This window comes from Amblyomma maculatum, chromosome 1 (genome assembly GCF_055883805.1).
Source record: "Amblyomma maculatum isolate TAMU_Amacu chromosome 1, ASM5588380v1, whole genome shotgun sequence".
Taxonomy (NCBI): Eukaryota; Metazoa; Arthropoda; class Arachnida; order Ixodida; family Ixodidae; genus Amblyomma; species Amblyomma maculatum.
Genome location: NC_139344.1, coordinates 86164933 through 86237021, shown reverse-complemented (window position 1 = coordinate 86237021; position 72089 = coordinate 86164933). Strand labels below are relative to the sequence as shown.

General features: G+C 47.1%; 2 non-coding genes and 2 pseudogenes across 2 annotated transcripts; all 4 read right to left on the bottom strand.

Annotated features, from left to right (window-relative positions):
* Positions 1 to 6316: 6316 nt before the first annotated feature.
* Positions 6317 to 7344, bottom strand: LOC146203077 (uncharacterized; annotated as a pseudogene).
* Positions 7345 to 35054: 27710 nt separating this feature from the next.
* LOC146203076 (uncharacterized) lies at positions 35055 to 41108 on the bottom strand (annotated as a pseudogene).
* A 10544-nt stretch (positions 41109 to 51652) lies between these two features.
* Positions 51653 to 51736, bottom strand: TRNAL-CAG (transfer RNA leucine (anticodon CAG)). The gene has a single exon. It is a non-coding gene; the product is annotated as a tRNA-Leu (tRNA).
* Positions 51737 to 56814: 5078 nt separating this feature from the next.
* TRNAL-CAG (transfer RNA leucine (anticodon CAG)) lies at positions 56815 to 56898 on the bottom strand. Its single transcript has one exon. It is a non-coding gene; the product is annotated as a tRNA-Leu (tRNA).
* Between the last annotated feature and the right edge of the window lie 15191 nt (positions 56899 to 72089).

The following is a 72089-nucleotide window of genomic DNA, read 5'->3' as shown; positions in this document are numbered from 1 at the left end:
CTTGATTTAGGACCTGTTTCAGGGCGGTCGCTACGAAAAACAGAGTAATTATTTGGAAAGAAATCATTGGAAGGAATATCGCTTGACAGCCAGGTTTCGGTAACCACAACAGCGGTATAACAAGAGGACAAGACGCTAGAAAAAAATTCAGATCCCTTAGTCCGAAGACCTCGGGCGTTTTGATAATAGATATCCAAATTAGGGGCCACTGCAATTTTAATAATAATAATAATAATAATAATAATAATAATAATAATAATAATAATAATAATAATAATAATAATAATAATAATAATAATAATAATAATAATAATAATAATAATAATAATAATAATAATAATAATAATAATCAATCTTCATTTAATGTGCGCAGGAACAACCATGTGGTCTTCGTGCTGCAGCACAAATAAAAAAAAGAAATAAAAATGAAAATATACAAACATGTTTACACACACAGAGAACACAAAAGAAGAAATAACACATGAAATGAAACTGAGACGAAAAGTATCACGGAAAGAAAGCAGTCAATGAGTAGCATCACTTATATACACAGTGAGAGAATTGTTGAACACATCACGAAAGAAAAAAAAAAGAACGGTATATATAGAGAAAAAAACAACAACAAATAACTGACATTGATTATAGTAATATAGAAATATACATAGAATAAACAATCATTCCAGGCGCAACAAGTGCGTGGTACTTAAAACACAGGAAATACAGAATTATATAATAAACAAATAAAATTGAACACGGGACAGTAAGAATCGAATATAAAGTTTAAAGTTGAAATACAAGTAAGAAACGGATAAAAAGCAGTCCAATATACAGACAGCATTGAACAGGAGAAAAAGCAAAAAGTGAAGTAAATACAATATTTTAGGCTAGAAAGTGGGAGTTATATGTCATAAAGTACTATTTAGAATACAACGCTACGAACATCCAATATAAATGAACAGAGCGACTTTTGGAAGATAATAATATTAATAATATAATTAATAGGTTCACAGGAAAGGAAAAGCTCAATATTTGTCGCATTTGTGCTGTGGACACCTGACCCGCGCCATAAGGGAAGAAAGGTGGGAGTGAAAGTGGAAAGAGAGAAAGGGATGTTGTAGTGGAGGGCTCCGGAGTAATTTAGACCCCCTGGAGACCTTTAACGTGCACTGACATCGCACAGCATTTCCCTTCACGCTAAAAGAAGCCTTGTTACTGCTAGATGCATATATACCATGCAACAGTATCAGCGAAGCAGCAACAAAGTGTTTGCATCCTCCATCTTCCTACATGCATTGTCGGGGTCTTTTAAACACAGGTTTGGTTAGCCCTAAATGTTAGCCACGGTGTTAGCCCGAGATAACATAATATATGTGTCCCTTTTTCCAGGCATCACTACTGTGGGCTACATTAAAGCAAACTTGGGGATGCAGAATTCGGGCCAAAGCAAGACTAGTGATTAAAATTGGCGCCAAGTTTTATGGCCTACGAGTTTTCTGGCACCTTACCTGTCGCCTCATCCCCTGCCATGATTGAAGCGTTCATGATACCAAGACAGTAACGGACCATTTTTGAACGTGACCAGGTTCCGGAACCTGAGGTCCAGGAACTGGCGCTCTGTGCCCTGATGGCGTTGCAACGCCACAAAACGCAGCATTACCGGCCCTCCATTATTAGATGCTTCTAAATAACACCTGATATCCACTGTAATGATAAGAATATGACATTCGGAAACTCAGGAAGCTATATTTGAGTATTCGAGATCATGCTGTGTACAGGGATTGCAGGTGAAAACTACGCTTGCGTTGAAATGCGCAAATGATATCTAGTATGAGCCTGGCACAAATGATTTCGTCTGATAGCAGTTCGGCACACAGCCGAACAGTGGACCACCACCACAACCGCTTTAAGCTTCAATATGACGGGGCGTCTCGACGCGGTATTTAGCAGCTGCTACACTTAGGCTGAAGCGTATAAGTATAGCCGATAAGAATAATGTATATTTACGCGTCAAAATTTATGGCCAGAAATTCTGGGCAAGCGCTTTTAGTTTGCGCGGCTGTCAACATGTGCTCAATGGCGCTGACCCTCAAAAACTTTACAGCGGATATTATGAACGTTAGTTTGGCGCACTCCACCCATCTCCTATATGGAAATAGCCAGAGCGAGCGCTGGATTGAGTGCGATTCTGCAAAGCGTAGGAAGAGTAGGCTTTCGGTATCACCAGCTTCATGCACTAGGCACCTCATCGTACGGTCCAGTTTTCTCTAGATCACGTCCATACGTATTATTTGTGTATTTATTTATTGCATATTATACTAGCTGCAGTGTCAGGCTTTAGGCAGGAGTGGGTGGTAGAGAGCAAAACAGTCTACAACAATAAAATGTGCATTTAGTAGAATGAAGAATGGCGTGAAAATACATGTTCAACACGTTCAAAGTAAAGAATGAAATACAAACTTTTACGGCAATATATGGAGCACTGCTGTGTGCTATGGAACGCATCCAGAAAAGAAGACCCAGTAGAAGACTCAACCACACTGGCAGATAGGTCGTTCCAGGTACGGATTGTTCGAGAAAAAAAACTAGGCTTTAAAAAAATTTGTCTCGCAGGAAAATTTACTTTTTTTTTTTTTATGAAAAGAATGAGTTTGTCGCCGGGTGACTGACTCAAAATATGTATTTATGTTTGTTCCATGTTGGTTATGGTGAACCGAAAAGAATAGTTTTATTCTTTCGTGGTGTCTTCTCGATTACAAAGCCTTTAAACTGGCAGTCTGCAAAAGGGCTGATGGGGATGCTTTCTAATAATAACAATTATCGATAAACCTAGCACATTTGCGTTGAAAAATCTAAAGTTCGGTAATATTTATCTTTGTGTGGGTCCCACACATTTGTAGCAATTCTAAAATGGGTCTAATGGAAGATTTCTATGAAAGTATAGTCTGATTTCTGTTCGGGATTTACCCAGGGTTCTCCATAAAACTCCAATTTGCTTCTTTGCTTTGTTTACAGTGTCCCTGATATGAACGTTCTATTTAAAGTCTGGTCTAATAATTACTCTGAAGTATTCGTAATTAGTAACCTGAACTTTGAAGTTCTCCGCTGCAATAGACGGTGCAGCGGAGAACTTCAAAGCATTAATTTTGCCCAGCACTATCATAGCTACTCTTTATTTTAAAGTTGATGCACATTTGCTAAGTCGGGTACCAGGCCTGAACGTTCGCAAATATATGCTTAATTGCTCCTGATCGTCTTGGTTGCAATGTCATAACAAATAATACAATCATCGTCGAACAGACATATTTTAATAGATATATCGCAAACGATGTCATTTAGAAAATGTATGAAAAGTGGTGGTCCCAGGACGGAACCCTGTGGAACACCAAATTGTAAAGAGGCAGTGCGCGAACTGATTCCACCAATAGGTACTGTTTGACGCCTGAACGATAGATAAGCTGCCAGCCATGCAAGCAGTGAATCATATCTAAGAATAGGTTGAAGTTTAAAAAGCAGGTTTCGGTGACGCACGATCGAAAGCCTTCTCAAAATCCACAAATGTGATATTTGATGGCTACCCCTATCCAAAGCTGCTGCAATATCGCAGACAGCTTCCAACAGTTCTGTCACAGTGGAATGTTTTGACGTAAACCAGACTGTCGGCTATCAACAATGCCGTTCTTGTCTTCAAAAGGGGAAATGTGCGCGAAAATAACATGCTCAAGTGTCTTCGCACAAGTGTACAGCAAACAAATAGGAAAGGAAAAAAATATTCACAGTGATTTATGCGGTGTTCGCTACTGGCGGCCGACAGTTGGCATTAATGTTTAAGCAGCAGCGCAAAAGGACAGAGACGAGTGGAAGGAGGTCCACTCGTCTCTGTCCTTTTGCGCTGCTGCTTAAACATGGATGATCACCAACTAGCCCAAACCTCCGTTCTTCTACAGTTGGCATTAGTTGGTACAAAATGCCCAGGAGCCCTATTTTCGACACACATGGCTACAGTGTACTAGAATACTTTGGGTAGTGGAAAAAGCGGCGGTCAGCGCGTGAGGCACTTCATGTTAACTCTACTAGGTGGCGCTAGCGGTGCCTAACCGAGCAGCATTCAGAGACCGACCGTAGCCAGGCAGCAGCAACCACGGAAGTTTTCTTTATTTTTGCCACATGTAAGAGTAGTACTCCCGATTCAAACGCTCTTATTTGCTTATTTGCTTATGAGCGAATAATCTAAGTAATATGACTTCAGCAAGGCTAAGATTTCGTCAGATTACCTCAGGTGAGCAGACGGCGCAAGGCACGAAATGCGTGAAGCTTCGCGTTTATTTCAGTAACCAGTCAGACTTTGCTCTGAACGGTGACGTCTGCGTCATTTTACTGGCGGGTTAGTACGAGCAGTTCCTGCGAGAGGCAAACAGCACATTATGGGCCCCCACTTCGCACTCCAGTTCTCTTATCACAGGCGCTCGCCTCTGCGACACTAGCAGACAGCATCGCAACACCTGCGCGTTTTTTGTTTTGTAGTATCCCGTTCCTCGTATCGCCGACTTTTTTTTTTTTTCGAAAAGTTTGCCACAAGGCATAAGTTGAGGAAGGGGGAATGGGATGACGACCTCTCCTCTGTTGTTATTTTGTCTTTTTCTTCAAACACGCAGGTCAAAGCTATAATTTTATTTAGTACTGAAGCTGATAAAGTTAGAATTGAGAAAAAAACACCTTTACACATCAAACATTTATTTAAAATCACTGATTCAAGACAGGTGTAGTAGGCATAATCACAAAACAATTTGTTCAAAGCTGGTGTTCGAAACTGTTCACACGAAAGCGCATTGTTCTCTGAAAAACAAGCAAACACGCACATGTGCAACGGCTTAGCTTTAGGTAGTTATCGGCTTCCCGTTTCTGGCACCTGGTGCGATTAAGTGCCCTTACAAAGAAGTGTAGACGTGTGGTCACATAGAAGGCAACCATTTTCACTGTCAGCGACTCGGAATGATTAACACATCCAACGCTCTCTTGCTGCTTTTTCTTTATCAAACTAACAATGTCCATGACACTGTCATGATGAAGCTCATGTAAGCTGAAGCAACTAGTGAAGAGGTCTTCAAGTTTACATATGAACCGGAACAGGTGGCCATGAGGGTACAGGAGACCACCCTCCTTCAACCCGTGTAGTCAGCAGCACCCAGCAACTGTACACTCTCCTTGCTTGTTAGGAGCAATTTGTGACACTCTTCACAGTTTGTTTTGAGGACAAACTTCCTTGCTACATATCCACATATGTAAAAAACTAGCCTTGCATCACTCTTTGCAACAACGCATGGGGCATGATCTGGAACAACATTACTGATGTGTTGCTCTGCACTAGTTAGGTTGCCATCTTCAAGCAATCTTTCAATGAGGTCCTGTTTGCTTTGCTTACTAGGGCCTACTCCATCTGGTTTTAGGAGGGACGACAGCACACCTGACTCTGCATTCCCATTTGACACAGATTTGGCTAGCCCATAGAAGCTTAGGCAGCCAACAGTTATTAAGAACTGTTGCGGTGTGGGATGACTGTTGCACCCCGATGATTGTCTTACAATCCCAAAAAGGTTTTCGACAGGGTCTTGACTCAGCTTCGATGTCATTATATGCTTGTAGCCAACATGTTTTGACAAATAATCAAGTATTGATAAAACACTAGCCACAGTAACTCGAAGCCCCACTGCTGTAGATGTGGACAGGAAGCCCCCTTGTCCCCCAGCATGAAGCTCCCTCTCTGTAAGGTAGGCCAGGAAAGACAGCAACTGGCCCTCAGCGACAGATCCAGGCCGCAGGGCTTTAGCAGGGAACCGGGACGTCATAATGCCAATCAAGTCTCGAATCATTCTGCAGTACAAATGTATGATAAAAAGATGTTTGAAATACTGAAGATAATAAGTGGTTGTTACACTAAACAGCACTGTATTCTTTTTCATTGCAGTCCACCAAAAAATGGCTTTCATGCTTAGACAACAAGTTCATTGAGGAAAGGACATACCCAAAAAATGTGAGAACTGGATCTAGGCTTCCCCAGCTTGCTTCAAGCTCGGTCTTGTAGAGGCGGAGGCCATTGAGGACAGTGTCGCCAAACAGCTGAAAGGCATAGTTGACCCTCATTTTTTCAAAATTATTCGGGTTGACGTGGCAGCATCTGATCCCGGGCATAACTTGAAGTGTAACATTAGATCCATCGAGTTTCAGGGCTTCTCGCACAGGCCGTAGTGACATCTGTAATACACATAAAAGATATATTTTTTTATGAGAAATTGCACATGACTACACATATGGCTCAATGCTACTTGCTCCGAGTCCTTAGGAAAAGAACAAAATGGAATGCTGCTATTACCTCGCCTGATGGGGTGTTGAAGCTCGACTTCAGGAGTCCATTCCTAAGGCATTTTACCAGATGAGGGAAATCGGATACAAAATGGAGTGAGCGGCTGGGAACCACTGGATGTTGCACCTTGTTCCTAGTGAAAGTTGGAGTTGTCCGAATACCCATGAGCGCCCACATCCTCCTGTTCCATGCAGCGCCATCGCTGGTAATAAAATCAACAAATAAGCCTGCTTGCTCAGCAAGGATTACAGCCTCTGTCATGATTTTTGCTAGCAGGTTTCCTTTCACATTGCTGTGTGTAGCAAACACAGCAATAATTTGTGTCCAATTGCCAACAAAAGGCACAAAGACAATTACCATCCCGTGGTCACACACTGCATGTTTGTCAGTGCCTGGGGTGAAAGCGCCCAAATCAACGAACCCATCAATGTGGCCACCAGGTATCACAGAAAGGTTCTCTGAAAGTTTCATTTCGTCGACCAGGAGTCCTCCGTGTTTCTTGAAGACATCCATTGAGCTCGTCTTCTCCTTTAGCACATCGAAAACCTTTCTGCTGAATCCGAATCATGACCTGTATTCCCTAGTGTAATTGCGTAGGGTGACTTTTGACGGTAGAACAAGGATCTGCTGCTTGCGCATATGTTCATACAGCTTTGGTCCTTTCATTTTCGTAATGATGCATTCAAGCATCCACTCCTTTGAGTAAACCATACCTTTCATGCTCTTACGCTTGGCTGCTGCAAAAATGTGATGGGCTGCTTGCTTTTGCTTAGGTGGCAGGCTTTCTATTTTTGTTTTGAAAACTTCTTCAGTAATGCGACTGTTCTGGTCCTGCATTCTGAGAATATGCTGCTGCAGCGTGCACAGGCGTGAGAGAAGGCGCTTTGTTTTTTGCCGGGAAAACTTCAGCGAATTTCGAAGGTTTCTTTTCACTGGTTTCTGCATTTTTACTCGGAATCTTCTTGCCTGGAGCCCTTTCCGGAGGTAGCGACGTGCCAGACAGGCAGTACCTGTAATTTAAAAGCATATGATGTGAAAAATGCTACATACAAAATCTTAGCTCTATGTCCTCTTTGCTACAATATAGTTTCTGTAAATGAGTGGTAATACAGGCCTTTGGAGGCGTAATTAACAGTTGCATCAGTTAAAAGAGATTAAAACCAAAAATATGATCACTATTACTCAAACAGCATAAAATGCATAATTTAGGGATGATAAGCTGCGATTATGTACTACATTATTTTTACAATGATCTTCCTTGCCGATTAAAAGTACTTTCATTGCAACCTATCCTATCTCGACAACGAAATATAGCTGCTTACCTTTGTCAGTAACAGTCCCTGTACAGGACTTGCTGAACACACTATCTTGTACGAGGAGCACAGAAGCCTTCAGCCGGTCTGTAAGAGGTTCAGCGTAGTCGCTGGTGTACTGCTGTCGGTCCATCGCTCCTTTGCAAACAATAGCAGTGGCTGTTTGATGAAGAAGTTTTCGAGCGTCTACCATGGTCTTAACTTCAACTTCTTTCGCTTCTTTGACATGAAAATAAGGGCGAGCGAAGCAAGTTTCCTGTCGTCTGCAGTAAACACCAGCAGCTTCTCGTGCGCGACAAGAAATGGATCTCTGGTCACGGTAGTTGTAGCGTACCCAACTCCATCAAAATCGGGCACATTAAGTTTTGTCCACGTGCTCGGAAGGCTGAGTTTGTCAGCGATGTTCTGCAATGAAGCAGGCTCATTGGGCTCGTTCAAATTTGGGCTCACGCCCTCGTCTTGCACATTTGTGTCGTGCTGACCGGAATCGTGAAAGTCACGCCGCAACAAGCGCACTTTCTTGGCCGGTGTCACAGCACATGCAACTGGACGCTTTCTCTCTCGTCGTTTTTGCTGAACTTGCTTGGAAAGGTAGGCCGGCAAGTCGGGCAGCAAGGTTGGGACCGCATCAGCGGTCAGTGCAGGTTTGCCACGAGGGATCCTCACTTCTTTGCCGTTGATTTTGTGCACATAATGCCGCACGATGAACGACGCTTCGAAATGCCTTTCGCACACAGCCGACGTTTCTGAGAGTGGCTTGTCACTGCGGTGCAAATTCCTCTCCCACTGCTGTCGTTGGGCTTCGTCTTTCGGAGCTTTAAACAACGACAACGTCCGTCCGTTCAACTCACGAAATCCTGGCGCGTAGCAATGCGTGTCCGCTCTTTTGGCTTTCTTCTCCATGGCTGCAGGCGAACCACTCACTGTTTGTGCGTACGACGCAATGCAAGAAAGTATAAGATGTCGGAAACGCTGTAAAAAAAGCAGACACAGCGTACGTGCACAACCTAACTAACAGCAACCTACACGTGCTACCGTGCTACTGCGGCGCCGATCTCCTCGGTTTCTAGACGCCACCGCCACGCGCGGCGGTTAACAGAAATGGCAACAGCCCTCCCGTAGGCCGCGCCGCGCGCTCTTTCCACTACCCAAAGTATTCTAGTACACTGTACAATGGCCGCCGTTCGGCACCAAGATGTTTCTCTGATTTGTTGTCAGAAATGTCACGTGTTTAAAGTTTGCGGTGCGAAATTGTGGTCTGTCAAAATGGCTCTTTTGTGGTGACGTAAAAAGGACATGAGCAGGAAAAGGGATTTTTAGCAGCGCTATTCACGATGCATGGAGGGTATATATAAGTAACTGTGGCGGGAAAACAGAGGTATATATGATAGGAAGGGAAGCACTTACGCTTGTATTACGAATGGGCTGAAATGAACCGCCCACTGTCAAGAGCATACTCCTGAAATCTGATTGGCTGACGTTGTGTGGCGGGAAATACGTCATGCACAATAAACATTACATGATGTTAGCTCACCGCCGCTTGGTAGACAGTTTGGTGGGTGGTGAAGTAAGCTGAGACTTCTTGTTTTAATTGCAGAAAGCACTGAAACGACATCATAAGGGTACTTTTCAGCTGCGCAATCTTCTAGATGATTAATAATGAAGACGTAAAGTTACAGCCGCATGAGGGTCGTAGCTACCCTCCGGTTGCAAATGCTCTGCTCTCATAGAGAAACCATCGATCCGCGCCGTCATTGCCAAGCGCAGCAATGCGGCCCGCTAACTAAAGCGGTTGATCTGCGCGAGACGAGGCATTTCAGACAGCAACAGAAGGGGAAGTTGGGCGAGTTGTAGGTTGTTCATGATGGTTTGGTGAGCGCTCTTTAACGCAGAGACCAAGAGAAGAAAAGAAGGAAAACAAAGGCGCTAGTCTCGTATTTTCTTCTCTTTGTCTCTGTGTTAAACAGCGCTCACCAAACCATCATGAATTTCAGAGATCACCGCGATGCTTTCTAATTATCTGTCTGGTCGGTTCGTGAGTACAACCTGAGGGGTAATATGATTCGATGGCTGTGCAGAAACTTTGTGCGACAGGCAGTGAGGTATCACCAAAGACTGCGTTAAACGTTCACCGTAAACACTGCCTTTTTTGCCTTGCACTATGCACTCACTGCAATGTCAATCAATTGAACAGCCTTTCCGCGATGGGAAAAGCAAGCAAAAATACTCACAACTACTATTTTAATAAAGGAATGTATGTGTCACGTACATGGCACATGTTTGCTTGCCACATGTGATGTGGTTCTTATGTAAACTTTTCGTTTAATATGCATGCGGGCTCACCGTTTGCTTATTTTTTATAAACCAATAAGTACTGCAGAGCACGTTATGGCGGTACGCTCCAATCATATGATTTTGTTGAGTGACATTTGTGTTGATTGCTCTTTTTTAATACAGCCGGAAAATAATCTCCCTTTATTGATTAGCATTTTACCGTTTCGACAGTAAGGAATACGCGAATACGCGAATACGCGCGGCGCCGCCCTAGCTTGATACCACGATTTTCTCAGCCACCTTCCGCTTTCTTTCCTTATTCCCCATTTATTCCCCATTGCACATGTACGGTAGCCTGGGCATCGCCTAATTAACCTTCCTGCTATTCTATTCTTCTGTTTCTGTCTCTTTCTTGGACATCGTTTGCGTTTCGCAAGAGCCTTTCGCATGCCAGCGCATGAAAATTTAACCGACTAGGGGTAAGGGCCAGTGTGTGCCTTCCACTTTGTGTGTGTGTGTGTGTGGGGGGGGGGGGGGGGGCGTACGTGGGTGTGCTCTACCCCCCCCCCCCCCCCATTCTCTCTCTCTCTCCATCTCCCTCTTTCTGCACTGCTTTCCGCGCTCTACACAACTCAAGCCGACACAAGATATTAGAAACGTAGACTTGGTGACTTGACGGTAGTTGGTCATGACGCGGCTTTTCGAAAAAGGTGGGTAGCACAGCCAGTATCTAACAGTAATTGATGCTGTGAGACTGCGAGCGTTGTCCTCAGTCATGGACAATGCCGGCTGCGCCGGCGCCTCTTCGTCAGTGCTGGAGCTACTTTGGAAATCTGTCGATTACTTCTGTTTGCGACGAGGTCCTTAAACGTTTTAGTTCCTGCATTTAAAAACCGCTGATAAGTGAACGTGAGCGGTTATCGGCGTTTGCGGGGATCAATGCTACTTTTCGAGCCCATTCTGCGCCAACCCACTGCGCATATTCCGTTGCCTTTCTTGCTCTTCAGCTAAACCTCGCCCAGCCTCTCCGTGCATAGCTGCTGTCGAATGTCCGACCGCAAGTATGTCATGACACACTGATACCGCAACGCCACAACATACTTCACTCGCCCTCACTGAAAGCCGAGGCTTCCGAATCACGGAATGCCCCGCAGAGTATCGGTTCCTACAGGAGCACCGTCATTTTTCATACTTGGCGCCAATATATAGTAGCAGACGACAGCGCGCTTTTTTATACCACTTTATTTCTCTTTTTCCTCAGAATGCGTAACACGATTGATTGTGTGCTTACGCAAACTGGCACCGTCCTACAGGTCACGCCACGCGTACGTCACAATTTGAACGAAATGGCGAATTGTTGAAAATAGGGCGCCAGGAAAGCTGGGAATGGACCCGTGTGCTACGAGGCACATCGTTGTCAAACAATTTGGATTGTTTCCGACAAAATTTAATGCGTTTTGGACGCTTTGTATTTTGTACCAAACTCATGGCTTCTAACATGGCTGTCTCCACGTTATGGCGTTAAACTCGATATGACGACTTCAGCATTAGCCTTTTCTTTAATTATTGGCGCACAGCTATCCCTCTTCTGGGGCCACCATGTGGCCGAATCATATCTTTGCACGTGGCCGAGCGTCTTCTTCATGTCGCTCGAACTTCCCCTCATTAAAAGACCAGCTGCGTTTTACTGCTGCTTCCCACGTTTGCTGGTGACGATACTTCAGTATTTTACTTACACTAGCATAGCAGCTACTTAAACCTGAATACATACAATAATATTTATTTAGGCCTCCGTATGCATTTTACTGGCGCCACTGGTTTCTGCCCACTTATATTTTCCAGAAAAAAAAAAGAAAAAAAAATTGAAAATATTTGCTCGTCTCACCACCGTAAAACTAAAACCGCCAAGATTAACAATCGGCTACAGGAATTTTCTTCCGCTAGAAAAATTCAATTCACTTCAATTTCAATAAATTCAAAACGATCGAACCTGACGCCATTGGTTGAGCGTGAGAGGACATAAGACGTCAAAATGAAATGTTTTGTTAGTACGAGTGTGCGAATATTTGACATTTTGAATAAGAATCAGATATGCTTGTTCTTCGATTGGTATTCGAGAAACTGATATTCGGAATATTTGAATATTCTAAAATTACCAAATACACTGAGAAGTTTCGTATTCCTCGCAGTTTCACCGCGCTGCAAGCTTCAACGAAGTGCTTCACTGCAGTGCTTTACCGCAAAATTTGTGCAGTGAAGCACCCTCAAAAAGCGACGAGGCCGTATTGTGAAAAGGGACACTCCCTTTTGTGATGAGGGCCTTCCCAAGAGTGTGCGCCAAGAGAAGCACTTGACGAAGCTAGAAAAAAGTGTCGTTCTCACCTTGGTTTTGTCTCAAATACAGACAACCATAGTGCAGGTGTCCATAAGATAAAATTACTGTGATGCAAATAGTTTCCGGCAGTCTTTTCAGGCCCTTTCAATAATTCGAGCTTCTGGTTAATTCTGACATTTTTTTTTCTGGACCCTTGAAGACCCAATTAGCGAGAGTTTACTGTATTCAGCATCGATACGACAGCTCCCCTGAGTTCTATGTAGGTCCTTCCTGTGCAAAAAATACTGTATTAAAATAATGCTGGATTTTTCATTAAGGTATCCACTAGTGTGCTATTCAAACTTAATTTCGTTTGTAAATATCACACGAATTTTGAAATAAACAAGGGGAACAATGTTTGCTATTTCTTAACTTTATATTTTTACACCGATATTCGATATTCGATTCTATGTTCGAGCACATTTTTTTATCATACTCGTATTCGATTCGTATTCAAAAATTGCAGTATTCGCACACCCCTAGTCGTACATCCCCCAACCAGAGTTTCCTTTACTCAACAGTAACAACTCGAAAGAAACCGTTGCAACTACAAACAGAGCGGGCGCTTAGCTTAGTACAGCAAACGTCCGCTCTGGATTCGCCGCTTCTACGGCGGCTTCTCTTTCAGGCAGCACTCAAAAATAGATGAAGTAAACTTGCGTTGCAAAGACAATGCTCCCAAGCCGAGGCCGTACGCAAATAAACTTTTTTTCTAGCACTCCTTTTTTTAACAGAACAGACCAAAACGGAGCTTCGAGCGGGAAGATGAAAGCTTCGAAATGAGCCATAAGGCACGCACAAGCCTCTCCCGTCTTTTCCGCTTCGCAAAACAACACTGTATCGACAAACCCGATATGTTACCGACTGCTGCTTCTCCGGGAACAGACAAATTCGCGAATACGAATTAATGAACGCCGTAACAGCAAACAACACGCAGTGGTCGCGGCGAACTCGGATGGATCACTGCAACACCCTTTGGTATGAAAGCCAGGGCGTGAACGTAACTCTTCGGTTACAACAGAATACAACGGGCACACCGGATACGTTTCGCACGAAGAAAGTCGTCATAAAACCTGCCGCTAAAAACAGCGCAACTCCTAGGGAGAACTGAAAAATACGGATGGCATTAGCGGCACAACGCTGAATATAGTTCCCTATTAGCCCCGAGAACGAACAATGGTGCCACTGCGATCGCCGCAATGTGACGTCACGGCAAGGACTCCGGCAGCCGGGCTGCTACCAGCCTCCCGGTCGATGCCGGCTCCTTTCGTTAGTTTTCGCTCGCGAATACGTAATCATGGTGACTTATTAATCAGTGCCACAGCGCAAATCGCGGAAAGAAGCCGGTTTAAGCTTCCACTTCAACACAAACTCGTCCAAAGTGAAGAAAGTTTGGACGATAAAGTTAAGAATGGGGAAGCAGCCGTCGGCATCGTCAGTTGTGTGCAGCAAACACTTCAAAGAGGAAGACTGTGTACCCGGTGTACAAGATACTAGGTGAGGTGTGTAGCGACGTTTTTACGTGCTGTTTGTCAACTATTATTTTTTTTGTAATTATCAGGATACAAGTACAGAAAGCTATTGCCACAAACTGTTTCATTCGTCAACCTTCCCGTGCGTCCTAGCTATGCAAGGCGATCGCTTCCGGGATCGACGAAGTGGCGGCGTATGTAAATTAGACATGGCTCTAACCTTCGTCTCCTCGATCTTTTTGTCAGTGAGTGCCCAGGCATTTATTTAGAGCGGACTAATTGTCTCAAACTGGTTCTGGCAGTCGCGGAATGTCCAAGCTGGATCAACTGGGACTGTGCTTGAAATTTTGTTCAAAATGTGTCTCACGGCAGGGGTGTTTCCGTGTTCATTATTACCGCGAAATATGATACAGTCCACACAACTGTGCTGGTGTTTTTGCTTGCTTGGATGCTGATATTTTCCAAGACATTGTCCTCAGATTTAATGCAACGCGTCCCTAAAAACAGCACTTCAGTAAAAGTTGTGATAGGGAATGTTTTTTTCCGTTCTCTGTAGAGCCCTTGCCTTAGCTACGTGGCAGACTTGTGTGCTATGCAACAAGCGGGGCTTTAAAGTGCCCGCGATGTGCAGCTGCTCTCTTATTTCCTGAGATAATGCCAAAACTTCGTTAAGACTTTGTTTCAGTGGTTATTATTTTTATTTTTTTTTAGGTGGTAGCCTGAACCCCTCTATTCGATTCCAGGTGAAAGAGGCGTTCCTGCGTACCAGCTCTGCGCACACGCTGAGGCAGAGACAGAGAGAAAGAGAGAGACAAAAATGGACAATGCTGTACGACTATAAGAGTAGGTGGAAGTTATGGATTGCGACGGTCTATTGATACGCTATGCGGCCACTATTCCCATGTGATGATTCAGATTGACGTGATTGATTTTTTTCAGGTAATCGGGAAAAAAAAAAAAGCAAATTATATGTCCCGAATTGTGTTGAGTTTTGAACACGAAACTGAAATGCACGAGTATAGGCACAAAGCGTTATAAATTATCGGCTTTACTTCCTCACCCCTAGTGTTGATCAAAACAACCACCTTACCTTACACAATCTTATATCATGGGCAGTGACTACTAGTGAAGCGCTTGCTATAACATACAATTTAAGTAATGAAACCATATGTAACTCCTCAGGAATAACCTCTTAGGAATATTGTTTTAGGAATATTGTCTTAGGATTATTTTCTTATCTAGTCACGTCACCAAATGTACATGAAAATATTGCATTTAAACCCTACCACTCTAAGCCTCATGTTACCCTGAGAACAGAGAAGGACTGGCCTGTTTAAAATAAGACCTATTTTTCATCCTCTTCACATGGATTCAACGAGCTTTTTGTAGTATTTAACAAAACTAAAATGTGTTCAATCTATGGCGGAAATCTAATGATATCTCTGTACCTGTAAATAGTGTTTTAGATGACATAATTCTGCCGTTTTTTCCCTGAATGCTTCAGCAGTCCCGACACACAGCGCTGACCAACGTATAGAAAGTTCTCAAGGTATGTAATACAGTTTTATACACTGTCTGTTTCACCGGCAGCTGATTGTTGTTTTTTTTTTTTGTTTTTTTTTTTTTTAACAGAGCTTACACTTTTTTCCAGGAGTTACTGTAGAAGTTCAGAAGTTTTTTAAAGACCTGCAATCCAGGTCAGCACGAATGACATCTTCAAGCGAGAACAGCTAATAACTGTTTCAAAAATAATTGGTGAAAGTGGTTTCTTTGGTTCAATGAGGCAGCGACTTGTTTCGCACGCCTTGCCCTCATAGGAATTGATGCTTCTCAGTGGGACGCAGACTGGAAGGAAATCATTTGAATATTAACAATACCCCCAAGACATCCCATGCACGCACGGCTGCTGCGCAATACGCAGAGGCGAACGGAATGACTGAAATGCTTACGATACGGTAATAACTCATATTTCTGGCCATCAGCGATTGAAAGACAAAAAATGCACGCTGCTCTTGGCAAATCATGCGTAATTGTTTCTCAAAACGCTCGACAAGCAAGCTCATTCTAACAAAGTTTTAATCAGTAGCCTCTTTTTTTTTTTTTTTTTAATCCGTGCGCAAGTGTCACAGCGCGAAGTCCATAATGTTACCCTGTGCTAGGTTTGACTTCAGTAAAACAAGCTTTTGGGCGAGCTGGTAGCATACATTCGACATAGCCGCAGCGAAAAAAACACAATCACAGAAGGAACACACGTACACAAGGACCAACGCTGCAGCGTTGGTCCTTGTGTACGTGTCTTCCTTCTGTGATTGTGTTTTTTTCGCTGCGGCTATGTCGAATCTAGGTTTGACTGTCGGCTGCACTCAACTAGCTGGACTTCAGTGTAGTGGAATGACAAATATTGTTGAGCGCTGCGAGGTCCCCCTCAAAAGGATGGCCTCTACAATACGGCACAGTGCATCTAGAAAAAATGCCACTTCATAATTCGCGTCAATATCATACGTAGTCCTGCCGTCATTCAACGTCACAAATTTTAGTTGCCCCCTGGGTTTCAGGGGGCGCCGAAGTGCTCATGAGCCGCCATGTTTTGAACGTATCGGCGTCGATGGAGCCTTCGCTACTGGTGAACACCTGCCTTGTCTTAGCAACAAGGAGACCATCGTAAGCATAAGCGCGTGAAAACATTGACAACGGCTTGCCCTGCCATACATCGGCCTTCCCTCTCACCCTCTCCGCTTGGCCGGCCCAGTAAGGGATGGAATCACGGTACAAATCAAGCGATACGCCTAGATACTGAATCGACTTATTTGAAGATTGCAAATGAGAGAAGTTTTGAGGCGTGACGTCCCAATACTTGTGACAAAAACCGGCACTTTCCAATTTGCTTCAAAATATGTCTGCCGACCGGAATTTAGAGCCTTATCTCTAATGCTCGTATCACTCAAGGTCACGTTATTCTGTACATACAACTTTATGCTTTTGTTCCGCTATATATGCTCCTGTTTGTGAAGCATCGAGGTCGGACAGTTCAGCACAACCATTCGTATAAACACTTGTGGACTATTTTTTTTTTTTTGACGCAGAATCTTCCGAGTGGTATTAAAATATTCAGTGTGTTGCGGAGCACAAAGTTGCTGGTTAAGTAATATTTTGTCATCCCAAACCATACTTCCCAAGAACCTTCGTCCGCCGCGCGCCAGGTCCAGTGCAGAGGAGGAATGGAGACGGTGGTCCAGGTAGTCTCCATACGAACGCTGTTCTTCGGGCAGTACACAGGAAAGGCTAAGTATTTGTCACACTTGGGTCCTGGTGCGGTAATTTAAAGAAAAATGTCTTAGCAAATTACACACCGGAACATTATCAGTAAAGAAGTTTTTGGAGGAAAGGGATTTTTTTTTTACCGTGGGGGGCGCACTGTTTAATCTGCAAGCAGCCGGAAACAATAGACCATGTTTTTTTGCATTGTTGGGAAGGGGTTTATTTCTGGGATGTTTTGCAACGTACGATAAAGAAAGAATTTCCACTAGACTCCCACGGCATCCGGTATTTAAGCATTGATAATGAAGACGGCGTTCCGTATGATTTAATCATGCTCATGGGCCTCCACTCTATATGGCGCTCCAGAATGGCGGGCTATCACTGCGACAGGGACGCTCGACCCGCTAGAATATACTTTCGAGAAAGTGTGAATTGGTTTATTGCCATACAGAAAGTGGCTGCTGAACCTCCCGAATGGCTCTCAAGGGTAGAGCCTTTGCTGTCGTTGCGGGAGTTTTAATGTACTGAGACGAAGCCAGCCTGACATTGGCTGATGATGACCTTCCAATATGTACTTTGTTTTGTGTTATTCGTGTTGTGTTCTTGTGAAATGGTATGAACCAAAGCCAGGAAATAAAGAAAAAAAAAGTCCTGGTGCGGTGGTTAGGGCGCTCGACTACAATGCCAAAGGATGCAGGATCAAATCCCGGCCGTGGCGCCCCCTTTTCCATGGAGGCGCAAAGCAAGACACCCGTTAGCTGTGTGACGTCAGTGCACTTTAAAAAACCTGTGGTGGCCTAAATTTCCGGAGCCCTCCACTACGGCGTTCCTCATAGTCGGAATCGCTTTGAGACATTAAGCCCCATAAACCAAACTAAACCGAACTAAACCAAAACTTTAGCTGACGTTTAGCTGATGTTAGTTCTTTTACCATCTCAGGGAAAATTCCATCCTCTAATAGTATGTTATCTAGTTTCCATAATTCCCACTGGAATTCACTATATCGCTTTTTAAAACCTACTCTAAGCAGAACGATGCAGCGGTCTGAGAAAATAACGGGTGCGACATCATAGCTGTGGCATTTTGGTACTACTATATCTGAAGACACAGACTCGGTCAAGTCTGGCATCATTACGGCATTGGAAATGCGTGACACTAAAAGTGCACTTACTATCCACACATTCAGCTGCATCTTCCAAGGCGAAATGATCGACTAAATGGCGCAAAATATCAGTGATTCCACCCCTTGAAAGCGAGTCCACGAAATATATGGTCTCGCCCGACGAGTGACAAATCCAGTCTTTTAAAAACATTGGTTTATTCCAGGTAAACGAAAAAAGCATTCAATAAAAAGAAATAACATCGGGTGCCACTGCTCTGGAAGCATGCTGTCGAGGAACGCGACAACAGACCACGAAGGATAAAACAGAACGAATATCAGGGCTTTACCGCGGCAAGACAAAACACACTGCTGCGCGAATAAGGCCAGCGATAGGGTCAAAGCGCTAACGACGACACAAGAAACATTGCTCCTCTCGTGGCAGCAACTCACGCAAATACGCCTAAGCCATTCCTGCAGGCACTGCTTCAGTCTTCGTCTCGTAGGTCTTCCTGCCATCGTCCGTGCAAACTGCGCTGGCCCGTGAGGCTAGCTGGCCGCCCCTCGCTGGCCTCCCGCCGGGAAAGCCACGAGCCTTGCTTTTGAAGCACTTATACCGATAACATTCCGCCCCTACAATTGCCAGCTCGATCATGCGTTAGAGGAACTAGAGGAACTAGAGGGTATGAAATGGGATATCATAGGGCTTAGTCAGGTTAGGAGGCCGAATGAGGCATATACTGTACTGAAGTATGGGCATGTACTGTGTTATCGAGGTTTACCAGAGAGGCGACAACTAGGAGTAGGTTTCCTTGTCAATACGTATATACCGGGTAATATAGATTAATTCTATAGTATTAATGAGAGGGTGGCAGGCATCGTTATTAGGCTTATAATAAGCGATATAAACTGAAGGTTGTACAGGCCTATGCACCTACATGTAGTTATGATGACTAGGCAGTTTAAAGCTTCTACGAAGATGTAGAATCGGCAATGCGAAAAGTAAAGACACAGTACACTGTGCTAACGGGCGACTTCAGTGCCAAGGTAGGGAAAAAGCAGGCAGGAGACCATGGCAGTAGGTGACTATGGCATTGGTTGTAGGAATAGCAGGGGGGAGTTACTAGTTGAGTTTGCAGAGCGCAATAACTTAAGAATCATGAATACCTTTTTCAGCAAACGGAAGAACCGGAAATGGACATGGAAAAGTCCGAACGGGGAGACTAAAAATGAAATTGACTTCATAATGTGTTCAACCCCCGCCATTATGCAAGATGTAGAGGTAATCGGGAAAGTGCGATGCAGTGACCACAGGATGGTGAGGTCCCGAATTAGCCTAAATCTGAAGAAGGAACGCAACAAATTAGTAAGAAAGAAACCCATCAACGAATTAGCGGTTAGGGGGAGGGCTGAAGAGTTCAGGATCTCGCTACAGAATAGATATTCAGCTCTAAACGAGGATGGCGACATTACCCTAGAAGCAACGAACAATAATTTCAGAGATATCATTACTGAATGTGCGGTAGAAGTAGGCGGTAGGATAGCTAGAGACGAGAGGATACCGGTAAGCTGTCCTGGAGACGAAAGATTTGATTAAGAAACGCCAGAATATGAAAGCTTCCAATCCAACAGACCAGATCGAATTGGCCGAGATATCAAAGCTGATCAATAAGCTCAAGGTGGCTGATATAAGGAAGTATAACGTGGAGAAAATTGAGCACGCTGTAAAGAACGGGGGAAGTCTTAAAGCGGTAAAGAAGAAATTGGGCATAGGCAAAAACCAGATGTATGCGATAAGGGACAAGGCGGGCAACGTCATCACTAATATGGAAAAGATAGTCAAAATAGCCGAGGAGTTCTATACAGATCTCTACAGTAGCCAAAGTAGTCAGGACCGTAATGAGATTGGTGGTAGGGAAAAACAGTCAGACGTTCCACCAGTGACAAAGGACGAGGTCAAGAAAGCACTAGAAACTATGAAAAGGGGGAAATCAGCTGGAGAGGATCAGATAACTACAGATTTGCTGAAGGACGGGGGGGGATATCGTGCTAGAAAAACTGGCCACCCTGTATACGCAGTGCCTGGTGTCATCGACGGTACCGGAACCTTGGAAGAATGCAAACATTATCCTCATTCACAAGAAAGGGGACTCTAAGGACCTTAAAAATTACAGACCAATCAGCTTACTGTCTGTTACGTATAAGGTATTTACTAAGGTAATCGCTAATAGAATCAGGACAACCTTAGACTGCAATCAAGCAAAGGATCAAGCAGGGTTTCGGAAACGGTACTCTACTATCGATCATATCCATACCATCATCAGGTGATAGAAAAATGCTCGGAATATAACCAGCCCTTATACATAGCATTCATAGATTGCGAAAAAGCATTTGACTCAGTTGAAACCTCGGCGGTGATGCAAGCATTGCGAAATCAGGGGGTAGACGAGCCGTACGTGAAAGTGCTGGAAGATATATATAGTGGCTGCACAGCAACATTAGTTCTGCATAAAGTAAGTAACAAAATTAAGTAATTAAGTAACCCATAAAGAAAGGTGTTAGGCAAGGAGACAAAATCTCCCCAGTACTATTCACTGCTTGTTTAGAGGAAGTATTCAGAGACTTGGAATGGGAGCAGTTAGGGATAAGGATAGATGGAGAATACCTCAGTAATCTGCGATTTGCTGATGACATTGCTTTGCTAAGCAACCCTGGGGATGAATTGCAAATAATGATTGATGACCTAGACAGGAAAAGTAGAAAGGTAGGCTTCAAAATCAATATGCAGAAGACTGAGGTAATGTTCAACAGCCTCGGGAAGGAACAGCAGTTTACATTAGGTAGCGAAATACTGGAAGTAGTAGGCGAATATGTCTACTTAGGACAGGTAGTAACCGCAGATCCGGGCCATGAAAAGGAAATAACAAGAAGAATAAGATTGGGATGGAGCGCATTTGGCAAGCACTCGCAGACTATGACTAGCAGCTTACCGGTATCGCTCAAGAGGAAAGTATACAACAGTTGCATCTTGCTTGTACTCGCCTATGGGGCTGAAACGTGGAGGCTAACCAAGAGAGTTCTACTTAAGTTGAGGACAACCCAGAGGGCTATGGAACGAAAAATGGTAGGGGTAACATTAAGTGATAGAAAGCGTGCAGAGTGGGTCAGAGAAATAACTCAAGTTACCGACATTCTAGTGGAAATTAAGAAGAAGAAATGGACATGGGCAGGACATGTAGTGCGAAGAGAGGATAACCGATGGTCGCTGAGGGTAACAAACTGGATTCCAAGGCAAGGAAAGCGTAGCAGGATGCGGCAGAAAGTTAGGTGGGCGGATGAGATTAAGAAGTTCGCAGGGGTCAAGTGGATGCAGCTAGCACAAAACCGGGTTAAGTGGAGAAATATGGGAGAGGCCTTCGCCCTGCAGTGGGTATAGTCAGGCTGATGATGATGATGATGATGATGATGACTGCGCCTTTTCTATCCTGAAAATCAATTTCAAACTCCGCTGATGCCTGCTGTACTAACGCTTCCTAGACATCTGGGTTTGTTTTTGTTTGCTGTGTGGTGTGGCATTCGAGGAAGCAGCAAATGAAAGATGCTGCACGGACGCCTGGATCGGACGCCCGGCGGGATCAGCTTCGAATATGCATGAATCGCCTGGTGACGTCATGACCTGTCGTGACCGAACATCCCGTGTCCAGTCTCGAACACAACCAGCATTTCATTGAACGCATCAAAGTTCACCGGCGTTCTATAATTCGTTTACAAGAAAGGAAAGGCGCAGTATCTGTCACTCGCGGAATCCCACTATCATCCTCACAGTAGACAAAAGGAATTATGAAGAGCGTTTCACGATTAATGGTTTTATGTTACAAGCAGCCGAGGTGAAGTTGTTGGCGCACGCGGACGACGTTGCTGTTTTTGCAGTTTACCAGGAAAGCGTACTTGAGGCAGTCAAATGTGTCCGTACGTTTTCTAATGTTACCTATAGTGGGGTGAATTGAGCCAATTGCCTTGGGCTACGACATGGACAGTGGCCATCGAAGCCTTACCACTTTGCCAATCTGACGCGGGCGAAGACCCCGACCAATTGCTTAGGTATCGAGCTGGATAGTTACCGCTAAAGCGAGCAATATTGGAAAGGGAAGACGCAAGAACTACGGGACAAAGCAGAGAAGTGGAAAGGCGCCAACATATCCATTTTTATCAGAGCTACAGTATGTAATATTTTTTTTTTTTAATCAGCAAGCTATGGTACGTGTTGCAAGTGTTGCATTGTTCGCGTGCAACTTATAAAAACTTCACAGGATTTTTGCAGTTTTCATTTGGGCGACGAAGTGGGAACGCTATAGCAGGACGAATCTGTTCCGGCGGGTTATATATATAGAGTCTGGGGCTCGGGCATCTCTTTTTACGTAAGGTGATCAATCGATTTTTGTTTATTTCGCGACGTTTCGGCCCATTCTTACGCACCGTTTGCCAAGTTAAGCTGCAGCGCCTGTTGCCGGAATTTGTTGTCTCCACCGAAGAAATTGCGTGTAGGATGTCTGGATATTACTAGGAGGTCATCGACAGTGTTAGATTTCTTTCAGCGCGTTTCTCTCTGGAATATTTGTTTGGTGTAAAGAGAAAAAAGTTGTACTGCGATCTGTGTGATATTGTCTTCCCAGAAACCTTGTACAGGGCCATATAAAGTGGAGGTCCTGGCCCAGATGTATTAAAAAGGGTTAAGAAAATGCAAGCGCCGCCAGGAGCTAAGACCTCTTTTTTTTTTTTTTTATTACATACCGGAACATTACTAGTAAATAAGTTTTTGGAGAGAAGGGGCTTTTTTTTTTTCACCGTGGAGAGCACATTGTTTAATCTGTAAGCAGTCAGAAACAGTAGATCATGCTTTTTTACATTGTTGGGAAGGGGTTTATTTTGGGATGTATTACAACGGACCATAAAGAAGAATTTTTCACTAGAGTCACACGGCATTCGATATTTATGCATAGATAATGAGGATGGGGTTTCATTTGACGTAATTATGTTTATGGGCCTCCACTGTATATGGCGCTCCAGAATCGCAGGCTACCACTGAGACAGGAATGCAAGACCAGTTCGAATTTATTTTCGAGAGAGTATGGAGTGGTTTATTGCCGTTCAAAAAGTGGCTGCAGAACCTCCCGAATGGCTGCGGGAGTTTTAATGCGACGAGGCCAGTCTAACGCTGGCTGATCACGACATTCATTCACGTACATGGCCTTGTGTGTCTTTTCTCATGTTTTGATCGGAGTTTCCTGTCGTGTTATGGTGTGTGCCAAAGCCAGGCAAAAAAAAAAAAAAAAAAAAAATACCCGGGGCGTGGCGCAGTGGTAAAGCGCTCGGCTGGGAATTCAAGGGATGGAGGTTCGACTCCCAGTAGAGACAAGGTTCATTAATTTATTTTTTCGCTCTCGCTCTCGAAAAGCCACACCTCTGCAGTTCTGAGAACGTTCTGTCGACAACGATGAGAAATTAAAGGCTTCCGCCTTAAAAAAAACCGCCAAACCCCCCCCCCCCCTCCCCCCTTTCCAGGCGGTGCACCTCCCGAGACGTCAAAGAAAGAAAGAAGGGGAGAGGGAGAAGTACAAAAACTATACTGCTGCTGCTAAAAAGGCACCCGCCGGGTTGGGGAAATTCCAGTCAGACAATCTACGTACATTCTGCCCACTCGTATTACTTTGAGGTCGGCGACGTTTACTGGTCCGGTCCCTCGACCACCCTGCACATGATGAGGCATGTAAGCGAGCTGCGATAGATGCTTTATTACAGTGAAAGGGTCAGTCAGCCGAGGAGCGAGAGAGGCGGCAAATCCTTTTGCTGCATCGCTTAGTGGGTGCGAGCGGCGAAGTACTTTATCCCCAGCCCTTGTTGCTGCTGTGGCTGCAGGCGGGCGAGGTCCAAATTCTCCCTGGCCTCCTTCAAGGTTGCAACGAGACGAGTGGAGAGGTCTTGGGGGAACCTTGAATAGCTGGGAGTCTGTAATGCAGAAGCATGTGAAAAGGCATGCTCAATAGGAACCCGGAGTCTTTTATTTCCTTTGCATATCTTTCCGGCTGGAAGCTATCCATACTAAGCAAGAACTCAATTGGTCCTCGTGCATTTCTTTCTTTTTTCTTTTCTGGGCATATCGAATTTCGCTTGCAGTTTCAATCGCTGAAAGATTTACTCAGTGTTTCAGCTCCTCCCACCAAACTTTCGGGCTGCGTCGCAAGTAATTTGTCGAGTTCTTTCGTTATCCAGCATACAAAACTGTCGCCCTCTAAAAGGTTTGCGTTAAATTTCCACAGCTGCCAGTTAAATCGCGACCTCTGCTGTTTCGTGCCAAATGTTCCAATTGCTAAGGTCACTGAAGCTTACGAGCTTTACGTCATACCCTGTACACAATGAAACAAGTTCAAGAGAGACATGCATTCGATCTAATCTGGCTTGGATACCCCGTTGAAAGTGCGCGTGTATTTCGGGTGTGCATCGTAGGCGAACAAATGGCCAACGTCTTCGAGATCACATTAATGAATTAAAGAGTTTAGGAGCTGAGCACTCTTATTCCTCATTGCCAAATTTGTCGCGTAGTCCTGAACGAAATAAACGCAATTGAAATCTCCTATCAACATCATTACCTTATCGCACCTAAGATACATTTCGAGACTTTCAAAAAAAGGTTTCGCGCTCGCTCGCCGCGTTCGGTGGATAAACACATACACATGATAACTGTATTTCGAAAACAAGAAGTCAACAACAAGAAAGCTACTGCATTGGGAAGCCACGGCAGAAATAACGTCGATGCCTAAACATTTACGAATAAAAAAGAAGCGCAGACACCCGCTGCACCGACAGAATGGCAGACGCATACGTCGTACAAAGAACAAAAGGACGACACCATATGATCAGTTAGCTCTTCGTTTCAATCTTAGTTTCTTAGATGGCGATTAGAATAAGGTCATTTTCAAGAAAAAGGTGACAAAGTTGGCTTTGTCGCCTTTTTCGACGAGGACGAGAGGAGACACCGCTCTCGTCCTCGTCGTATGCGCTGCACCGATAAAGAAAAACCAAGTTTACAGACTCTTAACCGACCGCTGGATTGATGTGCTAGATATTCAAGAGACAAAGTTGAAAGAAAAAAAAGAGACCGGGGCTTGTTTTAAAGGCAAATTAACCCTATTGCAAAAATCAGTGCCACTGAATCCCAGCGCCCCAGCGCCATGCCTGATTATGGTCCCAGTATGACTCTGGAAACTGGGCGCACATGGGACGCGGCATACTGGCCCGCTCCGCACTGGCGGCACTGTTCGCCCGGAGAAAAAAAGGCCTGGGATAAAAATTAAAAGGTAAAAACTAACGAAGCAAGTTAGGTACATTAAAAAAACCCTAAAGAAGTAAAAAAAAGTGGCACCTAGCTCGCTTCGAACTCGGTACATAAGCACCTAATCAATCGCTAGCTCTCCACGCTAACCACTCGGCCGCGCCGAAGTTTTTTTTATTGCCTGACTTTTGCAAGACAACACAAACACACACAAGACATTGATATAATATGCCTGCCAGAGGCTGGCTTCGTCGTTCTAAAATTCCTTTAGATCCACCAAAGGTTCTACCTTTGGCAACCACTCAGGATTATCATCGATAACTGGAACTCTTCGAAACATTTTTGCTTTTTATGTCATGACCGCATTAAAAAGTTGGGACTTCATGTTTCGCAGTCTGCAGGCCATTGCTGAACTCTAACAATTACAACTTCTTGATCGTTGGAGCTTGCTGCCTGCTCTCACGACTTGCAACTAATGTTCTGGATGCCTATTTTGTGCTCTGGAATCATTTCAACATGTGGAGTTTGATATCGCTGGCAATTTTACCAACGCCGGCTCTTCGGGAGTGCTCTGCTACCATGGGCGTAATTTTCGCTAACACTGAGCTTTAGTACAAACCTTTAAGGAAAAAAGTGCGACCAAGCTTCAATACTCGCAAGTGCAGCAGCGACGGCACTATTTTGCGTGTAACTAAAGCTTATTTGTATGTAAACATATCGGGAATCGTTGCGATGACCGAGGGCTCGGCTGCTTTATACGCAGAGTAAGATAGAGCGCGAAAGCTTGAGAAACATGCAAAATATTATGCATTACAAGCGGTGTCAGTTTTTTTTTTTTTCTCTCATGGGCCCATCGCTCGGTAAACTACACTCTTCCTCGTTTTATTTTTTTTTTTGTGCTATTTATACTGGGCTACGTTCGCCTGCAATTGAGCCCGCATTGAATATTTTGGCAGTAATCATTGTGTTAGAGTGCCCTTAACATCAGCTGTTAAGTTTGTTATGCATGGTAGCCCACATTATTCAATTCCAGTTTTAGTTGTACGTTAATCGTCAGTGTGTCATGAGATATCAGAGGCGCGGCGGTCGTGGTCTCTCTCGAAACGCTCGAAATGACCTATCGAAACATGGAAACTTTAGAAAAATGATACTGCCTTTGTTTTCTTACAGGTGCGCAACGACTTCGCGGCAAAAAACGCTTGCTTGAATCATATTTTTCATATGCGCCCCGATGTCGATTGCCAGTACGCGGTTGCCATGTTGAGGGATGCTACACCGGTCGACGCCGCAGGCCGCACCGGCTATACTGGACACTGGGACCAGTCCGGCCCCAGCGCGCATACAGCGTTTCTCCCAGTGCATCGCGGATGTCAGCGACACACCCAGCGTCAAAAAGCTAATCCCAGCGTTTTTCTCTCATCGTACCAGTGCAACCAGTGTCTTCCCGCTACTGCTCCAGTGAATATCGCAGACCTCCAGCGTGCCCAGCAGATTCAGCGCAAAACCAGCACGAAAATCTTACTGGTTTCGCACTGGAAGACGCTGGGAGACGTTAGTTTTTGCAATAGAGAAAGCTCACATAATTAGATTTCGTAGCGGGCAACAAAGCGACACTAAACTCACAGTGCATGAAGCCTCCATGCAGCGCTCCCCAATACAGTCTTCTGCAAAACGTCGTACAGGTCAGAGCCACTAGCTGTCTTCGTCGAGTCCACCTGGACACAGGCACCAAAAGGATTATGGAGGCGGTTTCACCGCCTGCCTTCGCTCGGCCGGGACGTTCGGCCGTGGTTTGAAGGACGGCAGTTTCACCCCGGCTGTTTTGGTGGCGGTTCCTCGCAGCCACTACCACCCGGTTGCTCACTTTCGGCATCTTTCTGGTCACGCGGCCGCTGTCCGGGAAGTACACCGGCACACACTCCAGCTGCTCCCCAAGTAACGTCTATTGCGGTTACTTCGGTGCTCTCGATGTTCGATTCATTGTCGTTAGTCGCGTTATTAAACGCAGGTTCCTCTTGCTCGGTGTCTTTTGAGTTGCTTGAAGGACTGGCGTTGACACTAGGCTTCTGCGGCACCAGGGCTTGCCTAGGCAGCAACACTTTCTTGAACGCTGGTACTTTTTCTGCTTTCTAAGTCTCTTCTGCGCCCGCCTCATCTATGTATAGCTTGGACATATCATCGCTTCTGCCAAGACCGCTGACACTGGCATATGTGCGGGTGCACTGGCTCTCTTCGTGTCCGAACCGCTGGCAAGAACCGCATCGCGGAATATACGGCATTCGCGCCGAATGTGACCTGTACCTCGGCAGCGCAGGCATAGCGGGGCCTTGCCAGGCATTACTGCGATGGCCAATTCGCCACTGACGCTCACCTGATGAGGAAGGTCGTCGAACTTAAGGCCTGTATTCAACTTGAGTGTCACAAGCTTTGTGTTTGAGCCTTTGTCAGACACGCCCTGTGCTCTCCACCTCTCGCTTGAAACATCTGTCACCTTCCCGAAAGCAGTAAAGGCGAGACGCACGTCTTCGTCTGGCTCACTAGCTGTGAAGTAACCAGCGTACTTTCATTTGGAGGTATCGGTTGGTAGGATTGATGAAGAGACACCATGAACTTTTAGCTTGCAGCTCTTCAAAGCGACGAATTCTCTTCCTCGAGTCAGCGTCCTTGAAAGTCACGACCTAGGCGCGGTTCATGCTGTACGCCCCAAGGGATAACATCCGGCATGAGCAAAAGAAGCGCAAGCGCATCGCGAAAGTCTTTCACCCGTTATGGGCTGGCCCTGATATCACCGTGCAGAAAAAAAATTAAAAAAATATGGCCGATTCGAATAGTTAATCAAATACAAAGTAGGGGCGTAGCACCGCCTATCCCCGTTATGCCTTTCATGCACATCTGTTACCCGTTATACACACATCTGCGATTTACACTCTCTGCAATATCTGCCCTCAGCTAACGCAAGAGGTGGCCAGCAGTCACAAAGCCAAACAGTGCCGACGGTTGCGCTTCCAAAACACACAACACACAAAGGCCCAAACATTCCGATCGCTGCCCTTGGTCGCTTGCGCGCGGGTGGAGGTTTCAAAGGGATGTATGTCCTGGTGTCTTCCCGAGAAGACACCGACAGCAGCTCCCCTGCCGCGCATTCCCCCCGCCCGTGTTTCGCCGCGATTTATGGCCTCCGCGCCCTTTCCTCTCGAACCGAGAGATAGCAGTTTGCGCCGAACCCACAACCACTGTGCTTACACTGTGCTTTTTAACTGCTCTGGTTTGCCTCCATCGCTGTACGGTCGAAACGCGACATTTCCGAGAATCGGAACGGACCGAACCGATGGCGTCTCTCGTTTCCATGTGTTCCTACCACTTCCCGTAGCTCCGTAGCTTTCCGTAGCTCCGCGTTTAATCGGTTCCCTAACTTTTTGAAAGAAAGCAGCGCATCTTCTGTGCGTGTTCGAAAGAACATTTGATAGAGGCAATTTTTGTCCTTTATCATTTTAAACAATTGTTATGTAACCCATGGTTTTCTTATCTTTTTGGGAGGGGTGTATACTTCCAGCGGGAAGTACTTTGTATAAAGACGAAGGAAATGCTGCAAAAATAGGTCGTACGCATCATTGACGCTCGTTTTCTGCAACACATAAGACCAGTCAAAGTTCACAATATCGTGCTTAAAAGCTTCCAATGAGGCATCGTTGATGCGCTGGACACGTGTGGACTATTTCACAACGTTTCGCTTAACATGCTCATTCCGAAAAACGATAAATACCTGACAGTGATCTCTTACATCAGAAGCAATTGTACCGCAAGAGACTACACTGGTTTCAATATCCGTAATTAATAAATCAAGTGCAGTCGCACTAGTGCACGTGACACGTATCGGCATTTCTATCAAGTTTACAAAACCGCAGGTAATAATTTTGATGTTAAAATCACGTACAGTAGCGTTCTGGTCAAGCAAATTGATATTAAAATCACCACCGCACAAAAGCGAGCATTTGTTCAGTGACGCATATTCTAGAACCTGGTCGAAATCTGTAAAAGTTTTTATGTTGCCATTTGGGGGGCGATATAAAACAGAGATCACTTGGTTTCGATTTTGCAGTGTTAAAACTTCATAATCTTCTGTAACTTCACTAAGATAAGGCAGAACGTGGCATATTTTGCACGCCAGAGTATAGATAGCGACACCGCTGCCTCGTTTATTTGGTCTGTTAAGGAAGTAGGATTCGTAACCGGGTAACTCTAACATCTTGCAGCCAGATTGATACCATGTTTCAATGAGCATCAGAACCGTAAATTCAAAAGTGAACTGTCTTAACAAGAAAGTGATTTCTTATTCCTTATTTCCACCTGAGCGGGCATTAAAGTGCAGGGCAGTTTCACACTTTCGGTCCTTTAGTTTCACCTGTTGTGGTAGTGCAAGTTCGCGATAGGCCATTTTTCTTTCATTCCTATTGATCACCAAGCAGAAGGACGTCCCATTTCAATTGCTAGGTGAGCTATGAACATTGCCTGTTTCTAACTCAGCACGACTGCTTTTCGGCGAGAAGAGCTTGATAAGGTCCTTCGCGCTGGTTATCGGCATAAGCGCCGAGCTATTAGATTGCCTCATTACATTTTTTTTCTATTTTGCGACCATACAGCCTTCCACTGGTGCCCATACTTTGTTTTAACAGCGTATGCAAGCAGTTTCTTTTGTGCCGGGCAGAGGTGTTCGTTTACGTATATAGGGTCAGAAGTTTCTATCCCAACATCAGTGTTTGTCTGCCTTACGTGTCGGCACTCTATGACAGGCTTCAATGTCCCGTTCTTCAATAGGCTCACTAATTGCAGTTCCTATCTTTGAGACTATGTCAATCACAGACTCGCTGTCATTTTTTATGACTCCTTGAATTTCTAGGTTGACTCTTCTCGAGTATTGCTCAGAAAGAGTAAGTCGCTTCTCCAAGTCAAGCATTTTACCTTCCAGACTCGTGTGCAATGACTGAAGAGTCTCATTTTCTTCAGCAAGGTTCTTGTTTTTAACGATTTCAGCGTTTAGCTTTTCCTCAAGCCCTCTGATAGCGTCATGTGCGAACTCGATGCTTTTATAACAAAGCCTTGCTTTTCACTCTTCAGTTCTCTAATTTCATTACGGATTTCTCGCTCCATCGATTCACGAAATGTTTTGATTTCAGCTTTAATTTCTTCTCGTAGCTTTGCGATATCAGCTTTAAGGTCATCTTTCACTTTTACCGCCTCCTTCCCATTCATTTTTGAAAATATGTCCCTTTGCAGAACACTCGATAAGCCTCAGCAAACAGACGGAGAACAGCACAAGTTCACAGAGCACTTTCCTTTAAAACCATTTTCACTTGAAAGCAAATAAACTAAACTGAAATGAAAACGCTTGGCAGCAACGACGAGGGACCAATAATAATGCTTAAGGTCAATGTGTTGTTTTCACTAACCTGCGATGAGTGCAGAAGTATATTAGGACGTTTCCAACGCACTCGTCGCTACTGCCAAATGCCGCGAACGTCGATGAAGGTGTTCCTTTTGTAGTGGTTGAGGTCACGTGGAAGCAAACGTAGCAGGTCACAACGCAGCCGATAATGACGCCTCCTTGAACCAGGTGGTGTCTAGCGTAATCCCTGTTTTCACGACGGTAGGCTTCCAGAGGAAAGTGTTGGCGCCTAGTACGGCTGCGCGGGCGTGCCCTGCGATGGATGCAGAAGTAGATTAGGACGTTTCCAACGTACTCGTCGCCACTGCCAAATGCCGCGAACGTCGATGAAGGTGTTCCTTTTGTAGTGGTTGAGGTCACGTGGAAGCAAACGTAGCAGGCCACAACGCAGCCGATAATGACGCCTCCTTGAACCAGGTGGTGTCTAGCGTAATCCGTGTTTTCACGACGGTAGGCTTCCAGAGGAAACAGTGTTGGCGCCTAGTACGGCTGCGCGGGCGTGCCCTGCGATGGATGCAGAAGTAGATTAGGACGTTTCCAACGCACTCGTCGCCACTGCCAAATGCCGCGAACGTCGATGAAGGTGTTCCTTTTGTAGTGGTTGAGGTCACGTGGAAGCAAACGTAGCAGGTCACAACGCAGCCGATAATGACGCCTCCTTGAACCAGGTGGTGTCTAGCGTAATCCGTGTTTTCACGACGGTAGGCTTCCAGAGGAAACAGTGTTGGCGCCTAGTACGGCTGCGCGGGCGTGCCCTGCGATGGATGCAGAAGTAGATTAGGACGTTTCCAACGCACTCGTCGCCACTGCCAAATGCCGCGAACGTCGATGAAAGTGTTCCTTTTGTAGTGGTTGAGGTCACGTGGAAGCAAACGTAGCAGGTCACAACGCAGCCGATAATGACGCCTCCTTGAACCAGGTGGTGTCTAGCGTAATCCGTGTTTTCACGACGGTAGCTTCCAGAGGAAACAGCGTTGGCGCCTAGTACGGCTGCGCGGGCGTGCCCTGCGATGAATGCAGGAGTAGATTAGGACGTTTCCAACGCACTCGTCGCCACTGCCAAATGCCGCGAACGTCGATGAAGGTGTTCCTTTTGTAGTGGTTGAGGTCACGTGGAAGCAAACGTAGCAGGTCACAACGCAGCCGATAATGACGCCTCCTTGAACCAGGTGGTGTCTAGCGTAATCCGTGTTTTCACGACGGTAGGCTTCCAGAGGAAACAGTGTTGGCGCCTAGTACGGCTGCGCGGGCGTGCCCTGCGATGGATGCAGAAGTAGATTAGGACGTTTCCAACGCACTCGTCGCCACTGCCAAATGCCGCGAACGTCGATGAAGGTGTTCCTTTTGTAGTGGTTGAGGTCACGTGGAAGCAAACGTAGCAGGTCACAACGCAGCCGATAATGACGCCTCCTTGAACCAGGTGGTTTCTAGCGTAATCCGTGTTTTCACGACGGTAGGCTTCCAGAGGAAACAGTGTTGGCGCCTAGTACGGCTGCGCGGGCGTGCCCTGCGATGAATGCAGAAGTAGATTAGGACGTTTCAAACGCACTCGTCGCTACTGTGTGTTAAGCCGACGCCCCCGGCTCGAACAGAACGAAATAAATTTGTACAGCTAGACTTTTCCCGTGTGGAATTCCACACGAAGACAGCGAACACCCTGTGCAGTTTCTGCACGTTCACGCGCGCCATGCAGAGAACATGTAGCACATACCATATTTTCAACACCAAGAAAAGGTTGCACACTGTTGCGCGCGCGAACACCGACAGGTCACGGCCACCCCACGCGGTGGTTTTCTCTTTTAGCTTTTCCGTTTTCGTTGTCCAGTACCCTTTCGTGTCCTCGTAGACTTCTAGGGGCACTCCTAAATATTTGCGAGGCATATGGCGACCACTGCACACCTTCGAACACTTCTGGCGTTGCGTCCCAGTTTCCGTGCCAAAACCCAGTGCTTTTTTCCCGATTGATTGCACTTCCTGTCTGGGCACAGAAGGACTTTGTTAGCCTGATTACTGCGCTGACGCTTCAACGATCATTACAAAGTACTGCCACGTCGTCAGCGTAGGTGAGTATTTTAACTTCAGAGGATTCCAGCCGAAAACCGTTTATTTTTCCGCTTGCAGTTATTGGCAGGTGTCAAAGGTTCCAAAAATATATTAAACAGCAGGGGCGACAGGGGACAGTCCTGTCGCACAGAGCTCCGGACCAGAATATCCGCACTAACTTGCTTATTAACAATGACCTGCGTAACGCAGTTGGAGTAAGCCATCCCGAGGCCATCCAAAACAACACAACCAATTTGCACATGCTCCAAAATTCTAAACAAAACTTCCTGTGAGACACGGTCGAAAGCCTTCTGTAAGTCGAGCTGTAACATGGCGACTCTGCCTGAGAAGGCATTCCAAATTTCTAGCACGCTTCTTAAAATGTGTATGTTTGTCACTATAGTACGCCCCTTTATTCCGAATGTCTGATGCGGTCCTACCAGTTCCCGAATGACAGCTTGCACCCTCTTTGCCAAAACTTTCATAAAAATTTTCTAATCGGTGTTCATGAGGTCTATAAGATGTTACCGACAAAAGCTTAATGGGGTCGTCCGATTTAGGAATAAGCACAGTGTGCGTCTCTGTGAACGATTGTGGCAGTTTGTTGACCCCCTACCCTTCTGCAATCACTTCTTGCAGAGCAACTGCAATGTCCTGCTTGAACGCCTTATAAAACTCTGTTCCCAGGCCGTCCGGACCAGGTGTCTTGCCACCGCTTAATTCTTCTATTGCCATCTCGATTTCTTTTGCGCTTATCGGTGCTTCTAGCCTTTTTTGCAATATTTAGTCAAGTTTTGGCATCGCCGCAAGGGAAAGATTAACAAAATCGCCACCCATTGACACAGTTCGCCCGAGCAATCCGCGATAATGTTCGACGAAAGCATCCATTATCTTTTGTCTGTCATTCGTGCCATCACCTTTGTATATAATTTCTCTTTTATATCGTTCTTTTGAGCGTACTTCTTTTCTTCGCCCAACGCCCTCTTAGTTGGGGATTCGCCAAACCGTAATATTTCACTTCGCGTTCTTACAATCGCTCCTCTGTATCTTTCCATGTGAATTTGTTCCAGCTCATTCTTCACGCCCCCAATTTCCCGAGTCAGTAAGCCTGGTTGCGCACCTTCTTCGTTCAGAAGTGCCTGCAGTAGGCCTTTTAATTTCCTCTCGTTTTCTTTCTTTTCAAAGCTTAGCAAGCTAACACGCTCTATCGCTTTGATTTTTATACTTTGCTTAAAAGCTTCCCATTTTTCGCACCACTCAGCTCCTGTGCTGTCGTGGAGTTCTCGTAAAAGCTCTGTCACAGTTTCTAAAAATATTCCGTCTTTGACAAGGTTACTATTTAATTTCCACAGAGACCAATTAAACTTTGGCTTTCGCATCTTTGAACCAAGTGTGAAAAACACTAAGCTGTGATCACTACAACTCACTGTCCGGACGCAATAATCAACACAGGACATTACCATCTCCAGCGATATGTAGGCTCGGTCTAATGGTGCATGCCTCTGCCCCTGAAAATGCGTAAACTGTACTCTTGCTTTTGACATGCATAACGCAACGTCTTCCAAGCCCTTTTCTGAGACAAGTTCGCTCAGTAAGATAGCGCTTTGGTCACCTCGCCTTATACTACCGTTGCGATCTTCTTCTCTACAAACACAGTTAAGTCGCCGAGCAAAACAAACCGCTTGTTGCAATCAAGCAACCCACCTATTTCTTTAAAAAAAATTGTCCGCTCACTCACTTGATTCGGCGCGTACAAAGAGATCACCCGCCACTCCGCACTCGAGAAAGAAAAATCGCACGCCACAAACCACCCAGAGGCACTACTGGTTACTGAACTTTCAACAACACCCAACGCCCTTCTAATAAAGAGCGCACAACCACCGGACAGAGCTACAGAATGCGACACACACGAATTGAACAACGAACGGAAAGGCAGTACCATGCGGTCCGTGCCTTCTTCACTGTCCACCTTTGTCACTTGCACTGCAATAATATCGACAGCATAGTCCTCGAAAAGCCTGCTTAGCTGATACTGCCTACGCCAGGCGAGGCCACGAACGTTTATAGAGGCAAAACGTATCCCTGTTTGTAGCGTCATTCTGAAGTTCAGAGAAAGTGGCTATGAGGCGCTCACCAGTCCTTGTTCCCGCAGTGTCAGCCGGCAGCATTCCCTTGGTCCGTGGTTACAGCCTGTCCACGAAACTCACTGTCAGGTAGGCGGGTTGTCCGCCCTCTTCACGCCTTCGACGACATTAGGCCTCACCCCAAGTTTTGGTCTTCTAACAAATGGCGTTTTGGGGGCGGTTCTTGACCAGTGCCACTCGTCTCCGAATCGACTGCTTCGCGTGTTCACTTCCCCGCTGAGCCGCCCTCGTTATGACCCGTGCAATCCATGGAAGCTTCGTCGTTGCCCGCTTCCAAGCTGTTAGCACTCGACTGCAATACCTCTCGTCCGTCAGCGTCCTGGGCACAGCTTGCGTTTTGCCCGTCCGTCTTCGCCGCCTCTAGCGTATCTTCAACAGGAGTAGGCACTGGCACCGTGGCTTCCTTCGAGGCTTCTCCGACGCTGTCGGCACGACTTGTTGAAGAATTGTCAACAGCTGTCACAGAGGCGAGACTTTCTTCCGCCTCCACCTCGTCCATAGTCAACTCCGACTTTTCAGTGAGCGCTGTAGTGGCAACTGCAGCATAGGTCCTTGTACAACGGTCCGCTGCATGCCCGAAACGCTTACACAGTTCGCACTTTGGGGCATGACCCTATGTGCCCAAGTTGTTGGCACCGGAGGCATCGCGGTGCCCGGCCTGGCACAACAACAACAGCCAGCTCTGTACCAACACGGATCTATCTGGTGGGGTATGTCATCCAGAGTAACACCAGCCTTCATCCTAAGAACGGCTGTGCGTGTCATGGGGTTCTGCTGGCTATAACCATCAACACGACATTCGTCCATTTCGACTTCAATAACCCGCCTATACGGTGCAAGTGCCTCACGTACGTCTTCCTCACGTACGTGGAAGAGCAACCAGTGCAGTTTTAGCCGTACGTCCTGTTTATTTGGGTCAATAATCATGCCCTTTTTCTTCTTAACGGTTAATTCCGGCTTCGCTAAAAGCTTCTTAACACCTTCGGCACTTTTGCACGTCACTGCCCACACATGGTTCATTTGATATGCGCCGAGCGCAAGAACTTCGGTGGGCGGTACTCGTTGAAAAAGTGGCTCTCGGAAATCTTCGGCGCAGTATAGACGCGCTTTCACGTCAGCGTGCAGAAAAACAGTATTTTCAACGACATGCCCAGTTGGCAGTGGGGGCAGAAGGACGACATAATCTTGGCTAATCTTGAGTGGGCGTGGGACATAATCTTGAGTGGGACATAATCTTGAGTGGGACATAATCTTGACGACATAATCTTGAGTGGGCGTGGGAGCAGCTACGTGATGCGGCTCTTCAATTTTGTCCGTTTTTTTGCCCAGGTTACTTCCTATCTACAGCTTGGCGCCCAGTGTACTTCGGATGCGTGGAATTGCAGTGACGCGCCTGTGCGTTTCGTCGGCCTTCACGATGAAAATTTTGACGACCAACACTGGCAACCCTGCTGGATAACCTCTCCGTGGATCAAGGCGTCCGGATCGACTATGCCATCAACACCCGTCGTCGATAAGAACTGCTGGCGTGCTCCGGAACTGTTCAGTGGGCGTGGGAGCAGCTACGTGATGCGGCTCTTCAATTTTGTCCGTTTTTTTGCCCAGGTTACTTCCTATCTACAGCTTGGCGCCCAGTGTACTTCGGATGCGTGGAATTGCAGTGACGCGCCTGTGCGTTTCGTCGGCCTTCACGATGAAAATTTTGACGACCAACACTGGCAACCCTGCTGGATAACCTCTCCGTGGATCAAGGCGTCCGGATCGACTATGCCATCAACACCCGTCGTCGATAAGAACTGCTGGCGTGCTCCGGAACTGTTCAGTGGGCGTGGGAGCAGCTACGTGATGCGGCTCTTCAATTTTGTCCGTTTTTTTGCCCAGGTCAGTAACGACTCTTGTCTATACGCTAGTAAATCGGACAATGCCTGTTTGTTGCTGTTCCCACGCCCGGGAATACTTTTGTCTTTGCTACGCGAGTGTGTGATGGTTGTTAAAGAGTTGCTTTTGCTGTCTGGTGACGTGGAAGAAAACCCAGGACCCGGACGCAATACGCGTTCCCAAGAACCAGGAGCTAATGACGATACACAGCAGAAACAGTTAAGTGATCTGTTTTCATTGCTACAAGATATGAATACTCGAACCGCCAAAATGGAGAAAGACCAAGTTGACTTAATCAGTACTGTAAATGAAATCAAGAAGAGCCAGGAGGCTATTCAGAATCATCTATCAGATATTGACAGAAGGCTAACTGTAGTCGAAGGCAAAGCTGCCGCTAGTGAATCTTTGCAGAAGGAATGTCAACGACTGCAAAGTTTTGCTGATAACCTAGCTTGCGAAAATTTGAAACTGAGGGCTAGTCAGGCAGAGCTCGAAGATAGGCAGCGCCGTGATAATCTTCTGTTTTTTTGGCCTTTCTGACAGCGATTCTGAGTCCTGGGATGACACTGAAGTAAAGCTTCTGAATGTACTTTCATCCGCCTTGAACTTGACACCATCGGAGCTATCAATTGAACGGGCTCATAGACTTGGTACTTTTTCTGAGGATAAAAGCAGGCCGGTTATTGTGAAGTTCTCATCTTTTAAAACTAGGCAAAAAATTCTCTCTTCAAGTTCTAAACTGAAAGATAAAGACATTAAGGTAAGCGAAGATTATTCTTTCATGACTCGGCAGGCACGGAAAAAACTCGTAGAATTTGGTATCGCTCAAAAGTCTAAATTCAAACTGCGCTATAATAAGCTTTACATGAACGGCAAGTGTTACTGTTACGACCAGCTTAATGACAGCGTTTCTGAAGTTCGCAGTACTACAAGCTTTTCACCGGAAACTACTGTACAATAACGATGCGTGAGGGGTAGTGGGCGCTCCTCGGTGTCTGAGCGTTCATTATCGTTCCTTTACACAAATATTAGAAGTGTCGTGCCTAAACGTGATGAGCTATGCGCGACTATCGATGCATGCGATGCTGATATTGTTTGCCTTACTGAAACGTGGCTTTCAGCAAAAGTTGATAGCTCTGAAATCTTTCATTGCAATAAACATTTTACCACTTATCGGTGTGATAGGGGTGACAGAAATGGTGGTGGCGTTTTGATAGCTGTTGCCGACACACTTTTTTCTTCTCCTGTTCATGTCGTCACCAGTTTAGAACTTGTCTGGGTTGAACTGCGCACGCGCTTTAAAAAACTGATCTTGGGAGTTTGCTATCGCCCTCCCTCGTACAGTGCCACGTTTGTTGAAGAACTTCATGATGCTATTTGCGCCATTACCGTTCGTTTTCCAAACGTTCCTACTGTTTTGGTAGGTGACTTCAATTTTCCAACTGTATTTTGGTCCAATGAACGTTCTTATGTTGATCCTTTTTCTACAGAGTGCGATGGTTTTTTTGCGCATGTGTGCCGACTTTAATTTCTCCCAACTTGTTACCCAGCCTACCCGTGTTACATCTTCTTCGTCAAACTTGTTAGACCTTGTTCTCACCACGTCGCCTGATATCGTTGCTCCAATATCTTGTTTGCCAGGTTTAAGTGATCATTACATTCTCCATTTTTCAGTAAATGTCGCGATACCACACCGATATAACACTTCTAAATATATCCGTGACTACCAAAAGGCAAACTTTGATGCAATTAATCGTGAACTCGCTGCTTTTATCGATGAATACTTGCCCTCTTTTCATGACCGCCCAATTGAAATTAACTGGACCCTTTATAAGGATAAAATATCCTCCCTGACTAATTCTTACGTTCCGCTGCGAAAAATATTAACTAACAACTGTTCGCCCTGGTATAATTCTTCACTAAAACGGCTATCAAACAAAAAGAAACGTCTGTTTCGCTCCGCCAAAGTGTCTAATTCTATGCCCCGATGGGACGCTTACTATTCTGCTGCGTCTGCATATAAATCGGCACTAAAACAAGCTAAGGAGTCATTTTTTAGTCATACTCTTCCATCGATGCTAATAAATAACCCAAAACAATTTTGGAACGTGGTTAAGAAAACTGACCCATCTACAATCAATCTGAAAACTACAGATGAACAATTAATTCCTAGTGAAATGTGTGCTGATGTTCTTAATGATGTGTTTACTGCTTCTTTTACGAACAATTTAATTACCGAAATTCCTCATTACCCACCGCGTGACTTCTTTGTTATGGACCCCGTTATAATGGATCCTGTGGGCGTAGAAAAAATAATTGAACAACTGAAGATGTCATCATCATGCGGAGTGGACAACATTAACTCAAAATTTTTGAAAAATACTAAAGTGTATAGTGCCATTATTTTTGCCGAACTGTTTAAACAATCTCTTGAGTGTAGCTGTGTTCCTAGCGACTGGAAGGTGGGCAAGGTGGTTCCCCTGCACAAGTCTGGGGACAAACATTCTCCTAATAACTACCGACCCATTTCACTTACTAGCATCCCATGTAAGATCATGGAACATGTCATCTGCTCTCATCTCGCCAATTTTCTTGAATCGAATTCTTTCTTCAGTCGTTCCCAACACGGGTTTCGTAAAACATTCTCATGCGAGACTCAGCTTCTATGCTTTTCACAAGACCTTCATTTCATTCTTGACCGGGGTTCCATAGCAGACTGTATATTCCTCGATTTCTCCAAAGCTTTCGATAAAGTTTCTCACCAATTACTACTTTTCAAATTAAGTAACCTCAAACTCGACCCTAACATCGTTTCGTGGCTTCAGTCTTTTCTCACTAACCGTTCTCAATACGTGACAGCAAATAAATCGAACTCTCGTTCCTCTCCAGTGGGCTCAGGCGTTCCCCAGGGCTCCGTACTTGGGCCCCTACTTTTTCTCATTTATATTAATGATTTGCCTAACAGCATTGCTTCTTCTGTGTGTCTCTTTGCTGATGATTGTGTTATTTACCGTGAAATTAACAGTGACTCTGACATTTCTGTTCTTCAGTCTGATATTAACCAAGTTTCAGAGTGGTGTAAATTATGGCAAATGGAGCTTAACATTAACAAGTGCAAACATATGCGTATTTCTCGTCGTAACAATGAAGTAGCTAATTACAACCTCAATAATACTCCTCTTGAAACTGTGTCTTCGTATAAATACCTTGGTGTGCACATAACTTCCAATCTTTCTTGGAATCTGCATGTAGAATCTATTACTAACAATGCTAACCGCATGTTGGGGTACCTGCGCCGAAACTTTAACCTTTCTTCTAGTTCAATAAAATTGCTTCTTTATAAAACCCTTGTTCGTCCTAAATTGGAATATGCAGCCTCTGTCTGGGACCCTGGCCTTGCATCTCTAGAATCTGAAATCGAATCTGTTCAAAACCGCGCGTCACGTTTTATACTTTCCAACTATCACCGTAACTCCAGTGTTACCGTTATGAAAACAACATTATCATTACCACCGCTTTCACTACGCAGAAAAATTTCTCGCTTATTCCTATTTCACAAAATCTATTACCACAATCCTGTCCTTAAGAGCCAGCTACTAACTACCCCCACATATGTTTCAGGTCGCATTGATCATCTTCACAAAGTAGGTGTTCCGTCATGTCGTACTAAACACGCCTCTTATTCTTTTGTTCCAAACACTTCTGTCAGTTGGAACCACCTTCCTAGGCACATTGCTGATATTACGGACCCAAATTCTTTTAAGACTGCCGTATGTAATCTATATTTATAGATGGTAGTCAATTGTTTTTGTTCGTTTTCGGTGACATTGTTGACTGTCGGAAATGTTTTTTTTGCCTCAACTGCTTTTCCGCTTTTTTTTTTTTTTTCTTTTTTTTTTGCGCCAATCCTCTTTTTTTTTTTTATCACTTTTCGCCGTGTTATTGTTTCTTCTATGTTGTTTTATGCTGCACTGTACCCTGTACCAATGTATCTTTCCCACTCCCCTCTTTAATGCCTTCGGGCCCTGAGGGTATATGAATAAATAAATAAATAAATAAATAAACTTCTTTCCTGGTACCCCGGTCCGCAAGGCCCGCTGAAACCGCTCCAATAGAGCTCATGATACACGTCCGTCGTGCTCGGAAGCCGGAAGTAGAATGATCGCTCGGCCACCCTGGCAGTACAACGCGAATCAAAATCGTGAGTAGGATTCGAACCCAGGCCCAGAATACTGGACTGCGACCTGAACGCAGCGCCTTGAACCGCTCGGCCATCCTGACTTTTTTTTTTCTTTATTACCGACTTGGCAATTACAAAGAACGATGAGCAGTCGCATGGAATTAAAAACACAAGTCACTACTCTGACAGGATTCTTGTGGTAGAATCGATTAAGTGACGTGAGCTTATCCAAGACTGGCAGCCATTCCGGGGGTTCAGATTGCCCCCCGAAAACATCACGCGTGTACATTACACTTTCAACAAAATACTGATGGGCTGGGTGTACGACAACATGCTCATGGCGAACATCCATCCGCGTTCTCCATAAGCTGTGCATACACAAGACCATTAATAAATCACTGGGCACTTCTCCTGGCTGGGCGCATGGTAGGCAGCGTATGCCAAACGGCGTTATTGGTAAGTCCTTTTGAATAGTACGCTGTAGCACGTCCCACAAAAAAACCGCATCGTGACAATCAAGGAAAATATGCTCTAAGGTTTCCAGCTTTTTGCAAATTAAACAGTCAGCAGACCAAGGCACAAAAAGACATTTGCTTTCCAGCCATGGCTTCACCGGAAGAGTGTCGGTATGCAGTTGAAAAAAAGATTTAGCGGACGATCTGATGGGCATTCTTTTCACTCTTTTCAACACGTCCCGCTCCGAAACCAAAACATATGCAGCGCGATAAAGAGGGACAGGTAAAAAGGTTTGCAATAAATCTTTGTAAAGCCGTTTTCGCGTAACAGTACACATACAATATTTTGAAAATCTCGCCTTCACTTTTTGGAAAGACGCGACAACTTCGCGAAGAAAAGCGCTTAGAGCCATTGGCCCTGTAGACATAGACGAAACTACATATTTCGGCAGGGAATCATGCAATCGCACTTGGATTACAGTTCTAAAAAAAAAAAATCGCTTTGTTCGCGCAAAAAAAGAAGAACCTGGTTACAATCTGATTTAAGTATAAATGTGACAAGCCCAGTCCACCGTTATGCACCGTATGAAACAGATTGCATCGACTGGTACGCTCCCATGTTGAAGCCCACACAAACGTGGCAAATACCCTATGCAGTTTTTGAACAGAAATTCTTGACATAGATAACACTTGCAGGATGTAAAAAATTTTTGCAACTAGAACATATTGCAAACGGTAGCTCTTGCGAACATAGAAAAGTTATGCCCTCCCCATTTCTTTGCGTGGGTTTTCACTTGCTCAACTTCACCGGCCCAACATTCCTTGCTTTCACGGTAATGCTTTAGTGGCACGCCAAGGTAATTACCTGGCGTTATTGTCCATTGCATACTGGAGAACAGTTCAGGCGCGTATTGCCAGTTTCCATGCCAAAATCCTAAACACTTTGCCCAACTAATTTCACTTCCACTTGCATTGCAAAAGACAATGGCTTCTTTTACAACTTCTTGCAAGCTCTCATGTTCCGTCCAAAAAACGCAATATCGTCGGCGTATTCCAAAACCAGAACTTCACTTTGAAAAAATCTATAACCACGTATGTTTGGCCTTGTAAGCAATCTTAAACCGAAAGGCTCCAGATAAAGCGCAAACAAAAGGGGAGACAGAGGACAGCCCTGCCTTACTGACGACTGAACAGGTATACAATCGGTTAAATGCTTATTCACGACCAGTCTCGCTGAACAGCACTCGTAAACCATTTTCACGCCATTTGTAATCACGGAACCAGCATTGACATACCCTAAAACAGAGAACAAAATTTCATGTACCCCTTTATCAAATGCTTTGTGTAAGTCTAATTGCATCATGGCTACCTGCTCTTGCATCGCGTCACAACATTCGAGAACACTCTTTGCTGCGTGTATATTAGCAAAAATGGCCCTTCCTTTTATGCCGCAATGTCTGATGTGGGCCTACAAGCGAAGTAATTGCACATTGGATTCGTCGCTCTAATACTTTCATGTAAATTTTATAGTCAACATTCGTTAGACTTATAGGACGGTAAGACGCTACAGACTGAAGCTTAACTGGGTCATCTGTTTTCGGGATTAGTACAACGTGTGATATTCGAAAAGACGGAGGAGGTACGTTCTTTTCGTAGCATTCACTAATAACTCTTTCCAGTAAAACAGCCATTTCAGTTGGAAAGGCCTTGTATATGGCAGCACCAAGACCATCTGGTCCGGGTGACTTATTGGAATTTAATTCCCCGATAACGGCCTCAATTTCCCCGGAAGTAATACTTGCTTCAAGTGTCTGCGCAACTTCGTCTTCCACTCTTGGCATCAGCGACAGAAAGTCTTTTCTGAAGCGTTCAATGTCCGGTGTTTTCAGGCTAAACAATTCCCTGTAAAATTCTACAAACGCCCGTTCAATCGTTTTTTGTTCCCGAGGTAACTACGTTCTGATAGCAGATTTCTTTCATCTCTTTTGACACTGCGCACCTTTTTTCATCACTAAGTGCCCTTTTTGTGGGCGTCTCTCCGAGCCACCACTTTTCGCTGCGTGCCCTTATCACCGCACCGCTATACTTCTCTTCGTATATCACCTCAAGTTTGGTTTTTATCTCTTTTATATCTTGGGCGAACAAGCCAGGCTTAACGCTCTCCATGCTAAGCATGTATTCAAGTGTGCTACGAAGCTCTTTTTCTTGTTCTTTTTCGTTACGTCGAGGAGTGCATGCTCGGTCAATAGCAGCTATCTTTATGTCGCGCTGAAACTCCTCCCATGCTTGTATAAAATTAGTCATTTTGTAACATATGCGTAATATATTATTTCACTTTATTAATAAACTCTTCATCCAGCAGCAGTTTTTCATTAAATTTCCATAGATCCCAATTGAACTTTGTTGCCTTAAATTTCTAATCATTACGAGGGAGTGGTCACTAAAGCTCATGGGAAGTGTTTTCCAAGCACAAGGGCACACAATCAATGGGAACACATATTCGGTCCAACCTTGCATGACAGCTACCTTGAAAGTGCGTGAACTTTGCTTGGCCTTCATGCGTCAGTATACAGCCAGCATCTTCAAGCTCTGCCTCATTAACAATGTCATTAAGTAGCTCTGCACTCTTGTCACGAAGGACACGGTCTGTTGTTCTATCTTCCGGTCTACAGACACAGTTGAAGTCTCCAAGCAGGAGAACACGCCTCTCATGTATTAGGAAGGATTTCATATATTGAAAAAAACTCTTCGCGCTCAAACGTTCTAGTCGGCGCATAAACGCTGATCACTCTCCAGTCCAATCCAGAAAAACTGAAATCACTTATCAATAGCCGTCCACTCTCACACGAGAACACAGACTGTACGCACTCTATGCAATCTCGGATGAAAATGACACATCCCCCCGATCTTCCAACAGCATGACAAACGCAAACACTATATCTAGAACGATATATTTCAGCCATTTTATCTGTTTGTTGTTGCTTTCCATTTTGCTCTCTTGAACTGCTAGCACATCAATTTCATTTTCCAGCAGAAGGCGGTTCAGCTGCTGTTGTCTCCGACGCGTTGACAGCCCCCTCACATTTAGCGTGGTTACGCGCAAGCTAGTGGATAAATTGGTCGCCATCTCAAGAAATTGTAAATCGCGAAAAATATCACTCACATCTCTCTTGCAGAAAGACAGCATTGCGGTTGATCTGTTGCACGGGATGACCATTCTTCCGTTTTGACGAGTCCGTCCCTCGTTCCAGGCGCTGCTCCCGATCATGGACCGGGCTTGTAGTGTCTCGACCGAAAAGGGTACCCCCGCTATGGCGGAGGCACAGGTGACACAGTTCTCCGGTCTGGAGGCACGTTTGGCCTTTGCTTGAAGGCCGACCGGCGAAGGAGGGCCGCCTTCAGTGGAGGCTGTCCGTTTTCCGCTCCTCCTTGCGTTGATCCCTCGCTGGCACTGTCTTCGTGCACACGCTTGACAGGCAAGGTAAAAGCAGCTGGCATCTCAGCTTCAGTGTCTCCCTGTTCCTCACTGTGCTGCGTAGTCGAAGCTGGGCTTCCAGCACTGGCATTGCCGTTTTCTTTCGTGGGTGTCTCGGTCCCAGCAACATTCGACAACGGAAATATCAAATCAGATTCACAGTGTTCTTTAAGGACAGGGGTCTTCTAAGAGGATTGTTCTTTCTGTTCTGCATCCTCAGTGATTCCACTGCTAGCTTCCTCGGCGTCCACTGCATCCATCAAGTGCTCGCCTGCCACTTCACTCGGCACGGGGCCTGCAACGTTGGCATACGTGCGCACACACTGGGACTCGTCATGGCCGTAGCGACGACAAGCCCGCAGCGCGGCACACGACACTCACGACGTATATGACCTTTCTCGTGGCACCGGAGGCAAAGCGGGACTCTGCCTGGGACGTGGACGAGTGCGACGTCCTCGGCGACCCGAAGCTGCAGGTCCTCAATGGTAACGCCCACTTTTATCTTCCGCGTGGCCGTTCGAGTCGTTGAAGCCTTGTCGACACACCCTTGCACTTTCCACTTGTCTCTTGATAGTTCAGTAACTTTTCCAAAAGCCGCCAACGCCGCTCGCACATCATCGTCGTGCACGCCGTGAAGTAGCCAGAAAAGTTTTAACCTGATGCCTTGGTTACAGGGGTCAATGACCACGCATCGGTGCTCCTTCACTTCAAAAGCTTCGCCTCTTCACCTTTAAACGTCACCACCCACACATAATTCATTTGATATGCCCCGAGGGCAACCACTTCCGGCAGCAGTGAATGACAAGCGAGGAAGTCTCGAAAGTGCTCCACCCGGTACGGCCTGGCTTTTATGTCGCCGTGCAAAAAAAAAAAAAAAAAAAAACTATGCAAAACATTCGAACCTGTAGGCAGATGCGATAGAACCAGTTCATAATCCTTGGCAGGCCTTTCCGTACTCCTGATACCACGGCCCAGCTGGGCCGCTGAATACGCTCCTTGGGAGCCCATGATAAACACGTCCGTCACGCTCGGTGGCCGGAAGTGGAATCCTCTCGGCCATCCAGACAGTACAAGGCGAATCAAAAACGTGCGTAAGTGGACCCTTTTGTTGTACTTTCTTCTAAAAAAATAGAAAATAACTGTTAGAAGTGGGATTCGAGCCCACGCTCGGAATACCGGACTGCGACCTGAACGTAGCGCTTTGGACCGCTCGGCCATCCTTTTTTTTTTCTTTATTGCCGACTTGGACATTCAAAACAAGACGATGAACAATAAAACGTGCCAGAACACTTTCGCGTGACACGGCAGGTTAAAACGTTTTCAGTTTTACCAAACTGTCAAGCACATGGATCCATTGTGGCTGCTCGAGGAGTGTCATATGCACTTCCTTGAACCGCACACCACTGTGTATGAAATGTTCTCGTACAGGATTGACTTATATATCTGCACTGTTAAACTGCATTCTGGTTTTCCACAAGCTGTGGAGGCCCAGGAGCCTTATTGTGTCAAAGGGAAACTCCCCTGTATTAGGAAAAGGTAAATATCGGATGCCATATGCATCTAGAGGTCGCTCTTTTTTTAAAGTTCTCTGAAGCACATCCCAGAAAAAAAATGGCATCCCAACAGTTCAAAAACACGGGTTTTATCGTCTCAGGTCTGTTACACAAGAAACAGTTTGTTGACTAAGGGACGAAAAGTCCTTTAGCGTGCATCCATGTTTTGACTGATAATGTGCTAGTGAGGAGTTTAAAGAAACATTATTTGACTGGTGTTGATATTGGCATCTTCTTAACTCTCTTGAGTACATCATCTCCTGGGCCTGGACTGTGCGACAAACGGTATATCGGTACAGGAAGCATTGCGTCCACTAGGTCCACATAAATTTTTTCCGCTTAACATTGCACAAATACTCCATGGGAAAGCGCACATGCAGCAATCTGCACGCGAGCACCACTTCTCGCAAGTACCCTCTTACTGTACCACCTACATTGAGACACGAATTGACAAGAAAATTAGGAAGGAGTCGACCAAGCCGAACTTGGATTACTGTTCTGAGGAAGACATCGTTTTGGTCACGAAGGTACAGTCGAGCGCGATTTGAAGGTTATCGCGCGAGCGTCGACCGGGAACATGAACAGCGCCATGGCCCAGAATTCTCTGCCGAGTCGAGGGGGGTATCAAGCCAGCTTCACTCACTCTTTTTGCTGTTCCTTTAGCAGCCGTCACTCCCTGCTGGGACATCAGTTCCTTTTTTTTTTTTACTTTTGGTTCTGCGAACAGGCAATGATCGTTGTGCGCACGACGTATTCTTCGGTATTATCTGAAATTGGACATTTTATCGCACCAAATAGAAAGCTTAGAATAGAGAGAAAGGGCGGTGAGTTTGTCGCGGGGGGGGGGGGGGGGGGGGGGTGATGGTTGCTGTATCGAACAGCGAACGAGGGAGAGAATAGTGCGAAATCATGATTTTTCTTGTTCCAAATTTGGCCGCCAGGTGCCTGGAGTGCTAGGCTGGTCGACGCTCGCGCGATAACCTTCAAATCGCGCTCGACTGTACATGAAACGTGAGACAACTTGCCGCAAAAGTAAATGTGCCGAACCAAGCCCTCCTTTTTGTACGGAGAGAAAAAAATATGTTCGGCTCGTCCTTTCCCAGGTCGACGCCCAAATGAAAACGGCAAAAACACGGTGAAGTTTTTGTATGTTTGTCCTCGAAGCACTCAGCACATTCATCACGTACCACACTTTAGCAGTAAGGAAAAGATTACATATAGTGGCACGCGAGAACATGGATAACTGCCTTCTTTGCCACGCATCACTTTTTCCTTGGCCCTCGATATTTGGTTATGCCAGTACGGATGTGGGTCCCGGTAAGAATCAAGGGGTACTCCTAGATACAATGCTGGAGTGGTTGACCAGCGCATCCGAGAATAGCGTTCGGGTGTGACCTCCCAGCTACCATGCCAGAAACCGCAGCTTTTTTCCCAGTTTATCTGGGCACCTGTGCAGCTGCAAAATTTCTGTACTACATTCGTCACCTCGCAAATACTTTCTCTATTTGCACAAAAGACAGCGATGTCGTCGGCATAAGCCAAGATTTTCACATGCACTGATTGTAGCGTGAAGCCCGTTATGCATTCGTTATTCCGGATGGCCAAGCAAAGCGGTTCAAGGTAGGCTGCGAATAGCAATGGTGACAGTGGACAACCCTGCCTCACAGAAGATCGCACTTGGAGGCTTTCAGTGAGTTCTCGATTCACAACAATCCGTGTGGTACAGTTTTCGTATGCCGTTCTAACGCCCTCTATTATTACTCGGCCGACATTTTCATCATCTAATACGGCAAACAGAACATCGTGAGAAACGCGGTCAAAGGCTTTTGCCAGGTCTAGTTGTATCATCGCCACTCGGTCATCAAATGAGTGACAGCATTCTAGTATGGATCGTGCCACGTGTATGTTAGTGGCGATACTTCGCCCTTTTATGCCGCATGTTTGGTTTGTGCCTACGAGCGTTGTTATAAGACCCTGCAATCTTTTCGCTAGTACCTTCATGAAAATTTTGTAGTCGACATTGGTGAGGCTTATCGGGCGTAAGACCCACCACAAAAGGCGCTTATCAGGGTCATCGGTTTTAGGAGTAAGCACTATGTGGGATGTTGTGAAAGACAGCGGAACACGTTTTTTCTCATAGCTTTTGGTCAACAACCTTCAGCAGAGCCTGGGCTATAGCAGGTTTGAACACTTTGCAGAAAGCTGCACCCAGTCCGTCAGGGGCAAGGGTTTTACCTGCTGGCAGGGCATCTATTGCATCCTCAATTTCTTTCACGGAAATCGGCCGCTCAAGCCGTGTTTTAACTTCTTCCTCAAGTTTCGACATAAGTGGAAGGAATTTACCATAGAAGCCCCGTTCAGTTTTTCGCGACTGACAAAGCATATCTGCGAAATGATCACAGATTGCGTTCTTGATTACGCTACTGTCCGCTGAAATACCTGTGCTAGTTCTTATTTCTCGTATTTCCTTTCGACACGCGTATCGTTTTTCGTCTGATAACGCACGCTTTGTTGGTGTTTCCCTTGCCCACAGCTGTTCCGTCCGCGCCCGAATAACTGCCGCACTATACTTATCTACGTCCATTTTTTCAAGTTGGGCTTTGACACCCCTGATCTCATTACAGCATGCGCCTGGTTGGGCGTTTTCTATACACGTCAGAAATTCGAGCTGTTTACGAAGCTCTGCTTCTTTTTGCTTCTCTGCGTATCTTAATGTCGTGCTTTTTTCAATCGCTCTCATTTTTACCCCCTGCTTAAAATCCTCCAATTTTGCATCGAGGCTCGACGGTTTCGCTGTAAGTCATATATTTAATTCTTAATCTGTTTCGTTAAAAAAACTCTCGTCCTCCAACAACTTATTATTAAGTTTCCATAAATGCCAATTAAGCCGATTTTTGCTTTGTTTTCTTCCAAAGGTTGCAATCACTAAGGCCTGATCACTGAAAGCCACAGGTCTAACTTCGTACAAGGTGTAAAGTGGTACAAGTTCAGATGCGACATACAATCTGTCTAATCGAGCATGGCTGTTGCCCTGAAAATGGGTATACTGCGTGTAAGTGCCATTAGTAAATAAACTTCCAATATCTTCTAAATCATGGCCATGGACGATTTCATTCAAAACATCAGCACGTTTATCACGTACAAATGACTTTTTGGCGCGATCTGAAGCTTGGCAAACGCAATTGAAATCACCCAGTAGGATTAACACCCTGTCACTGTTTAGGTATGACTCCAATCCTTCAAAAACTAATTGTCGCTCAGTCTCTGCGTTTGGTGCATACACACAAATAACTCGGAAATCAAGGCCGCAGTGCAAAAAATCAACGACAAGGAGACGGCCGCTTTGACACGAGAAAATCGACTGTACCATAATACCAAGATTATTGCGAAGAAAAAGTACACAACCACCAGAGGCACCTACATGACAGACACATGCATCAAAATGAGTACGGAAAGCGGACATATTTGGTCTGTAGCAACTTCACTCTCAATTTTCGATTCTTGCACGGCGACTACATGTAGATCGTTATCTAGAAGAAGGCGACTAAGCTGACAATGTCGCCTTCTTCCTCCAAGGCCTCTCACGTTAATAGTTGCTGCACTTGGCTTCACTTATTGTGATCGCCATATCGAAAAGAAAAAACTTATAAAATGGTGTCTGCCCTCGCGCCACACCCCAATACCCTTAGCCAAAATGACACTTTGCACAGAAAACTATGGAGGCGGTTTCCCCGCCTAGCTTGTATCGACCGAAATGTCCGGCCGCGGCTTCAGGGTAGACCGCCTCAAACCTGGTGTTTTGGGTGGTGGTCCTGTTGAAGCGTCCTTCTGTCAACAGCGTCGTGGGGGCGCTTTCCGGCCACCAAGGTAGCCGCACAGGGAATAATGTCCATGCCCTCAGAATCTGGAGGAATGCAAGGAGCCTCAGTATCGACTGAAGATTTCGCCTCGCCCTCCGACTTGGGCCCGACGTCCTGGTGAGGCGCTGGTTCACGTGTGGTGACATCCGCCTCAACCACGGTTTTCTCCTGCTGCGGCATCACCAGGACAGTCTTCCTCTCACCCGCAGCTGTCTCAGTCGCAGCGGAATAAGTCTCTTCCATATCCGTCTCGTCCATGAACAAGGCGGATGCGTCCTGAGCGTTCACGGGCCGGTGCCGCGGCAGCGTACGCAGAGCGGAGCTCTCCCTGGCACGACCACAAGGGCCAGCTCACCGGCGACGCTCACCTGGTGGGGGATGTCGTCGAGCTTAACTCCCGGCTTCAGATTCAGGGTCACATGCCGTGTAGTCGACCCTTTGTCCACCATGCCCTGCACGCGCCACCGCTCGCGAGCGACGTCGGTGACCTTGCCATATGCTGCAAATGCGAGCTTCACGTCTTCTTCCGGAACACTGTGTAAAAGCCAGTGCACTTTCATGCGTACATCCTGGTTAGATGGGTCGATGACAAGACACCGACACTTTTTCACCACCAGCTCACCAGAACTGATAATTTTTTTCACGGCGTCTTCATCCTTGAAAGTAACCGCCCACACATGGCTCATCCTGTAGGCTCCGATGGCGAAAACTGTGTTCACAACAAAACGCCCTGTAGACAAACTCGGTAAAACTACCTGGTATTCACCCCCTGTTGAAGAAACAGCGGCAAAAGATCTGTTACCGCGGCCCTACTGGGCCGCTGAAGCCGCTCCGACGGAGCCCATTTCACACACGTCCGCTCGCTAGCGAAGCCGGAAGTGCACTCCACCACTCGGCCATCCTGACAGTACAACGCAGATCAAAAACGCGAGTAAGGGGACCCTTTTGTTGAACTTTCTTCTAAAAAAAAGAGACACTAACTCTCTCAGAAGTGGGATTCGAAACCACGCCCGGAATACCGGACTGCGACCTGAACGCATCGCCTTGGACCGCTCGGCCATCCTGACAGTACAAACCTAATCGAAAGCGTGAGTGAGGGGATCCTTTTGTTGCACTTTCTTGTAAAAAAAAAGACACTAACTCTGTCAGAAGTGAGATTCGAACCCACGCCCGGAATACCGGACTGCGACCTGAACGCAGCGCCTTGGACCGCTGGGCAATCCTGACTTTTTTTTTTTCTTCTTTATTGCCGTGAAACACAAAACAAAAATACACATGATAAAACACGTCAACTACACTCCAGCTAACGCGTACGTGGCTAAAATCTTTTCAAGTGCACCAACTCATCAAACAGACAGTGCCATTGTGGTGGATCCTGCTGCGTCTTGAACGTTTCGCGTATATACCCCGCACTTTCAATGAACTTTTCACGCGCAGATCGTGTATCTATATCTGCATGACGCACCTGCATTCGTGTTTTCCACAAACTATGGAGGCCAAAATGCATAATTAAATCATAAGGTGCATCATCGTTCTGCACTGGTAGGAATGTTATACCGTAAGGAGTTAGTGGAAGTTCCTTTTTAATTGTCCTTTGGAGGACGTCCCATAGAAAGACAGCATCCCAACACTAAGAAAACGTGCTCAATTGTTTCCGTTTTTTTGCACAACAGGCAATTTGTTGTCCATGGGACGAAGATACCTTTATCATTCAAATAGGTTTTAACAGGGAGCGTATTAGAGTGAAATTTGAAAAGGAACGTTTTAGCAGATGGCCTCACGGGCATCTTCTTGACTCTTTTCAAAACGTCCTGCCCTGGGCGTCCACAGTGTAATGCCCGGTAAAAAGGCACCGGCAGCATCACGTCAATGAGATCATTATATAGTTTTTTTCTGGAAACATTATAAAGGTAATCAAAAAAGAACCGCACTTCAAGCAACTTGCACGAAAAAACAACCTCGCGCAGGTAGCCCGTCACAGTACCAGGCATGTTTTCACATGACACAATCCATTCAGGGAGCAGCCTCTGTAACCGCACTTGCATCACAGTTCTTAGAAAGGTATCTTTTTGATCACGCAGGAATATAAATCGCGAAACCATTTGACGCAAGAACAAATGGGCAAGGCCAAGCCCGCCCTTTTTAACAGAAATAAACAAATTCGTCCTGGTGGTTTTTTCCCATGTGGATGCCCAAATAAAAACAGCAAAAACACGGTGCATTTTCTGAATTGAGCTTCGTGAGACACACAACACATTGATGAGGTACCACAGCCTCGAAAAAAGAAAAACGTTGCAAATAGAAGCGCGTGACAACATTTAGAGTTGCCTTCCTTGCCAGCCATCCGCTTTTTCTTTCGCTCTGGATGTTTCTTCCATCCAGTGCACGTTGGGATCTCGATAACAATCTAAAGGCACGCCTAGATATCGCGTAGGGAGGGCAGACCATCGCAGCTTACAGAAGAAATCAGGTGCCACGTCCCAATCACCGTGCCAAAACCCAGAGCTTTTCTCCCAATTGATCTTACATCCGGTTTGATCATAAAATGTTTGGACGACACCCGTGACTTCACAGATGCTCTTCCTGGTTGCACAAAAGACTGCAATGTCATCAGCGTATGCTAGCATTTTCACGTGCGCTGATTGCAGCTTGAATCCTAAAATACGATCGCTGTCAATGATAGACAAGCAAAGTGGCTCTAAATACAATGCAAAAAGCAGGGGTGAGAGCTGGCAGCCCTGCCTTACCGATGACCGCACCGCGATGCTGTCAGTCAGTTCACCATTCACTATAATACGGGTCGTGCAGTTCGCATAAGCCATTTTAACACCCTCCGCTATGACTTCACCAAGGTTAGAATGCTCCAAAATGGAACAAAGAATTTCGTAAGAAACACGGTCAAAGGCTTTCGCCAAATTTAATTGCATCGTGGCTATCTGACCACCGAGTGCATCAACACATTCTAATACGGTTCTTGCGACATGTATATTCGTGGCAATGGATCGACCCTTGATGCCGCACGTTTGATGAGGCCCAACCAATTTTTTTTATTACGCTTTGCAGTCTTTTTGCTAAAACCTTCATGTACACTTTGTAGTCAACATTGGTGAGGCTAATCGGTCGATACGACCCCACCAACAGTCGTTTCTCCGGATCATCTGTCTTGAGTATTAGCACAATGTGCGATGTAGAGAAAGACAATGGAACAGCATTACGTTCGTAAGCTTCAGTGATTACATCGAGCATAAACTGAGCCGCATACTGCTGAAAAGTTTTAAAGAAGGTAGCGCTTAGACCATCCGGCCCAGGGGCTTTTCCAGGTGTCAGGTCATCTATTGCAGATTCTATCTCCTGCAACGTTATCGGTGTTTCTAGGCTCGTTTTACTTTCGTCATCCAGTGCAGTCATCAGCCTTAGAAAATCTGTTTGGAAGCCGCCTACAGTCTCAAGCTTAGTGCTAAGCAGTTCTTCAAAGTGCTCTGCTACCGCACGCTGAATATCTTTAGCATCTTCAGTGATATGGCCGGCATACCTTATACTCCTTATTTCTTTCTGGCAGGCGTATCTTTTCTCGTCTGCTAGCGCTCGTTTTGTCGGCACTTCTCCAGCCCAAAGTTTTTCAGCCCTTGCACGTATGACAGCCGCTGTGTATCTTTCGCTATCGATTGTGTCCAGCTCACTTTTAATCTCTCGTATTTTAGTGGCGAAATGCCCTGGCACAGTACTTTCCATGCTAAAAAAAAAAACTCGAGTTGTTCATTCAGTTCTTTTTCTTTCTCTTTATGCCGCACCTTACTGCTCTTTTCTATGGATTTCAATTTGACCCACTCTTTGAAGCTGTCCCATTCCGCTGCAAAACTTACAGGTCGCATAACCAGACGATTTTCAAACTCGGCCTTAACTTCCGTAAGGAACTCTTCATCGGCGACAAGTTTGGCATTCAGTTTCCATAGGTACCAGTTAAAGCGCGATTTCTTTCCTTGCCTACCGAACACTGCACTCACGAGACAATGATCACTGAAAGACACAGGTTTGACTCATATGCAGTACATAGGGAAACAAGATCAACCGAGGCATACACCCTGTCCAGTCTAGCATGGCTATCTCGCTGAAAGTGCGTGAACTCTGGCTGGTTTCCAGTGGAGAACACACTACCAACATCCTCAAGGCCGTATTCATGTACAAGTGCATTCAACAGCTCGGAGCTTCTGTCTCTTCGAGGTTTACACTTCGCCGCTCGGTCCACAGCTGCGCACACACAGTTGTAATCGCCAAGTACAAGCAAGATTTTGTCGACCTTCAACCACAATTCAATAGACTCAAAAAACAATTCACGTTCGCATTCTGAATTGGGAGCATACACACACACAACACGCCAGCATAAATTACAGTAGGTAAAATCAGTAACCAAAAGCCGACCACTTGGATAGGCAAAAACGAACTCTACACTTACTCTCAGCGTGTTACGTATAAATAAAAGGCATCCACCCGATACACCAACAGAATGGCATACACCCACATAAAAGTTTGTTTGAAAAGAAGCCACCATACGGTCAGGGCTTTCTTGGCTCTCAATCTTTGACTCTTGCACAACTGCTATATCTATATCATTATCCACAAGGAGGCGACTGAGCTGGCATTGTCGCCTTCTCGCTCCCAGCCCTCTGACATTCAAAGTAGCTACGTGTAACGCCGAATTAAGCTTGAGAGTCACGTGTATGAAAGAGACGCCCGTACCCGCATGGTGCCTACCTTCATGGTTGCGTGGCCTCGGCTGCTGAAGAACAGCAGCATGTGTGTGCATGTATTGTCCTCCGAGCAGAACGCCGGGCTGCATTCAAACGAAGTCCAAGCACCGTCTTTCATTTTTTTTTTTTTTTCACACACGCCCGGCTTGGTTGCAGAATGTTCCTGACGCTGGTCGGTAGGCAGCCGACCCACAAAACGTTCAGGACACCACAAAAATTACGGAGGCGGTTTCCCGCCTGCCGCGTGTCGGCCGAGAAGTTCGGCTGCGGTCTCAAGGTTGATCTTGGGATGCCCCCAGTTTTCGGCGGTGGCTCATCACAAACGCCGCCTGGCAGCTGAGTCTCCTCAAAGCTTTCCTCGTGTGGGCGTTTCGCGGCAATTAAGGCCGCTGTCGCCGGCCCAACTTTCATGGCATCAGTACAAGGAGGCTCAGAACTGAGATGCTCCTCAGAGTCAGAAAACTTGATTACGTCTTCTGACGCTTCCTTTGACGCGCTTTCCTGGTCATGTTGGTCCTGCGATGGAACGAGCAAGACGTGCAGAGTTTTATTCTTTTCACTTGAGACCGTCACCTCATGCTTAGTTAAAACTGTCATGGAGGGCGCGTCCTGTTTCGTTGACTGTCCTCTAATGTCAGCCGCCTCCTCCGCATCCACCTCATCCATTATCAACTCGGACAAGTCTTCGCTGGTCCCAGATCCGGCAATGCTAGCGTAGGTTCGTGCACACTGGCTGTCTTCATGCCCGAACCGTCGACAGGTTCCGCAACGAGGAACCCGGCACTCCTTGCGGATGTGACCCGTACTCCGACAGCGTAGGCACAAGGGAGGTCTGCCTGGCACAACAACGAGCGCCAGCTCACCGCTAACGTTCAACTGATGTGGCAGGTCGTCCAGCTTCACGCCAGCTTTCAATTTAAGCGCGACAAGTCTGGTAGTTGAGCCCTTTTCCACCATACCTTTCACACGCCAGCGCTCCCTTGTAACTTCCAACACCTTTCCATACGGCGTAAAGGCAGCACGAACATCCTCGTCTGGCACGTTGTGTGACAGCCAGAGAAGTTTCAGTCGCACGTCCTGGTCGGCCGGGTCAATTACTAAGCAGCGACCGTTTTTCACACACAACTCACCTACACTAACAAGCTTGGTCTCCGCTTCAGAATCCTTGAGTGACAGCCCAGTCGTGGCTCATCCGATTCGCCCCCATCGCAACCACATCGGGGATCAGCGAATGCTGTGCCAACGCGTCGCGGAAATCTTCCACCCGGTACGGGCGGGCCCTGATATCGGCGTGCAAAAAAAAACCGTATGCAAAACAAACCGACCTGTTGGCAGTGCAGGCAAAACAACTTGATCAGTATTATCCTGTTCAGCAGTCCTGTTACCGCGGCCTGACATAGCCGCTGAAGCCGCTCCTAAGGAGCCCTGCATCCTGCATCCGTTCACTGGCGTGGCCGGAAGCAGAATCCGCTCGGCCATCCTGACAGTACAAGCGAAATCAAAAGCGTGAGTGAGGGGATCCTTTTGTTGCACTTGTAAAAAAAGAGACACTAACGCTGTCAGAAGTGGGATTGGAACCCACGCCCGGAATACCGGACTGCGACCTGAACGCAGCGCCTTGGACCGCTCGGCCATCCTGACAGTACAAGCGAAATCAAAAGCGTGAGTGAGGGGATCCTTTTGTTGCACTTTCTTGTAAAAAAAAAAAGAGACACCAAAGCTGTCAGAGGTGGGATTCGAACCCACGCCCGGAATACCGGACTGCGACCTCGACCAGACCGCTCGGCTATCCTGACTTTTTCTCTTTATTGCCTGAGTTCGGCAGGGACCATAATACACAAAACCACTTACAGGGGACAATGAGCAATCATTAATACAACAATCAGCCAGGTGGGTTGTGGCGTCGTCGTGCTAAAAATTCTCTTAGGGTCACTGATGGCTTCAATCTTCCGAGCCACTCGGGAGCGTCAGGAGGAAGTTTCTGAATTTCAATATATCTATTCATGCCTTCCCGAAAATAGATCCGTGCTGGCCGTGCGTCAGGATCGCAATGGTATCCTGCCATTCTCGAGCGCCAAATAAAATCGAGGACCATTAGCATAATAAGGCCAGATGGCACCCCATCCTCATTCTCTACTGGCAAGTACCTAATACCATGCGAGTCTAATGGAAATTCCTTTTTTTAAAGTCCTTTGTAAAATATCCCAAAAGACCCCTTCCCAACAATGTAGGAAAACGTGGTCTATAGTTTCTGGCTGTTTACAAATTAAGCAATGCGAACCCAAAGGTAAAAATAACTTCCCTTCCAAGAACTTCTTTACTGGCAGTGTTTCCGTGTGTAACTTAAAGAAAAATGTTTTTGCATTTGACTGCACCTGCATCGCCTTCACCCGCTTAAGTACGTCGCGTCCTGGTCCTCCACTGTATAAGGCCCTGTACATTGGTATGGGAAGAACTACGTCACACAAATCCTTCTACAGCTTCTTCCTGCTAACACAAGATAAATATTCATAAGAAAATCGAACAGACAGGACGCGCACACTCGCGACAACTTCTCTAAAATAACCAAAAATGCGTCCCGATACACTTTTGGTCGAGACAACAAAATCCGGCAGTGCATTTCCGAGTCTTAATTGGCACACAGTACGCAAAAATGGATCTCTTACATCGCGAACAAAAAGAAATCTGCTGACAATCTGTCGTAGAAATAAATGCCCCAAACCCAGTCCACCGTCCTTTACCCGCCTAAACAAACTGGTCCGGCTAACTCTTTCCCATTCTGCTGCCCACATAAAAATGGCAAATATCCGGTGCAGTCTCTGTACGTTCATCCTTGCACAATGCAACACTTGCATCACGTACCACAGCTTCGACATAACAAAAAAACATATTGCACACTGTGGCCCTGGAGAAAACTGACAATTGTTGCCCTCTCCACCTTTTCCCGCGTGGCTTGAGTCTGTGCCCTCCAGTACGATTCGCTATCGCGATAACTATCTAGTGGACGCCCAAGTACTTTACTGGTGTTGTCACCCAGGACATGTTTGCGAACTTCTCGGGCGTCGTTGGCCATCCTCTGTGCCAAAGCCCAAGGGACTTTGACCAATTAAGTTTACCGCCGGAAACCTTTGTGAATTCTTTTACAGACGACACGGTCTCGATTGCCCCTTCGCGATTCACTGCGAATACAGCCACATCGTCCGCATATTCCAGCAGCTTAACTTCTGCAGCTTGCAATTGGAAGCCACGAATTTTGTAGTTTTCTATGATATTTAAACACAGTGTCTCGATGTAAATGCAGAATAGCAGAGGGCTGAGGGGACAACCCTGGCGCACCGATCGCTGCACGTTTATGGGGGCCCCCAAACTCTTATTTACAATCAATCTTGTTGTGCAGCTTCGGTACGCCATGGCCCCTCCCTCGCGAATGACGAACCCTACATTCACATGGTCGAGTATGCAGAACAGGATTTCATGTGAGACACAATCAAATGCTTTCTCCAGATCCAACTGAAGGATGGCTACACAACTGTTTGTGTGATCAAAGCACTCAGGCACACTCCTCACTTTATGCACATTGGAAACAATGGATCGACCCTTGATCCCAAACGTCTGGTGTGGTCCAACTAACTGTTGAATTACTGACTGTAGTCTACGGGCTAGAATTTTCATAAATACTTTGTAGTATTCGTGAGTGCGATAGGGCGATATGCTGTAACCTGTTGTAACTTATCTGCTTCATTGTATTTAGGAATCAACACTGTGTGGGATTTGCCATAAGACGGGGGCAATTCATTTACTTTTTAGGACTCGTTGTACACGGCTGTCAGTACCGGCACTATTTCCTGTTTGTATGCTTTGTAGAACGCCGCGCTTAACCCGTCGGGGCCGGGAGATTTTCCCGGGTTCAATTTTTCTATGGCAAGCTCGACCTCCGACGCGGTTATTGACAGCTCCAGCCTATCTTTCTGCTCATCATCTAATCGCGGTAAAGCGCCCAGAAAATTTTCTTTGAATGCGTTTACTTCCACGTCTTGCTTTGTAAACAGCGTTGGATAATATTCAAGAAATGCCTGCTGGATATGACCGCTTTCTCCAGATAACGTCCCGCCCCATTCGATCAGTTCAATAAGGTTTCGCTGAGCATGCGTCTTCTCGATTCCTAGTGCTCGTTTCGACGGTGTCTCCCCAGCAGCCATATCTTGCGCCTTCGCCCGCACAAGCGCACCACGATAGCTCTCTTCTTCGAACAGTTCAATCCTGTTTTTTTATTTTCCTAATATCGTCCATCCATTTACCAGGCTCTTAGCTTTCTTTTTCAAGTAGTCTAGCCAGCAAGGATCTTAAATTGTCCTCTTCACGCTTCTCTTTTTGTCGTATACAGCTTGACCGTTCGATTGCTGCTATCTTTATTTGCTCTTTGCAAAGTTCCCACTGCTGCCATATTTTCATCTCCCGCCTAGACTCTATTTTGTCAATTTCTTCGCTTACTTTCCTACTAAAGATATCGTCTGTAATGAGCTTATTCCCATGAAAACTGATTGCCTCGATTTTTTGACCCTATCCCCCACTCCACTAACAATGATCAGAAAATGAATTCGGTACTACATTGTAACTGCTGCATTTTGATATGACGTTCGTAGACACATAAATGCAATCCAGCCGCGCGTGGCTTGACCGCTGGAAATGTGTAAACTTCACACAACGTGATCCTTCTAAACATTCCGCCACGTCGTCAAGGTTGCTTGTGTCTATAATTTCTGAGAGAGCCTCAGTACTTCTGTCCCTAAACGCTCTTGTACTGGATTTATCGCAGCCACTCAAGACGCAATTAAAGTCGCCCATGACAATCAGGGATTTCTCACAACTGAAGTACTTTTGTACGTTTCGAAAAAAGGCTACCCTCTCATCCACAACATTTGGAGCGTACACACTAATAATGCGCCAATACTTTTTGTTGTACATAAAATCAACACAAACACACCTGCCCGACGGACATGCCATATGCGCCTGAACCTCGAGTCCGGGTAATTTCTTAACAAAAATGACACAGCCCGCAGACGTGCCAATTGCGTGACTCACTACTGCAAAATACCTAGACGTGAAACGTCGCACCATGTTACCGGTCTCTTCTTCCCCAACAACTTTCTTTTCCTGCACGGCCAGGACGTCGATGTCATGCTCAGCTAAAAGGTGGTACACCTGGCCCTGCTTCTTCTTGCTTGCCAGTCCCCTGACATTAAGTGTACCTACTTTTATCGGAGCCGCAGAAGCCATTTCCATGCAGAGGAAAGAGGCCGGTAACATGATGCTTACCTCTCGCGTCTAGCGCGTGGTTAGACGACGTCTTTGACACCGGAGCCATACGGTGCTGGCGGCAGGCCTGGCTGCGGTGGCGGTTTGTCGTGGTCTCTCCTCTCCGCCGACACTTTAGGTCACGGCCGCACAGTGGGCCGCCGTCCTTGGCTGGTTTTTGCCGGCGGCTCCTCGACGCTGGGAGCTGTCGCCTTATCTCCCTCAGCACTGGTCTGGGCGTGGGGCCGCTTCAATGGGGCAGGAACACAGGTGGAGCGGGTGGCGCTCTTGTCATGGTTCTGCTCAAACAGAGGCGCTGGTTCTGCTTCCTAGTGCCGGCCCGCTTACTCCTTCAGTCGGCTCCTCCATCTGGTTTCCCGCAGGTTCTCCCGCTTCAGGTTTCCGCCCGGCATCGCTGCTGGAAGGTCCTGAAAAGTCCATAGCACCGGTTTTCTTTTCCTGTTCCTCAATGCCTTTTGCGGATTCCTCGGCCTCCACTGCGGCCATCAGGAGCTCCGCCATGTCGTCTTTTGACGCGGCACCCGTAGCTTCCGCGTAAGTGCGTACAAAATCGTTGTCTGCGTGGCCGTACCGCCGACATTTCGTACAGCGGGGGACTTTGCATTCCCGGCGCACGTGACCGGTGCCGTGGCAGCGGAGGCACTGCATCGGGCGTCCAGGCGCCACGACAAGGGCCAACTCTCCGGCGACGCGTACCTGATGTGGCAGGTCGTCCACTTTCAGACCCGGCTTCAACTTCAGTAGGACAGTCCTTGTCGTAGAACCCATGTCATTGACGCCTTGTATCCGCCACCGCTCACGCGTGCCTTCCGTCACCTTGCCAAACGCCGCGAACGCCTCCGGATGTCGTCGGCCACGCCGTGAAGCATCCAGTGAAGCCGCAGCTTTACCTGCTGGTCTCCCGGGTCGATGATGAGACAGCGACGTTTCTTCACTTGCAGCTCCTTGAAGCCGAGCAGCTTCTTTGTTGCCTCCGTACTCCGCAGGGTAACCGCCCAGAATTGGTTGATTTGGTACGCCCCCCGCAACCACGTCGGGGAGCGCCCCGGACTCGGCCAGGGCGTCACGAAAATCTTCGACCCGGAAAGGCCTCACTCGTACATCGCCGTGAAAAAAAAACGTGTTTAAAACAACACGACCAGTTGGCAGTGTAGGCAAAATGATCTGGTAGTCCCTATCTTCGCTTGCATCGATCCTGTTTCCGCGGCCGTCAACGGCCGTTATCGCCACTCGAGCCCATGACCCTGCGATCCGTTCAGCTCGGCCATCCTGACAGTACAAGCCGAATCAAAAGCGCGAGTGAGGGAATCCTTTGTTGCACTTTCTTGTAAAAAAAGAGACACCAACGCTGTCGGAAGTGAGATTCAAAAACGTCCGGAATACCGGAATGCGACCTGGACGCAGCGCCTTGGACCGCTCGGCTATTCTGACTTTTTTTTTCTGTGTTTCCGAAGTATACATGAACAACCAATGGTCACACTTAATAAAACCCTTCAGCTGCTCTTGAGGTGACACGTGTGAGGTTAAAATTTCTTCAATTTTACCAGGTCACCCAGAACTTCTGCCCACTGTGGTGGGTCAGGGAGCGCACAGATACATTCCAGTAGATAAACAGCAGTTTCAACAAAATTTTCACGCACACTGCGAATGTTAATATCTTCATGCCTTACTTGCATTCGTGTTTTCCACACGCTGTGGAGGCCTAGAAGCCTTATTAAATCATAGGGTACGTCTTCGTTCTCCACCGGTAAAAACCGGATGCCATAAGGGTTTAGTGGCAGTTCTTTTTTAATTGTTTTTTGTAGCACGTTCCAATGAAATACTGCATCCCAGCAGTCTAAGAATATGTGTTCGATTGTCTCTGGTTTCTTGAAAATCTGCCAGTTTGTCGTCCAAGGGACATATATTCCTTTTTCGTGAAGCCAGGTTTTGACGGGTGGACTGTTCGAGTGCAACTTAAAAAAGAACGTTTTGGCGGCCGGTCTAACTGGCATCCTCTTCACTCGTTTTAAAATATCCTACCCTGGGCCTCCACGGTGAGGCTCTCAATACAAAGGTGCCGGCAGCATGATTTCCACTAGGTCCTTATACAGCCTTTTTTGCCAACACTGTACAAATATTCAGGGGGAAAACGCACTTCTAACAACTTGTAAGAGAGAACTACCTTGCGCAAATATCATGTGACTGCACCACGCATGTTTTCACTTGAGGAGACAACAAATCCGGGTAACAGCCTTTGCAGCCGCACTTGTATGACTGTTCTTAAAAAGATGTCATTTTGGTCGCGAAGAAAAAATAAGCGCGATTCCACTTGGCGCAGAAACAAATGAATCAATCCGACTCCTCCACTTTTTAAAGAAATAAATAAATTCGTTCGCCTCTTCTTTTCCCAGGTCGAAGTCACAAGAAAAACCGCAAACACACGATGAATTTTTTTGAATGGCAGTTCGTAACGCACATAGAACATTCATTACATACCATATCTTTGAAATCAAAAACACATTGCAGATGAACGCGCGTGAAAAGATTGACAGTTGCCTTCCTGCCATGCTTCCGCTTTCTCTCGAACTCTATTTGTTTCTTCCTTCCAGTGTAAGCTAGGATCGCGATAACATTGTAGGGGCACACCCAGATACTGCATTGGCAAGGAAGACCATTGCAATCGGGAGAAAGAAGCCGGTTCGGCATCCCATAAGCCGTGCCAAAATCCGAAGCTTTTTTTCCCAGTTAACCCGACATCCAGTTAGGTCACAAAACTTTTCGACAACGTTAACCACTTCACAAATGCTCTCTCTGTTTGTACAAAATACTGCAATGTCGTCCGCGTATGCAAGTAACTTCACCTGCGCCGACTGCAGCTTGAAACCCGAGATGCATTCATTATTGAGAATGGCCAAGCATAATGGCTCGAGATAGGCTGCAAAAAGCAGAGGAGAGAGAGGGCATCCTTGCCTCACCGAAGAACGCACTGCGAGGCTATCAGTGAGATCACCATTCACTATAATACGCGTCGAGCAGTTTGCGTATGCCATTTTCACTCCTTCCACAATTACCGAGCCCAGGTTACAATGCTCTAGAATGGAGAAAAGGATGTCGTGCGATACGCGATCGAACGCTTTTTCCAAATCCAGCTGAATCATGGCAACCTGACTTCCAAGCGTGTCTACACATTCCAGCACGGTTCGTGCCACATGTATATTTATGGCGATGCTGCGACCTCTTATGCCGCACGTTTGGTGCGGTCCGACTAATTTGGCTATTACACTCAGCAATCTCTTCGCTAAAACCTTCATAAAGATTTTGTAATCAACATTTGTCAGACTTATTGGCCTATAGGACTTCACCAACAGGCGTTTCTCCGGATCATCACTTTTTGGAATAAGTACGATGTGTGACGTAGTAAATGATAATGGCACTTGTTTGCGTTCGTAGGCTTCTCTTATCACTTCCAACGTAAGGCTGGAAACATGGTTTTTAAATGCTTTGTAAAAGGAGGCGCTCAGCCCATCTGGTCCAGGGGCTTTCCCACATGGGAGGTCGTCTATTGCCTTTTCTATCTCTTGCATTGTAATAGGCATTTCAAGGCTATCTTTCACACGATCATCGAGCGTTGGCTTTAGCCGTAAATATTCTATTGCAAACCCTTCACTATGTTCGCGCGTATTACACAGAAGCTCAGCAAAGTGTTTCAGAATCGCACACTTTATATCTTTAGCATCGTTCGTAATCTGCCCTTCATGTCTTATTTGCCTGATTTCCTTCTGGCAAGCGTACCTTTTTTCATCTGATAGCGCTCGCTTTGTCGGCGCCTCGCCAGCCCACAGTTAATCGCTTCTTGCGCGTATAACCGCGGCTCTGTACTTCTCAGCGTCGATTCTTTCTAAATGAGATTTCACATCTCTTATTTGCTTAGTGAACTTTCCTGGCGCACAGCTTTCCATGCACAACAGGCACTCAAGTTGTCCATGAAGTTCCTTTTCTGTTTCTTTCTGTTTGTACCGAATAACACTGCTCCTTTCTATTGCTTTTATCTTCACCTGCTCTTTAAATCTTTCCCATTTATCTGCATGACTTTCTTCATGCCCCTTAAGTAAACATTCCAAGTCGTTCGTGATTGCCTTAACAAACTCATCCTCCAAAATTTTCTCGTTCAGTTTCCAAAGATGTCAGTTGAAAACAGATTTCTTAACCTTCATTGCAAAAGTCGCACTAACAAGGCAATGACCACTAAACGTAATAGGTTTTACATTATAGTCGGTACAAATTGGAACGAGATTAATAGATACGTACAACCTGTCTAGTCTCGCATGACTATCGCGTTGAAAGTTGTGGGGACCTGCGCTGCATATCTTTAGGGCCCTTGGCGCGGCACGGATTCAAAGGCCGCGCCACTTCCCAATACTCCCTGCGCGCGCTGCCTGTTACCCTCTCCCCGCTCGTTCGGGTATAACCGGTCCCGCGCGAGGGGGCAATAAAGGAAGACACGCGCCGCAGTCTCGCCTTCTCTTCGCTTCTGCTCTTCGTTCCTGCTTCGCTCCCGGCGCTTCTCCACGGAAGACGACCCGCAGGCTGCAGCCCCCCGGACGACGACCCCGCACCGCCTTCGACAACCCCTGTGAGATTAAAGATGTTTGTTACACGGCCCGCTGTGTATTTGTCGTGCGCATCCCTCGGGCAGAGGAATCGCCCACAAATGGCACCCAACTGGGGCTGATTAGCACCCATGTGGACGATTTCTCTGCCAACGTGGCAGCGCACGGCAACACGACGGGCCGGTTCTTTGTATGTTAGGCGCGACGCCATTTTGAGTTTAGGGTTATCGTGTATGCAGATGACGCGGAGTGTAGTATAGTAGTGTTTGTACAGTGTTTTAATTTTGTTTTGGGTTATGTGCGTGTTTTTTTAGTGTCGGGCGGTTTGTGTTTTAATTTTTTTTGTGCATATGTTAGTTTTATGAAGTGTTTAGCCTTTGTGAATAGCCTCCTGACGCGGGCTAGGTGGTAGTCGTGCGCGTGCACCAGTTCTGCGGCTCCCGGCCGGCCTTAGTTGCTGAGTGCAATGCCTCCGAGAAAAGACGCGCCAGATAGGGCCGCCGCTTCGGACGCCAGTGCGTCCGGAAGTGAGGTGAGGGACGCGGTAGAGTCTGCGCAGGTTACCGATGCGGCCGCCCTGATGAGGCAGATGAACGAAATGTTGTCGGTGTTCACCCGTCAGCTCGGTTCGGTGGCTAGCGCCAACCAAGCCACAGTTGCGGCGACAGTCTCGCGTCCGCGGATAAATGTAGAGGTTCTCTTTTTCCGGCTACACGGACGTGAAGTCAGTCCACGAGTTCTTGCAAGAACTCGAGGATTATCAGACGGCACTGGGTTCCCCAGACGACGTGGTGCTAGCGCAGGTAATCCCCGTGGCACTTGTTGAGAGCGCGGCGCGATGGAGACGCTGCCAGCCGGCCTTCCAGTCGATGGCAGACTTCACAAATCGCTTCCGCGCCGAGTTCTTGCCGCCGGATTACGAGCGCCGGATGCTTGAGCAGCTAGCGTTGCGCACACAGCACCCAGAGGAGGGAGCCTCCTCAAGTATGTACGCGCAATGCAGGAGATCTACAAGAGGGCAGATCCCACGGCAACCGATCTTGAACAGGTCGCGCGCGTGATTAGGCAATGCCATCCGCGCTTCAAGCCGTATTTGCGGGGATGTGGTTAAACCTCGAGGCCCTAGCACAGGAAGCGAAGGTAGTGCAGGCGGATTTACTCACTGAATTGCGCTACCAGCCACCCCCCAGGCCAGCCGAATCGCTAGAGCCGCGATGCGCCTGGGCCGGAGGCCAAGACTCCGCGCCGCGCACCAGTGGCGCAGACGTAATGACGGTAGGGCAGGAAAGGCCAGCGGAAGGCTCCGCGATTCGTCGCGCTCTTGACCCGTACGCGTTCGAGCAGCGGCGTCGAGCTGGGCTCGCCAGCGACGTCCGCATAGGCGCGGAGAGAGGGGAAAGACGTCCCCAACCGCTTCGTGGAACGCGACATCCCCCGATCGCGCGGCAGGTGAACGATCGGCTTTGCTGGAATTGCAACCAGCCGGGCCATGTGGCACGAGAGTGTCAAGCAAGGCGTATGCATGGAAACGCGGACCGCCGGCGGCCATAATTGGTAACACCAGCCTGTCGCCGTCGGCGGGAGAATTTCGTGGTAGCCACGGCGGAAAATAGGAAATGTACTCCCACGCCGCGTCACCGGGCGACCGCCCCGGGGGCGCAGAGGCTTTTGTCCCCCTCGCCTGTAGAGCGCAAGGAATGTTGTCGCGCTCGAGCCTTTTTGTGCTAGTGCGGTTAGCTGGTCAAAGCTACTCGGCACTCCTTGACACGGGCTCAACTCTGTCACTGGTCGGTGATGATGTGTTGGAGGCCTGCCGTAGATGTAACATCCGTACCATGTCAGCCGAAACCCCTTTGAGCTTAGCAGCAGGGATGACAAAAGCGGAGGGAGCGGGACGTCTGGTCCTGCGTTTTGACGGCAGGAAGCGGAGGCATCGCTTCGTCTATCTGCCCGGCTTAGCCATACCAGTTATTCTGGGAAGAGATTTTCTTTCGAGCGAAGGCATTGTGCTTGACATGGGGGAGAACGGCTATCGCTACAGCCCCTTCACCCCCCTCATTCCCTTTGTTAGCGCACCCAAACAGGAATGCGTCGCTGAGCGAGCGTCTATGCTTTTGTGGCAGACGGCTCCCCCGCGACACTGAATGGTAGCCCATTAGAAGCAATTATCGTGTCCTTCTCAGGAACCGGTAGTCAGCGTCGAAGGCTCGTGGAAACTTTACTCCCGTTTTCGGACTGCTTCACAGAGAAACCAGGCGGAACCGACTTGCTTCAGCACGAGATCGAAACGGGTGATGCGCGCCCTTTCAGATGTAACCCGCGGCCGTTAAGCGCGCATAAGAGACAGCTTCTCGACAGCGCCCTTGACGAGATGATAGATACCGGCGCGGTGAGACCCTCACAAAATCTCTGGGCGTCCCCAGTGGTTCTAGCGCCAAAAAAAGATGGTTCGGTCAGGCTGTGTGTTGATTATCGAAAGCTCAACTCACTGACGCCTACGGTTGCGTACCTTTTCCAGTCGATCGAGGCTGTAATGTACGCGTTAGGGAATTCAAGGTTCTTCACAGTCCTGGATGCAAGCAGAGGGTACCTGCAGATTGAGGTGGCGGAAGGTGACATTCAGAAAACCGCATTCACCTGTCACCGCGGGCTCTTCGAATTTACTCGACTCCCATTTGGTTTGTCTAATGCACCGAGCACGTTCATGCGATTGATGGACATCGTGCTGGGCGATGCAAGGTTCAACTACGCGATGGCGTACATCGACGACGTCGCGATATTCTCACAGTCGTTCGAAGAGCATCTCATTCACTTGAATTCCGTTCTTCAAAGAATGAGACGTGCGGGTATAACGATCAACCCAAAGAAAGTGCAGTTGGCATCGAAGAGGGTGAACCTCTTGGGATTTGTGGTTGATGATGGCACTTTGAGACCGAACGATGACAAACTGCAGGCAATTCTGAACTACCCCTGCCCGACGGACGTGAAAAGCTTGCAGAGGTTTTTGGGAATGGTTGCCTTCTACAGAAAATTCATCCCTAGTTGTTCAGAGCTCGCTAGGCCGTTGAACCAGCTGTTGCGAAAAGGCTCGAAGTGGGTCTGGGGCAAGGAACAGAACGACGCTTTCGCTGCCTTGGCTCGCGCGACAGCGAACACCGCTAGTTTGCGCCTCCCCGACCTGAACAAGCCGTTTGTCTTGCAGACAGATGCTAGTGATGCCGGTGTAGGAGCTGTTTTGTTGTAGGAACACGAGGGCAAGCTGCGCCCTGTCGCGTTCGCTAGCCGCACGCTCACATCGGCGGAGCGGAATTACTCCGTGACCGAAAAGGAATGCCTGGCGATAATGTTCGCATTGTCAAAGTTCGACATGTGCCTAGACGGAGCGGTTTTCACCGGCAGACAGATCACCAGGCACTTTCGTGGTTAAAGAGGCTGAAAAACCCCGCAGGCAGACTCGTGAGATGGGCGCTGACGTTGTAACGTTACGCGTACGCAATGGAGTACCGTCGCGGAAGCATGAATAAGGTGGCCGATGCTTTATCGCGCGCACCTTTGAATGATGGCAGAAGCGCAGAAGAGGCACAGACCAGGATTTCTGAAAGCGGCGTCGCCACTAGTGGAGAGGAGGAAAGGGCGGACGCGAGTGTCGCGCCCTGCGTAGAAGAGAGAAAAGAGGCGGACAGAGGCTCCGCGCTGTGCTGCGAGAGAGAGAAGGCGCAGCAGCTGGTGGCGGCGACCACTCGCCTGCCAAGAAGCGCGGCAGAGAGAAATCAGTCTTGGGGAGTAGCGGTCAGTAGGGAAGAGCTAATTGAGGCCCAGAAAGCAGACGGTTTATGCCAGCGGGTGCTGACAGAGCTTGCGAGTAGTGCAGCTTGCACCGGGAATGCTGAGGGCAAGTACGACGCGTATCTGCTGGGCGATGATGGCTTACTGCTCCGCTACATCCCCCAACTTGACGAGGAAGAGGCGATTGCATCCCCCTTCCGAGTCGTGGTCCCGAGGAAGTTGCGGAAACGATTCCTCCAGTACTTCCATGACTCAGCGCTGGCAGGCCATGGCAGCGGCAGTAAGACTTATGACAAGTTATGCCGTGTCGCGACCTGGCCAGGTATGAGAAAGGTTGTGCTGGGTTACGCCTGCACATGTCCTGTTTTGCCAGGTAGCCAAGCCTCGGGCGGGGAAACCCGCTGGCATGATGAAGCCGGTAGTTAGCAACTATCCGTGGCAAGTGGTCGCGTGCGATATCATGGGACCCCTCCCTCGCTCCGCGCGCGGACACCAATATATCCTGGTAATAACGGACCACTATTCCAAGTGGGTTGAGGTTTTCCCCCTTAGGAAGCTTGTGTCAGAACGGATTTGGGAGAAACTGTTGGAGACTTTCACTCGTTTCGGTTTCCCTTCCGACCTGATTACAGACAATGCTTCGTATTTCACAAGCAAAGCCTTTGTTGATTCCTGTCGGGCGCTTCAAATCCGCCACAGGAAAACGAGTCCCTACCATGCTCAGAGCAATATAACCGAGAGAGTGAATCGGAATGTTAAGAGTATGCTGGCCGCGACGACCGAGCAGCACAGAGATTGGGACGCACGGCTGTCCGAACTGGCTTTCGCCACTAGAACAACCGTGAACAGGTTGGTGGGTATGACACCTGCTTACTTGAATTTTGGGAAAGAGATCGCTTTTCCGCTAGAGAACGCCCTACTTGACGCGGCGGGGCCCGCGCCCCCTCCGCTTACGCAGTACGCTGCAAAGCTCCGCAAGCGCCTTGAGGCAGCGCAGCGCGCGGCTCGTGAAAACCTCGATGTCGCGCGCATGCAGCAAGCGGATGAGTACAACAAAGGTCGTCGTCACGTCGTTTTCAACATAGGCGACTTGGTACTGAAAAGAACGCACCCGCTTAGTAACGCAGCGCGTGGTTTCGCCGCGTCGCTAGCGCACAAGTGGGTTGGACCGTTCGAAGTTACGGCACGGACTACGCCACTCACCAACCAGCTGCGGTTGTTGGCGAGCGGTGAAACCGCTGGTCCGGTGCACGTCGCAGACTTGAAAGCTTACCACCTTCGCAAGGGCGATAACTGCGAAGCGGGGAAAGCTCAAAGCGATGCAGCGATCTCCCCCAAAGTAAGGCGTACAGGTAGCAACCCGGTTCGCAACCGATGCTTTAACCTAAGGCCAAGGTAGTGCACTACTTTGTCTAACGTCTTTGCTTCTTTCAGAATGCATTCTGATAAAATTTTGCAGCAGCCAGATGAACCACCGTCGCTGGGGCGAGAAACCGCACCCAGCGCATGGTTCAAGGAGGGGCCACTTAAACAGGGGGTACCCCCCTAGTTTGTAGTGGTTTGTGGCCCATCATTGTGACCAGCGCGGCCATGCTGGCCGTCTTCAACGAGTCTGGATTGGAGCCCGCTGCCCAGGCCTGGAGTACGGGCCTCAAGAAGCCAGGTGAGCCTGGGGCGGAAACGCCTGCTGCAAAAGGGTCCCAGTGCATCCAGCACGGCGCCACGTGGAAAGGGGTCAACGATATAGAGTAGCAGCTCAGGGCCGCTGCCAGACGTATCCGTGGCCGCTGCCGGAGAGGGACCAGACGGAACAGTCCCGCCATGCCTACTGCTTCTCCCGTCCCACGGACCAGCTGAGATGGCATCGCGCCAGAGCCAGGCGACAAGCCTTCATATTTTGTGCCGACCCGGGCTCAGACATGGACATGGCCCGGCTGTTGGAGGAGCCTGGGTCGGACGCTGAGTGGGGGGAGGGGGGGAAGATGTGTGGACCTGCGCCGCATATCTTTAGGGCCCGTGGCGCGACGCGGATTCAAAGGCCGCGCCACTTCCCAATACTCCCTGCGCGCGCTGCCTGTTACCCTCTCCCCACTCGTTCGGGGATAACCGGTCCCGCGCGAGGGGGCTATAAAGGAAGACACGCGTCGCCGTCTCGCCTTCTCATCGCTCCTGCTCTTCGTTCCTGCTTCGCTCCTGGCGCTTCTCCACGGAAGACGACCCGCAGGCTGCAGCCCCCCGGACGACGACCCCGCATCGCCTTCGACGACCCCTGTGAGATTAAAGATGCTTGTTACACGGCCCGCTGTGTATTTGTCGTGCGCATCCCTCGGGCAGAGGAATCGCCCACAAAGTGCGTGTATTCCGGACGGGATCCAGAAGAAAACACATTTCCAATGTCTTCCAAGCAATAGTCATGCACAAATACATTCAACAGTTCAGCGCTCTTGTCTTTCACTGATCTAATCTTCACTCGATCAGTACCAGCATACATACAGTTAAAATCGCCCAATACAAGCAAAAGTTTGTCACATTTCAAGTACGGCTCGACTGAATAAAAGAAGTTTTGACGATCACTTTCAACATTGGGGGCGTACATACAGACCGCACGCCAAAATAAATTTGAGAACAAAAAGTCAACAACCAAGAGTTGGCCACTTTCTCATGCAAATACACAGTGTACGCTCATACCCAAAGTATTGCGAATGAAAAGAAGGCATCCGCCTGATGCCCCCACAGAGTGACACACACATCAAAGTTTGTATGGAAAACAGACACCATGCGGTCTGCATGGTCCTGAGATTCTATCTTCGACTCTTGAACTTCTAATAAGTCGATTTCATTATCTATGAGCAGGCGATTCAACTGGCATTGCCGCCTTCGGGCTCCAAGCCCTCTAATATTCAAGGTTGCTACACGTAATGGGACATCTAGCTTAATTGCCATGCGTCTAGAGAAAAAGGCGCCCGATCCATGTGATGCCTACCTCAATCGTCCGTGTGGCTCTGCTTGTCCGAGGTTCCGAAGCGTACGCGCTCGATTCCGGCCTCCCAACGGGATGTCTGAATGCGTACTGAGGCGTGCCTGACCACCGCACTTGCCACCTTCCATAAACACAGTCAGAGCCACAGCCGAAAACAG